The sequence below is a fragment of the Pistacia vera genome, unplaced genomic scaffold (genome assembly GCF_008641045.1).
Source record: "Pistacia vera cultivar Batoury unplaced genomic scaffold, PisVer_v2 Contig423, whole genome shotgun sequence".
Classification (NCBI taxonomy): domain Eukaryota; kingdom Viridiplantae; phylum Streptophyta; class Magnoliopsida; order Sapindales; family Anacardiaceae; genus Pistacia; species Pistacia vera.
This window is the reverse complement of record NW_022196250.1, coordinates 1,060,415-1,132,503: the sequence shown is the minus strand read 5'-3', so window position 1 is coordinate 1,132,503 and position 72,089 is coordinate 1,060,415. Positions and strand designations below refer to the sequence as shown.

The window sequence follows — 72,089 nt, the reverse complement described above, 5'->3', positions numbered from 1 at the left end:
CAACAAAATGCGCACTTAAATTACCATACAATTAAAATGCTACACATCATTTGCTTCAATCGGTGGAAAACTAGAAGAGTAATTGATGAAATTGAATGGTCATGAATTCAAACAAATTAAGCCTTTGGCATATTCAAATGGAAAGGCTGTGCTCATTTATGTTTATGGTCCATCCCTTGTTTAAATTAATTTTGTACAAATATCTATTTCCATATATATTGATGTGGAAGCTTTTAGGTCATCAGAATCAAAATAGAAACAAATAAAAATTAAAGTAGTGGGTCTCCTATGATATTGGATTTATAAGATTTTTTTTTTTTTTTTTCATTTATTAGTTCATTAGGAATTTAATTATAATTTTCATTATTGTGAAATTATAAAAACATTTAGTCATTATTGTCATACGTTAATATATAAATCTACTCGTGATTAAATTTTGACGAGATTATGACATTTACTAATAAAACTAGCAACTCGAATTAGAACCTTTCATACCTTCAGTCAACTCCAAGCTCCAGAAAAAAAGCACTTTTCATTTTCGACTTTCTAGAATCACTTTGCTCATTTCGACTTTTTATTGTCGCTTTCTGAATAGCATAATTTTCTAAGAATTATTAAAATTCATGATGCTTTCCATTTAAAAAATTCACGTTTAGAATATATTTTTTTTTCTCATTTCACGTATGGAGGCTTCCCAAAATTAAGAAAGAAATATGGAGAAATAAATTGGTGTTTGCCCACCGAAATAATTCTTTATTTTTTTCCCTAAAATATAGAAATTGTCCATTTTCTCTAACAAAAAGAGGAAAAAAGAAAAGTAAAGATAAATAAATTTATAAACAAAATAATTAAGGTATTAATCATGAGATGGTCAGACTTGTGGTTTGCTCTAGTTTCGAAGTTATGTTTGCAAATTAAGTGTCCAAAGATTTAGTATTCTTAAAAAAACAAAGTTTTAAACTTGAATAAAGCAAATAAAATACTTTTTCTTCATATTGATTTAATTTTAACACATCTAAAGTAAGAAAAAAAAAAAAAAAAAGGCCAACCTATCAGATGTATTAAATGCCTTGGCTCTATATATATATATATATATATATATATATATATATATATATATATATATATATATATTAGTTTTAATAATTAAAAATCAATTATATATACTTATATTAATTTTAATAATTGAAAATCAATCATATATACCTATAATAATTTTAATATTTGAAAATAAATCATATATACCTATAATAATTTTAATATTTAAAAATTAATTATATATTATACAATGACAAATTACAATTGTGTAAGTATTGGTAATAAATAAAACTAAATTAAATATAATAAATCATTATAAATATTTGTAATAATATATATAATATGTTAATGCTATGAAACAAAAGTTATACATTCGACATTATATATTATACATTATATATGTTATACATTTGACATTATACATTATACATTATACATTGTATATTATATATGGTATATACTATATAAGTATAATGTATATAACATATATATGTTTTACATTATAATTTATATATAATATGTTATTATCTATAATCTTACGTTAATACATAATATATATGTAATATATTATTTGTTGTTTTGATTGATTATAATGAATCAATAAATCATTATAATTTTTTTTGTCCCTTATTGAATTATTATTTCAATTCTATTACCTAATTGCCTTTGTTATATTGTGATAGCTATTTATTTAAAATTTATTATAACATATATGGTAGTTATTTATTTAAAATTTATTATAATATATATGTATAATGTATCATATATAATACATTATATATTAAAGAGACATTATATATGTTAATACTTATTACTTAATACAATAATATATAATATTATACTGTTAATATATAATATATTTATATATATGTATAATGTATTATAATTATCATTTTGATATTTGGATTCATTATAATCATTAATCAGGGGCGGATCCAACACTTGTTGAGGGTGGGCATTTTAACAAAAAAAATACTAATATGTATAATTTCTGGATTTTGGCTTACCCTAACAAAATTGTTAATTGAAAAAAATATTAATGTATAATTAGTTTTTATTTTGGTCAACCCTAATAGAAATTTTTGGATACGCTATTAATTATAATAAATGTATAAATCATTATAATTCTTTTTAATCAATATAATTTATAAATAAAGTCCTTGACACCTTGTAGAGTAATGGAGTATGGACCAGGACCTTGTCCTTCGTTTTCAATGAATTTCTAATTTTCAATTCCATCTTTCCATTACATAATTACCATTTTCTCTTGTTATGTTTTTATAATAACAATTTTACCCTTCCTTTGTAAACACAAATTATGTCCAAATTCATTCAACTTACGACGGACCTAAGTAATCAAAGTTTGAAAGTAAAACCCTAAATACCCAATCTTGAAAAAAGTTTGCATGCAATTTAATATGGTTTAGATTTTTTTAGGTTTGTAATAATCTAAAATTTGTCTACAAGTTGTTTGTGGGCTGCACATGGAAATGGAATCTGTTGGTTGTTGAATCTTGATAGTTGATACTATAATATATTGAATCTACTAAAGTACTGATGTGGATTGTGGGGTGGGTCTTTTTGGCAGCTCATGTTTTGAATCTTTTGATTATAGATATGTCACATATTGTAATATATTATCAATTTAGTATGATGGTTTTTATATTTAATATATACATTATAGATTTAATTTTTTTTTTTATGATATGGTCTTTATGTTTAATATGAAATTATATATTTAATTTTTTTTTTTTTTTTNATGGAGGCTTCCCAAAATTAAGAAAGAAATAAGGAGAAATAAATTGGTGTTTGCCCACAGAAATAATCCTTAATTTTTTTTTTTCCCTAAAATATTGAAATTATCTATTTTCTCCAACAAAAAGAGGAAAAAAGAAAAGTAAAGATAAATAAATTTATAAACAAAATAATTAAGGTATTAATCATGAGGGCTTAGCCGGATGGTCAAGACTTGTGGTTTGCTCTAGTTTCGAAGTTATGTTTGCAAATTAAGTGTAGAAAGATTTACGTTTTCTTAAAAAAATTAAGTAATTAAACTTGAATACAAGCAAATAAAATACTTGTTTCTTCATATTGATTTAAATGCCTTGGCTGGAAATTGTTGGTGAAGATATTAATGGAATTGCAGAAGTTGCTGCACATGCATGTGCCACCATGTCCTCAATTAAAAGCCACAGTAGTTGGCAGTTTTAACAGTTAAGCCTTAAAATCTGCATTAAAATTCTCATCTAATCTCCCCTCTTTTTTTTGCTTTTTCTTAAACCAAATTTTGCCTTTTTTTTTTTCTTTTTTTTGTTTGGCAAGCAACTTCAATTCAAAACCACACCTTTGTCACTTTCTATCCCCATTTAGTTGCCCACTTAGAAAAGTCCCTTTCAGACTGCCCAACAAAATATATTGTCAAACGGAGAGCAACGAAATTCAATTTTATTTATCAAAATAATATAATTTTGATAAAATAAATAAAAAACAATGATGCTAATCATATCAACACTAGAGAAGTAGTAGTGTATTATCCACTCAATTTTGACGGGTTTATTTCATTTATCTCGAGTGAATTAAATTGAAAGTTAAGAAAAAATAAAGCTAAAAAAATCAATACAAATAATCTGAAGAACATAATAATAATTTTATATGTGAAGCAATTAGAAGCTTACAATTTTGTATTGCTTGTAATATGAAATATTCTATTACAAATCTGCTTCCTCTATTAAACTATCTTTTATTCTAAACTGAATTGAATAGCATAAAAAAATTTAGGTTTTATGAGATAATAGTGGGGTGTCAAAAGTATTTGTTATGAATGAGAAATTAAAGTTAATTTTAATAATTTAGTATATAAATAAATTCATCATTATAAAATTTATTAAAATGTCAATTTGAAATAAATAGAACATGGGCTTAATTAGTGTGTTTTAACCTAGTACACCCAGTGGGTCTTTGCCCATAAAATTGGGCCATGCAAAGCAGAGCAGACCAGCCAAGACCAACACCTTAGCTTGGGCTGGGCTCGAAACCGGCTATGATAGAGTCATTTAGGACAAAACTAAAAGCGAGGAGCAAGTGTCATTTAAGTCCATATTTAAAAAAAATAAATAAAAAAAAATTCCATTGATAATTAAATCTTGTTTCATCAATCATCACTAAAAACAAACAAAGTGTTTAACCCTTCTAGTAAAATAAATATAGAAATGAAATTTCGTATCTTGATAATTTTTTTATCCTAATACCTCTTTATTTCAAGTTATGTATCATTCTATATAGTATCACCTTATTTTGTATTACGTCAACTCATTATTTACACAATAGTGTCAGTGTCACTTAGAAAGAAATCATCACTTGGATATGAATTTTTAAATTAGAGGTGCCGACTCACTCACTGCCGACAAATCAATTATATGATTTAAAATGAAGGTACTAAATGTTCGGTGGAAAGGAGTAAATGCACTGAGACATTAACGAGATTTTTTTGATATATGGTCCAAGAAGATCATTCTTTCTCATAGTAAATAATTACTTGGACAAAAATGATTGTTGGTATGGATAAAATAAGGATATATTTGGTTTTTTTATAGGTGACCATGTATAAAAAGGCTTATTTGTCTTTGTTGAATCAAAAAGTATAAAAATAATTTAATGATAAGAGAGATAATGATGTCAAATTTCATTTAATCCTCTCTCTCATTATGAAGTTTGAAAATCAAATTCTAATGAGATATTTTCATAATATTGGATTTGTTATTTGATTTGTTACTAAGAATAAATCTAATATTTTAATTTAATTATATGATAAGAGTTATTATAAACTTGACTCATGTTAACAATTATAAGTTTAATTATAATTAAGCCATTTGTGATAAAAATTCAATTTCAAACAATATCTTTATTGTTGCCGAAAATTGTTTTCAATACCGCGTTTCGCTCTCCTGATTCTATAGTTCCCTTCCAAATCGAATAATAAATAATGTTTTCCTTCCAACATGAAAATTAGCACTTATTAATAAACAAAACCATACCAAACGAAATATGAACACTTGGATTCCAATGGTTGATTTAATCGAATTTTAAGTTGTCTGTGCATAGATAAAAAAATCTCTTGTACAAAATCTATGAACATTCTCTGAATAGAGATCAATAAATATATGAACACTTGAATAATGCAGTGGTGGAGCAATGCATAGCTCATAGCCCACCATTCATTGCCTAGATACCCTTCGACTATCTATGCAAAAGGATGCATCGCATTATCTGAATAGAGATCAATAAATATATTAATATTTTTATTCATTTTTAAAATTAATACAATATAATTTTATTAAACAAATACAGAGAAAATGACTTTTATCATAATGACATGACATACTTATTACATACGAGACTTTATACTTGATTACCTGTATAAATATATATTAAAACATCTCTATAGGAGACCTTTAATACACTATATTTATATAATAGATATATATAATATATTAACCATGATTTAGGTGATTAAGAGTATTTAAAAAAAAATACTTTGTTATCAATATCCAGAATACATATACATAAACATTAATATAGGGAAAACATTTTTTTTTACAGCTCTCTCTATTTTATCCATACAACATTCATAAAAAACATTTTTTTTTTATCTAATTTTTTTTCTTTTTATCCTCACAACATTCAGATTAATATATATAAAACGTTTTTTATCCAGCTCAATCTATTTTATCTACACACCATTCAAATTATTTACGAAAAACAATTTTATCCAACAGCTATTTTATCACAATATGAACTAGCATATTCATTGTTGGCAAAAATGAGATAAAAGGTGTGTCCTTTGTATGAAAATGTGTTGAATTCATATATTAAAACGTTTTCTTACACTTGCAATAAGGGATTACACTTGCAACTTTGGGAGATAAAACGGGTACTTTACATGTGTTTTTTTTTAAAAGCAATTTATCCACAATAAATTAATTCCTTTTCATAATGTCAATGGCGTAAATTTTTTTTTTCTCCAAAAAGCAAGGTTTAGACCATCTCCAACCTATTGCACCAAGGTACAAGTTTTGCACCAAATTGATGCAAATTTTGGTGTAAAACACTATTCCCATCTCAACCCACTGCTCCAAATTTACTCTAAAAAGATATTTTTTTAGAATATTCCTTAAATATTCTTTTTCTTTTTCTTTTATCGTAATATCACAATTAATCTATTTCACTTATTATTTTTGATATATTAATTAATATTGGGATTGATTTTTTTATTAAATATTATTATTTGAAAATTATACTAATTTAATAAATTAAGCATTTATTTAATCAAATAATATATTTAATATGAAAAAACATTACATCTAATATAAAATGACACAAAAAAAAAAAAAAAAATATTGTCCATTCAAGCTTTGAGATTTGTGCCTTATTCAAAAAGATGTATTGTCCATTCAAGCTTTTGGATTTATGGCTTATTCAAAAAGATGTATTGTCAATTCAAGCTTTTGAGATTTGTGGCTTATTCATGTATTGTCCATTAAGCTTTTTAGATTTGTGGCTTCCTCAAAAAATGTATTGTCCATTCAAGCTTTTTAGATTTTGTAGCTTATTTCAAAAGATGTATTGTTCATTCAACCTCAAAAAGATGTGTTGTCCATTCAAGCTTTCAATTCAAACTTATGTTTAAAAGAGCATACAACACTGTTTTTGAACACATCTCTCTATTTCCTCTTAAAAAAAAAAAAAGCATATATCTTCTTCATTGTGTTAAAATGACTACAGAAGTTCTCACACAAATGAAACATGCATCTATGTCATATTTATCTTGATATTTCTCAAAACCCGATTTTAGGTATAAACCAATCTAGTGATCAATTCTGGTCTCGAGTTGAGCTTCACTACAATAGTTCAACCCTGTGTTTCTCACCCAGGTTCGAACAAAAGATCTTTGCAATGTCGAATGCAACTGATCTTTAAAGCTATTGGCAAATTAAAGGGATGCATACGTCAAATTGAAAATATGAATCCAAGTGGTGCTTCTGAGCAAGATATTGTGAGTATTTATTACATTTAATTTTTTTTTTTATCTAATTGTTTTATTGTTAATGTTTATTGTTTTGTAGATGATTCAAGCCAAAATGTTACTAGCACAGAGATAAAGTTACAGAAAGGATTCAAATTTGATCATGTGTGGCCTATACTGATATTGAAACATTTACAGATAATGTTAACGCCGCAGAAGTATTTCAAAGGCAAACCGGTAGGTTTGAATCACAAGAATCAGAGACTCCCACTTCAGATTCTCCCCAATCGATGCCTTGTGACATGTCGTCAAATCTCTAAACATAAGTATGAAAATATGGGGGGTAGTTCAGCTCAACGACCCATTGGGGTGAAAAAAGCAAATTTAAAAGGAAAAATGATAAAGAAGTTTTAAACAGTTTTGAAACTATTCAAGAACAAAATCGACAGCTCGCTGCTATTTTCATCGGGCACTCAGCTAGGGCACAAAATTATGAAATCCAAATGAAAAAATTGGCTTTGGCAGAAAATCGAGAAGATAACAAAATTTTGTTCAAGGATTTGAATTCTATAACCGATCCAGCCTACGTGAGTTTTTTCAAAATGAGCAATTAGAATATGTAAAAAAGAGCTCAACACAAGGTCACGAATCTCAAAATAACTCTATTTCTTTTCATATTTTGATGATCTTACTGGATCTGGAACTAACCTATCGAAATTAAATTGTTATTTTAGTTTATGTTGTATTTTCTTTTAATTTTAGTGTTTTTAAATTAGTGTTAATTTTTATTTTGAGTTATTGTAGTTTAATATTTGCATTGAATAAAGTTCTATTTTTAATTTTTCATCATTTTTTAAATTATATCATTATTATGAATTTATATTATAATAATAATCAAATTAAATTAAATACAATACTCAAATTTGGTGTGATTTTTAGTGTAAAAGTTAATACTCAAATTAACCTAAACCCTAAATTCAAAAACAAAATGCAAATAAAAGAAAGAAAAAAAAATATTGGTGTCACAGTGCCACGCCATTTGGTGTTGCATGGCACTGTACACCACCCAAGGGCACTGTAGCACCACGCCATTGTGGCGTGGGTTGGAATGCCCTAAGACCATCTCCAACCCATTACACCAAAATAGTGTAAGTTTTGCATCAAATGGTACAAATTTTGGTGTAAAACCTATTCATCTCTAACTCCCTATACCAATATTACACTAAAAGAATATTCTTTAAAATATACCTTAGAATATTCTTTTTCTTTTTCTTTTATCGTAATATCACAATTAATTTATTTCACTTATTATTTTTGTATATTAATTAAATATTAGGATTGATTTTTTATTAAATAATTATTATTTTGAAATTTATACTAATTTAATAAAATTAAGCATTTATTTAATCAAATAAACATTTATTTAATATGGAAAAAACATTACATCTAATATAGAATGACACAAAAAAAAAAAAATATTGTCCATTCAAGCTTTTGAGATTTGTGTCTTATTCAAAAAGATGTATTGTCCATTCAGTTTTTGAGATTTGTGGCTTATTCAAAAAGATGTATTGTCAATCAAGCTTTTGAGATTTGTGGCTTATTCAAAAGTGTTTGTCCATTCAAGCTTTTTAGATTTGTGGCTTATTCAAAAGGATTATTGTCCATTCAGCTTTTTAGATTTGTAGCTTATTTCAAAAATGTATTGTTCATTCAACCTCAAAAGAGGTGTTGTCCATTCAAGCTTTCAATTCAAACTTATGTATAAAGAGCATACAACACTTAGTTTTGACACCATCCTTCTATTTCCTCTTAGAAAAAAAAAAAACATATATCTTCTTCATTTGTGTTACAAAATGACTACACAAAGAAGTTCTTCATACACAAATGAAGAAGACATCATCTATGTCATATTTATCTTGATATTTCTCAAAACCCGATTTTAGGTATAAACCAATCTAGTGATCATTTCTGGTCTCGAGTTGAGCTTCACTACAATAGTTCCAAACCTATGTTTCTCACCCAGGTTCGAAACAAAAGATCTTTGCAATGTCGAATGCAACGGATCTTTAAAGCTATTGGCAAATTGAAGGGATGCATACTTCAATTAAAATATGAATCCAAGTGGTGCTTCTGAGCAAGATATTATGAGTATTATTACATTTAATTAATTTTTTTTATCTAATTGATTTTAACGTTATATGTTTATTGTTTTGTAGATGATTCACCAAAATGTTACTAGCACAAGATAAAAGTTACAAGAAAGGATTCAAATTTGATCATATGTGGCCTATACTTAAGATATTGAAACATTTACAGATATGTAACGCCACAGAAGTATTTCAAAGGCAAACCAGTAGGTTTGAATCACAAGAATCAGAACTCCCACTTCAGATTCTCCCTAATCGGCGCTGGACATGTCATCAAATTCTCTAACATAAGTATGAAAATATTGGGGTAGTTCAGCTCAACGACCCATTGGGGTGAAAAAAGCAAAATTTAAAAGGAAAAATGGTAAAGAAGTTTTAAACATTTTGAAACTATTCAAGAAGAAAATCGACACTCGCTGCTATTTTCAATCGGGGCAACTCAGCTAGGGCACAAAATTATGAAATCCAATGAAAAAAGGGCTTTGGCAAATATCGGAAGATAACAAAATTTTATTCAAGGATTTGAATTCTATAACCGATCCAAGCCTACGTGAGTTTTTTCAAAATGAGCATTAAGAATTATGCAAAAAAGCTCAATACAAGGTCAAAGATCTCAAAATAACTCTAGTTCTTTTCAATATTTTGATGATCTTACTGGATCCGGAACTAATCACCGAATACTAAATTGTTATTTTGTTTATGTTGTATTTTCTTTTATTTTAGTGTTTTAAATTAGTGTTAATTTTTATTTTGAGTTAGTAGTTTAATATTTCATTGAATAAAGTTCATTTTTTAATTTTCATCATTTTTTAAATTATATCATTATTATGAATTATTATTAATATAATCAAATTAAATTATATAATAACTCATTTTGTGTGATTTTTAGTATAAAAGTTATACTCAAATTAACCTAAACCCTAAATTCAAAACAAAAAAATGCAAATTAAAAGAAGGAAAAAAAAATATTGGGTGCTCAGTGCCCGCCATTTGGTGTGGCGCTACTGTTCCACGCCAAATTTGGCGGCGTGGCACTGTAGCACCACGCCAAAATGGCGTGGTGTTTTCGTGGGTTGAAGATGCTCTTAGGAGCCAAAATAATTTTATTTTAGTAAAGGTAAATTAATTTACCTTCCCAAAAAAGTTTTTGATTCGGTAATTGATCCAAATAGCACTACTGTTACTAAAATACAATTATGTTTTGCTTTAATAACTATCAGTATAACGAATCATATTCAATTTTTGGATCTTTTCAGCCTCCAAATAAATCACTTCCTATTATATTTCCAATAAATAAAATTTGATTGTATTTGTGTTGCTTACTGTTAGATGGTGCCGATATATCATTTATCCACACAATTGTTAACAATAGATTACATCAAATGTGTCTACTTAATTTGGGTTTGTGCATGCTTTTTTTGATATCTCTATATAAATAACTATTTATCAAATTGAATGTGAGTGATAATTGCCACGATATTTAGATAGTGTGGAGGTATGCATCCTTTTGTAATATCAAGCATACTTGTACAGGTAAATTAATGTGATTAAATGATCAATTATGCTCAACAATCTTATATGACATATCTCAACAACTTAATACGGCACATTTTTTTGAATGCTAGACCCAGTATTGTCAGGGCATTAATTTAATGCATTATTAACATAACTAATTAAATTATACTCGATATCTATAACTTAGAAAACGTATATTACCTCTCATCACCTCACTTTGTTCAGGTGGTAAAAAACTATGTGATAAATTTCATCCACCTCATTTTGATAAGGATGGCAGCTAATGGATGATAACGGGTGGTTATTCATAAATAAAGGATGGGTTGATGAAGGAAGAATTTGATAGATCTGTGACAATATATATCATAAGACGGTCTCATCAAATAACAAATGAGATGGTAAGTTGCATGTTAAGATTAATTGTCCCATATTATTATTCCTCTATATAATCTTCTCAAGCATACATATGTTCACACAAAGTCTAAGTACATACATTCTCTCAATAGGCAATAAAACAATACGGCTTTCATTGGCCTTTTCGAAATCTTCCTGGCAGTCTTTTGCTTCTTCTTCTTCTTCTTCTTCATTCTTGCTACTTCGTCACAAACAACAACGGGTTGCCTATGAATTTTCCAATGGTGGGCATGTTGCCAGAGCTATGGCTTAATGTTCAGTGATTCACGATTGGGCCACAGAACTATGCAGAAAAGCCAGTGCACTTTTCTCTTCAAAGGGCATTGGTTCGCTAACATGGACTTCTTGTCACAGTCGATCCACAGCTAATGTACACTACATAACGCCTCAAACTTCTCAAACTTCCAAAAGGAGATGAGTTCCGGGAAATTTGATATTGGGAGACGGGATTATTAATGTAGACTCAGATTTGTGGAGACGCAAAAGAAAAGCTGCTCAAGCTTTGATGATTCAGAGGTTTCAGAAATTTTTGGTGAAGACCAGCTTGGAAAAAATAGAGAAAGGGCTCATCCCAATGCTGACAATGTATCTAAGCAATGCAACCGTTGACTTGCAAATTTTTTCCAGAGGTTTGCGTTTGATTCTACTTGCATATTGGTTACAGGAAACGATCCAGGTGGTCTGTCCGATGAATTCCCAGAAGTTCCATTTGCAAAGGCCGTGGAAGAAGCTGAGGATCGATATTTTACTGACTTGTTGTCCCAAAGAGTCTGGAAGCTACAAAGATGGCTAGGCATTGGGAGATGTTGATGCTCGGTTTAGGCACCAACGAATATCACGTGCATAACGTTGATTGGCTGTTAATACACGTGAAATGGAATATTAGCGAAATAAATGCAAAGGGAGTTTTTTAATGGTTCGGATGCTAAGGTAGGCAAGTCCTACTCCACTGATTTGTATTGATATTAGTGTGGGTCAGGTCGCAACGTCGACTGACTTACAAAAGAGGAAAAAGTAATGTGTTTACAGAGAGAGAGAGAGTTTTTCTCAGTATGAAAATGGCCGAATCCCCTTAATGAAGGGTCTTCTTCATTTTATTCAAACTGAAGCGTGTAATCATCATTAAATCCATGGGTTGGTGTGATTGTCAGGATTAATCTGGCTTTATGTCCCACTTTCCCTTTCCCAAGCTGACTTCGCACGACTTATTGCAGGGAAATGGACGCGTGTGAGCTCCATATCATTTGGCAGGTCTGACGTGCGTGTTGCTCTGACGGGAGCAGGTCACCCTTCACACTTTCCCACGTCACCCTTTATTTTCCCGAGCATAACAGAAGCCCCCTAGTATTTAAGGTTTGAGGATGCAACCTTGGAAACTAAGTCTATTGAGGTTTTGGTCCGCGACCTGTATGGGATGACTCGGCACAGGACTTTGGCGAACATGATCGCGCCAATTCCCTGCCTAAGCGCCGGACATCTTCACCCAACGAGCTGGATCCGATGACGCTCCTTCCTGTGCCTTAGAGATTTATGAACCTAGTTCTGCGCTGTCAGGCGCTTGCACGCGCTGAGCATTTGTCAGACACATTAAATGCATCGTGTGCTGACCCGACACCGTTTTGACAGTATCAGTTACACAGCGCATTCGAACGCCGACTATTATCACGGCATTTAATGCACGTGGGGCGCATTTAATGCGGGGAGAGAGAGAGTGGGCTGTCGTTTCAGTTTTGAGGGGAGGTAACCATCGATTCGCAATCCATATAAAAACTCACATTTTTCAGATGAGGTCACCGAAATTCTTTTGTTTCGAGTGACAAACCTTTGCAAACCAGAACCATTCTTTTCCGATCGGCACTTCTCAGCAACTGAAACGAGCTTCGGTCTGGGTTACTCATCGCAGAAGGTAAGATTCTCTTCTCCTCTTTTTTCTTGCATTTGCTTGGTTGGGCGATGGCGTTGGTCTCCTGGTGAGACGTGATGCCGTCATTAGATTCGAGCAGTGGACGGCGGCTCGAACTACTATGTAGGGTTTAAGAATTTGCCCCCTGCCGCCGCTCGGACAAACACGAAGGCCTAAATGACCGTGTCTGTCGATTTGTCAGACTGAATGGAACCGTCAACATCCAGACCCGAGGAAGGAGCCAGCTCGTCCTCGCGGGAAGTTCCCGAGGACGCGTCCCTTGACGTCTTTTCGGTCCTCACCTCGGAGGAATTTGATAGGAAAACAGCGTTTGACGTCTGCGCGGAGGTGTTCCTCGACCATACCAGGTCGTCACGGCGCCTTGCCAATGGCCTTGCCGCGATCTCTGAAAGAATCTTCAGGTGGAGGGAGGTCCCTTCCATCCTTTTATCAGGTCGGTCCTGATCACTTCAAGATCGCGCCGTGCAGCTGATGCCAAACGCTAACTTCATCGTTGTCGCGATGTACATCGCATGCTGCGAAAGCGGCTTGGGCAAGCCAACTGCAGTGGAGCTCGGCATCGCCTACTATCTCAAAAAGAGCAGGACAAGGACTCTTACTATTTGTCTCGGCGACCTACCATTGCTGCGGGGATACACAGCTATCCTAGCAACGCGGGGTCCTACGAGCAAAGTTCTTCTTCCTTTGCTACGACGGCACTGCCGCTTCAGGATCCAAGTAGGTTTTTCTTCGCGGGGTCCATTATCTACTCGCACGATCTATAGTAACGCCCTACTTTCTTTTGCAGTTAACAGAACGACCAGCCAAAACTTACTCGCCGACCCAAACAGGCTCGTATCCTTTGGAGTACTGGACGAGGAGAGCCGGGACGCAAGAGGCTTGTGACGACCGCGAACTTGCGAAGTACGGGTTTTTCACGACAAGGCTTCTTTAGAACCCCCAGAAGGTAAGTTATACTGGTTCCCTTCTGGTCATAGAACGATTTCGTTATAACGAACTTAAAGCAGAAACGATGCCTCCAAAGGAGTCCGGGTAGCCCTGCCGAGCCCATTCTGTCTTCCCTCGATCGAGGAGTGAGAGGCGTCGAAGCTGCTCGTCCTATCCCGGCACAGCTGGTGCGAACTTCCCGGCTTCCCACCCCGTCCTGTGCAAGGAGCGACCAGGACGGAACAGGCCGCTCAGGCGCCAACTGCTCTCCCAAAGCGGAAGGCTCCGGCCCAGAGGTCGAAGAAGAGGAAGCGATTCAGCCTGAAGAGTCGGAGACTGATCTAGGGAGAGCCTCTGAGGTCGCCCAGGAATCCATTAGGTCGGGCAAGGAACCGCGAGCGAGGCGGTTACTGGTGACAAGGCGAAGGACGCCGCCTGTTCTAGACTCATTGGGGAGTCTGCCCGGTACCTGCAGCCATTGTCTATGGCCTGCTCGAGTGCGAGCTATCGGAGTCATACGATGAGTTTGCTGACACGGCGACGACCTGGACCACGTCGTTCCAGCATCTGAGCAAGGTAAACGAGTCGTACTTGAAATTTCACTCTGATTTATTTCTAACTCATTCTTGCTCGCAGGCGTTGCTCCGAGCGATGATGTCCATGGAAAAGACGCGGCTGGGGCCGCCAAGGGGTCAAGCGATCTGCAGAAGAGGTCCAAAGCTGAAGCAAGCTTGGAGTCCGTTGAGCGGAAAGAACCAAGCATTCGAAGCGACGAACAGGTATCTGAACCAAAGGACGCTGCTTTACGAACAGTGGACTTCCAGAAGGCGGAGCTCGATCGACTGTGCGGAGGAAGTCAAGGAACTTCAAAGGACAACGCCAGCTCTCTAGGGAGATCGGAGAAAATGACCAGGAGCTCCAGGCGACCTTCGCACGGGGTCAGCAAGCTGAAGAAGACAGGGAGGCCTCCGAACAAAAGGCTAGCTCTTGAGGCCGAGCTCCAGGAGAGTCGAGAGAGTCGCTTCTCTGACTGATGAAATGCAGAATCAGTCTGAGGAGATGGAGGAAAGGCTGGCGACTGGGCAATCGGTCCATCTACACCCTGCGACAAGGAACCCCTGATTTGGACTTGTCCGACCCCCAGAGGGTTGGCACAACCTTGCGGATCATGGCCGGGAGGACGACCAGACTACCGCGTGCGCCCAGGACCCGACCAGGCAGGTGGCTCTAGCTCGAAGGATCTTCCCGACTAGCCTTAGTGTTACGAGTTGTTCCCATGTAATCAGTCTTGACTTTTTGTACATAAATGAAGACATATTTTCTTTACAATTGCAGTTCGTTTTTTCATAAATATGTACAATTTACAATTGTGATTTACATAAGCGATTACATATAATTCTTACATGCAAACAGAACACATGCGAACTGTTTATAGCGAACAAAGTTATACTTAAAAAAGAAATTAACAAAAACTGAGAGCTGAGTTCGGAACTGATAGTATGGCCGGAGGTGCTCGGCATTCCAAGCTCGGGTACTTTGGAGCCGTTCAACTTTTTAAGATGGTACGTCCCCGGTCTGATCACCTTGTCGACCCGGTATGACCTTCCCAGTTAGGTCCGTATACCCCCGCACTCGCTCTCTGGCTCCGAGAGAACTTCCTTTAGCACAAGGTCTCCGACCTGGAAGTCTCTTCGCTTGACCTTGTAGTCGAAGAACCTTTTGCTCGCTGCTGGTAGGCTGCTATCCTTAGCGAAGCCTTGTGCGATGCTCTTCGACCAGATCCAAACTCGCTCTCGTTATGCTTTCGTTTTCGTCCCTTGTACAGGTGTCCTCCGAAGAGAACCGGTCCCGACCTCTACAGGATCATCGCTTCGCAGCCATAGGCTAGCGAAAATGGAGTTTCCGAGGTGGAGGTCCTTGGAGTTGTCCTGTACGCCCACAAGAATTCGATGAGATCGTCAGCCCAATTTCCTTGGCTGCCCCGAGCTTGGCTTTCAGTATGCTTGATGGTCTTGTTGACTGCTTCAACGGCCTTCGCTTGCGGTCTGGCGACTGAGGCAAATTTTTATGGATGCCCAGCTCGTCGCAAAACTGCTTGAACTCCTCATATCGAATTGCTTCCCATTATCTGAGTGAGGTGTGAGGAATTCCGTAGCGACACACTATGTTCTTGAAAACGAAGTCTTTCAGCTTTCTGGTCGTGATCGCGGCTAGTGGCTCGCTTCACCCTTCGTGAAATTCTACCGCGACCACGACATACTTGACCCCTCCCTTTCCAACTGGCAGGGGCCGATAAGGTCGATCCCCCACATGGAAAATGGCCAGGGTCTAGACATGGTAATCAGCTCTAGACGGACTCGCAAATGTTCGAACCGCTGGCACTTATCGCACTTCTTGACAAAAGTTGTGCGCATCCTCTTGGATTCGGGGCCAATAGTATCCCTGACGAACAACCTTGTTCGCAAGAGATCGAGCTCTGCTTGTGGTTACCGCAGATCCCTTCGTGAATTTCCCTCATGATGTAGTCTACTTCTTCACTGGTTACACATCGGAGGAGAGGGACACTGAATCCTCTCTTGTACAGCTGATCTCCGTGAGTGTGAAACAGCAAACCTTACTCGTGAGACCCTTGCCTCGACCTTGTCGTAGCAAGGTCCCATCCTTGAGGTACTGGACAATGGGAGTCATCCGAATCTGGCTGACAACGCTCACGGCCTGTTCGGTCGAGCTGATAGTTTGACATTGACAAACGAACAGGAATGCTATCAGGAGCCTCTGAATCTAATGACGAGGATCTTTGCCAAGGCTTCTGCTATAGAATTGCTCTCCCTGGGGATCTGAGTGATTTCAAATGCTTAAACGACCCCAGAGAGACCTTAGCTCTTTCAAGTAGCGGACCATGTTCTCTTTCCTTAGCTTGGTATTCCCCAGAATCTGGTTGACACCAGCATAGAGTCACTATAAACACTGATCGTGGTTGCACCCATTCTTTGGCGAGTCGCAACCCGGCGAGCAAGCTTCGTATTCAGACTTATTGTTGGTCGCTTTAACCCGAACCGGAGATACCATGAATTCGGACCCCCTCGGGGCTCACCAGGAGAAGACCCGCACCGCTCTTTTCCTGTTCGATGACCCGTCGACGTAGAGGTTCCAGTCGACAGGTTCTGAATAGCTTCTTGCTCGACCGCTAGACTGTTGCTCGCTGGGAGATAGGAAAATTCCGAGATGAAGTCTGCAACAGCCTGCCCTTTGATGGTCGACCTGGGCGTATACTTTAGGTCGAACGGCTCAGCTCCATGGCCCATTTAAGCAGTTTACCCGAGGCCTCCGGTTACTGGAGGACCTGCCTTAGAGGGTAACTTGTCATTACATTGATTGTATGGGCTGGAGTAAGGTCGCAGCTTTCTGGACGCGACCAGCAGGGCAAAAGCTAGTCGCCTCCATTTCCGGATACCGCATCTCGGCATCTGATAGACGCTACTTGATAATATACGGCCACTGAACTTTTTCCTCTTCCCGTATTAAAGCTGCACTGATCTCGAACTGAGACACGGACAGTAGATAGCAGGATTTCCTACGGAAGAGGCTTAGAGAGGAGAGGTGGTTTCCCAAGATGCTCTTTTATACTCTGGAATGCCTGCTCGCATTCGAGGTCCACTCGAATTTCTTATTGGCCTTCAGACATGAAGAATGTAAACGCGGTCTGTTAGCCTTGATATGAAGCGACTAGTGCCGCTATTCGCCCGTTCAGACTCATGACCTCCTTTTTGCTGGTCGGGCTCTCCATATCGGCAAGCTTAATCTTTTCAGGGTTTATTTCTATGCCCCGCTGATTGACCATATATCCCAGGAACTTTCCGGACGATACCCCGAATGAACATTTGAGAGGGTCAGCTTCATTCTGTAGAGCCGGAGTATGTCAAACATCTCAGCGGATGCGTAATGTGCTCTGAGGCGACCTGGGATTTGACTAGCATGTCGTCCACATAGACCTCCATTGTCCTCCTGATCTGGTCGGAGAACATTCGGTGTACCAACCTCTGATAGGTCGCACCCACATTCTTGAGGCCGAAGGGCATGACTTGTCAGTATAGCCCCCAGTCACGTAATGAAGGTCTTATTCCTCATCTGGCTTATACATCGGGATTGATTGTATCCGCGAGTATGCATCCATGAAGCTTAACAGCTCGTGCGCCTGAGTGGCTCAACGAGCTGGTCGATTCTTGGCAGGGGGAGCTGTCTTTCGGGCAAGCTTTGTTCAGGTCGCTGAAGTCTACGCAGGTCCACCACTTGCCATTTGGCTTCCTTACCAGGACTGGGTTAGCGACCCAGGTCGGGTAAGGAGCCTCGCGAACAGATCCATTTCGGAGAAGATTCTCCACTTCTGATTTTAACGCGCGTCTACCGTCGTATCCATTGCCCTTCTCTTTTGGCGAACTGGCTTAGCTTCACTGCGACGTTCAGTGATGGCAAATAACGTTCGGGCTGATCCCGACCATATCTGCATGCGACCAGGCGAACACATCAATGTTCTCCTTCAAGAAGCTTACCAGCTCGGAAGCGAGCTGAGGTTGAGACAGCTTCCATCTTTAGCATTCGGCTCGGCTCTTTGGATCAACCGAAACTTCAGACGATCCTCACCGGCCGCTCGGGGGGATTTCCTGAATTCACGGATCTATATTATCCTCCGTCGGACTAGGCTGTGGCTCGATCCGGCTGATCGCCATAGCTTGGCGGGGTGCACACCGCGAAATGCCCTTTCCTTTGTCCACCATTGGACCGATTTTACATAGCATTCGCGAGATGCGCTTTGTGATCCGCTTCCCTCCCCTATCCCCGTTGGAGTGGGGAACTTCATCTTAATGAAAATGGAAGTGACTACCCTGAAAGTTCTCAGTAGAGGTCGCCCTAGATTCCATTGAAGGCCGATGGGCAGTCCACGACCAAGAATTCTGTAACCCTAGTCACCTCGTCGTAGTCGCCGAGCGTGACTGGGAGCTGGATGTTCCGCTGGGGATCAGGTGATCCCTTGTAAAACCGTACAGAGGCATCGAGGTGGCTTCAGGTCGGCCTCGACAGTTCATTATATCGAAAGTGGATTTGAACAGAATGTTCACAGCGCTTCCGTTGTCCACAAGCATTCTGCAGACTTATGACACCCTACAGGGTGATCACCAGAGCATCCTCGTGAGGATGGTGCAAGCAAGCTCCTCTTTCTCGCAGAAGGTGATGGTTTCCTCTTTTCGGGCTTTTTGAGGTCGCTGCGAAGTGTTTATTACCCTGATCTTACCCTGATCGGGTCGTGGTGCGCTTCGCGAGCATATCTTTCCTGCGCACCTCGCGTGTTTCCCACGAGGTGCGGACTCCCGAAAATTATGTTAACACTATCGTACCCTGCGATCATGGGCGTTTTTCTTTCGCTCCCCTGGTTCCTTTTGGGGAGTCGTCAAGTATTCCTTGAAGTGCCCCTTTTTGAACGCTCTTCGATAGCCTGCTTTAGACGCGGCATTCATCAGTGAGGTGCCCTTATCCCATGGTAACGACGTATTTTATACTGTTTCTGGCAGTATAGGGGTTTTCATGGGTTCGGGTTTACCGAGCAGGCTGGCCTCCTCGGACTTATCAAGGATTGCTATATGACACATTCAGCGGAGTATATTGAGCCCCGTCATGGTCGCGAACGAGGAACAGGAGCATAGGACTTTTTCTGCTCGTAGCGGGGTTTTTTCCCTTTTCGCTGATCGTCAGTGTCTCCTTTGCGGTCAGCTCGCCTGTTATCTCCCCGACCAGGCGTACTGCTGGAAGTGCCGCGATCGCGACGGCGAGTGCCGCCAGCGAATTCTCTATTCGGAGATACTTTTCTGCCAGGTTATAGAACCTGGTGAGGGAAATATCGTCCTCAGCCTGCAGTTCTTTCCACAGTCAGTTTGCGGCGAACTCCAGCTTTATAAGAGTTCGAGGTGACTCTTCTGGGGCGTGAGCCACTTTGTTGAGTTCCCTGTGGAAGCGGTCAACGTAGCTGCAGGGATTCGTCTCTTTCTTGCCTTATGTTGCTGAGGTAGCTCAAAGGCATTGAAAATTTCCGGTTAGCTTGAAATGCCGCAGGAACGTCGTTCTCATCTGAGGCCACGAACGATCGATCCCGCTGGGAGCGACCTTAACCACCGTTTGGCGTGGAGCTCCATCAGGTCTTTGAACCATATAAATGATCCTGCGTACATAGTTTCCATCAAACGGCCACATATCTGGCATTCTGAACCCTGGTGGAAGTGGAGCAGCCAACACTTCAAGAAAATGGGATGCTGAGGCGACCTGCGCCGTTCGTTTTGCTGCTCCCTTAACCTGTCCAGAGCTCACTGCAGCTCCTCAATTTGTGGTAACGGAGCCAACCTGGGTTGCTTCACCCATGCGAGCCTGGCCTTCCCGGTTGCGGTTCAGGAGAGTTCGGAGGTCGGATCCCTCCTCGCCTCGGCCGTATTCCAACCGCGCTCGACACACGCTGACTAGAGCGTGTGAAGGCGATGTATTGGCGGGGCATTTTCACGACCCTCGCGGTGGTATGAAACCGCCCGCGAGGTGTGGGGGCCACCCCTGGGAACGTCGGATCGTTCTGCTGGTGGTGATCATCAGAATCTGCGCCCAGCATTTTCGCTTGGGTTTGCTTGCGATGTGGCATGGGACAGCTCGATTTACTTTTTCACCGAGTCTCAGCTTTGCCGATACCCTGCTCGGGCACCTTTGTATTCGCTGGCCCTTGGGAGCCGTAGGCTTATTTTTTCCACTTGCTTACCCTTGCGCTTACGCGCTGCAGTGCTCGCGCACAGGCTATCGCCCTTTCCGCGCTTTCCGCGACCAGCAAGCGTTTTTGCCGGTTGTACCGCCCCGGCTGTCGATGTGACTGCCTTGGTCCAGACTGTCCAACCTCTGGTTGACGGTCTGGAGAGTATTGTCGAACCTCTCCGGTAGCTTCTGATGGCAGGTTAGTTGCGGAGCTGCTGGGGTATTCCCAGCAGCATTTTGCGAAACTGGAGGTATGTTGGAAGGGGTGTCCCTCTGGGCTGGGGGACTCCTTCAGCATGCTGGTTCTCCGCTGCTCAGGTTCAGATGGCGGGCCATTGTAGCTGTACCATGGTCAAGATTCTCCTGATGAAGGGTAGACACTAAATCAGCCCTCCTTCTAGCGCCAAACTGTTGATGCTCGGTTTAGGCACCAACGAATTATCACTTGCGTCGTTGATTGGTTGTTAAATACACGTGAAAAGGAGATATATAAAGCGAAATAAATGCAAAGAGAGTTTTTAAGTGGTTGGATGTAAGGTAGCAAGTCCTACGCACTGATTTGTATTGATATTAGTGTGTGGTCAGGTCGCAACTGCGGACTAACTTACAAAGAGATTGGAAAAATAAATGTGTTACAGAGAGAGAGAGAGAGTTTTTCTTAGTATGAAAATGGCCGAATCCCTTTAATGAAGGTTCTTCTTCATTTTATATCAAACTGAAGCATGTAATCATCATTAAATCCAGGGTTGGTGTGATTGTCAGGATATAATCCGCTTTACGTCCCGCTTTCCCTTTCCCATGACTTCGCATGACTTATTGCAGGGAAATGGACGCGTGTGAGCTCCATATCATTTGGCAGGTCTGACGTGTGCGTGTTGCTCTGGCGGAGCAGGTCACCCTTCACGTGACTTTCCATGTCAGCCTTTATTTCCGGGCATAACAGAGAAAACAAAAATTGAAAAAATCCAAGGAAGTTTATAGACCGTACAGTTCTTGAATATATACAAAAGAAAAGACCGGATATGAGCGAAGGCTATACAATGAAGAAAAGAAAGGTGTGGATCTATTAACATCATACATAAATGAAGATTACAATTTCGGAGTCAAATCTGATGACAAATTCCTGAGAGATACCGCTTTGACTTTCTTGTTGCGGGGCGGGCGCAGTAAGTTCTCTCTCATCACTTGTTTCTTTGGCTTGTTTCCAGGAATCCACAAGTGAAACCAAGATCAGAGAAGACTCAAGCTGTAATCCCGGAGGACAAAATTTCGGAAAAATGGTGGAGATTTGATATCAACGAGCTAAAGAATAGCTTGTTTATCTTAATGGGCGTTATGTGAAGCAATGAGGCTTTACCCACCACTCCTTTCCAGCACAAGGCGCATAGCAGCGGACATTCTTCCGAGTGGGCATCGCGCTGTTCCAAAGACGAAGATCTTGTTTTCCATGTATGCAATGGGAGAATGGAATCGATATGGGGGAGGACTTTGGAGTTCAAGCCTGAGAGATGATTACAGAGAAAGGAGGGATCAAACATGAGGCTTCGTACAAGTTCTTTGTTTTCAATTCGGGACCAAGAACCTGTCTGGAAAAGAAGTTGCTTTCACTCGGCTGAAGGTGGTAGCAGCCACCATAATTCATAACTACAATGTTGAAGTAGTGGAGGGACAGTGTTTTTATCCAAACTTATCGGTTGTTCTTCAAATGAATATCGGGTTTAAGGATGAGAATATTCAACAGATGGGATGATGATCATAGAATTCTAGTGTTGTTCACTATTTGTAACTGTTAGATTCAACGTAATTGTCTAAATCGTCATTATCGGATTGTTTCCTCTCTTTTGTTTCTTCTGATTTTAATAAAATGAATTTTATTATAAAATTTGAATATTTACTGGTCAATGTTTAGTGTTTTAAGTCAATCATGAAAAGTTAATCATTCACATATATCTTATTATAACATTAATGATAACTTGTCAAAAAGACACTTGTGGATTAAAAATTTGTTGTACTAAGTGAGATTGCTAAAGCCATTGGTGGATTTGTGAAGGAATAAAGAAGGTGGTGTATGTTTTGGCTTGTAACAGACTCATATTATTTGGATATTCGCTCTTTACTGCTACAAGTCCATCTTAAAAAATTAATTTCACACATTTTTTATATATCTTGTAAAATTCACGGATAGAATTGTAAAGAAGACTTAACTGCATTGATTGTATTGTAGACGAACCAAACATATAAACTTTATTTCTTGTGTTTACACATTTCTATCCGTTGAACTCATGCAAATATATGAGTTTTATCTCAATAAATACATGAAAAATTATTCTTTCACTTCAGGAGAAAACATGGCAAATCCATAACTTTTCAAAGAGAAGTATCGAGAACTATGACAAGAACTTCCTCCATTGTACCAAGAAATTGTCTCTAAAACCGATATTTCACATTGACATGGGCGCCGTATATGTTCAGGTACCCCTGGAATATTATTTAGGGCATCTAAACAATTAAACTCACAGTGGCAGGGGAGGCCATGCACGCCATGACAGCAGAACTAGCCCAAGGTGGAAATGCAGCTCTGGAAGTGCAGTGGTAGTTTGAAGAAGTTTCAAGAATTTCAAGAAAACAAGAAAGAAGGAGAAGCAAGAACGAAGAAGGCGGCAAAAATGGAATTTTACTCAATGGTATAAACACGTGCTACAAGCCTATACACATGTTGAATATAAAACGCACCGTTTCTACGTTAGTTTCTGTTTTTACAATTAACCCAAGATTGAAGTAAATACCAACCTTTTTTTATTAACTTCTTCGTTTTTCTTACCTAATATCCCCCTCAAACTGGAACTCCTTGTGACTTGCTGTGCTGATCAATTCTTCATAATACTTTAAGACTTTTAACAAACATTTATTCAAACAAAGACTAAAAACCAGGTCTGAAACAAAACTGCAAACAGCTCTGAAACAAACAACTGCAAAAAGGTCTGAAACAAGCAATTTACTTCCAAAATTACCCCAAACTGCATTCAAAATATCCACCATTCAGGTAAACCCTAAACCATACAAAACTAATCATTCAGTCCCCAATCTGTTCTGAATTGTACTCAAAATAATTCATGAGCTCAAACAAGCAAGTTACTCCAAATTACCCCAACTGCTCTGAAAAATGCATTCAAGAGAACCATCATTGAGGGCATCTCCAAACATCAAAAATGGTGTGGAAAATTGTTCCAACCACCACCAAAAACTACACCAATTGTGTAAGTGAATAGTATCACACTGTTGAATTAAATAGAATAACATAATCCTAACATAATCCAAGATCATAGTCACCATTGCAATCACATTTGTATATAAATGAACTACAATGAATTTACCCAGTATAAATACCTCCTTTCCTTATCTCTGAAGCAACAAAGTAATCTGGAAGAAAAACCACAATCGATTTCCTTTTTTCCAATTCTTGAGAGAGAGAGCTTTATTTTTCTTGCTTTTTTAGAGTAACAGGGTTCGTAACTATTTCTAAAAGGAAAAGTTTTCCTTTATATGGCAGCGGTTAGAGAGAAACTGCATTTGGCAGTTTCATCTCACCCACGTCGCTTGGGGTAACCCATCATAGGTGACCCCTTATCCAATATCTCCCACTCACACATGATGGGACTATCTCTCTCTATGCTTCTTAAGGTTCATACTTTAGTAAATATGTCGTGTGACCATGCATACTTCGAGAGCACGTTAGTCATATATCTGTTAGGAATATATAACTTCTCGAATTGTGAAACTCAGGTTGTATGTTGTATGCATACCCTAGATTACTTATCACATTTTTCTAACAATCTCTTTACAAAAAAAATATCCGTTGTATTCATATTATGTTCTATCTTTACATAAAAGTAAAACATAATGGTCGCTGAATCACGTGATTATAATGTGATAATTCAAATCGTAATCTTCCTCTTTTCTCATTCCTGCAACTTTATTTAACTTCTTTTCTAGAATTCCCAGCAGATTGAATTTATCTTAATCCTTTGGTAACACTCTAAATAGCAATCTTAAATGAAGTTTTCAAGAACACGAATAGTATAATAAGGGTATTCTTTGAGATTTTATTCTTAAAAAAAACTCAGTCTCACACAATATTAAAGTTGAGATTTTGACTTTCATTACCCCTTTGGTCAATGTTTGCACATGTGGTATGAATCACACGCTACAGCATTTCCTCCTTTCCCATGGAGTGCATGTCTCTTTTCTTGTAAATGCTGTACAGATTTTAGTTCAGACATGCCTATTGTCTAACTTGAGTTCACTTTACATACTTTTAATTCATCAGAACTCTAATCTGCAATTAGACAGATAAAGTGATCATTTATCACTTGTGGTCACATTTCATTATGACATTATTTTATTCTCGTTTTAGGCGACGTCAAACTATTTAGCTTGCTTCTCTATTATCCTAGATAATAAGCTTAAAATCGTCTCATCTCCATTCCTACGAAGATGGAGGCGATTGCCTGTGTGAGAAGGCCAATCTTTTAGCTGTCTGACATGCTTTTCAAAATAGACTATATATATTTACATAACTAATATGTTATATATCTCCTTCATGTATGTTCCATAATAATCGAAATTGAGCATTGACAATATTGTTATTTAATATTGATAAGACAAATGTGAACAATTTTGGGAAATCTTAAAGTATGAGTACATTCAACACATACGTAAGCCTAGGAGCTAACATGTCATTGAAAGTATCTCTCGGTATAGGCTTTGTGAATGGATCGCAACCCATGTCATGCGTAATATGACTTCATGTTCCCCTCCTTTTGGCCACCAATCTCGCACAAAATTTATTTGATATCTATGTGTTTCGTTTACCATGATATTTGGGATCCTTAGTGTATGCTATTGCTGCTTGACTATCACAGTTTATTCTTACTGGTTCAATAGCAACATTAATTATTCCCAGATGATTCATGAACCGTCTCAACCAAACGCTTCTTGCACTGCACGCAAAAATGCTACAAACTCAGCCTCCATTGTAGATAAGGCTATGCATGATTGTTTTTTACTGCTCCAAGATATGGCCCCGCCATTTAGTAAGAAACATATCCGGAAGTAGATTTCCTCTCATCTAAATCTCCTCCCCAATCAGCATCGGTGTACCTCTCAGTGTAAATCATTTCCTTGATAACATAATGAGTAATCAACTGTCCCTTTTAGATATCTTAAGATTCTCTTCTTGCTTTCCAATGTGCTTGTCCTGGGTCGACTGGTATCTACTTACCAACCCAACGGCATAACAGATGTCGGCTCAGTGCACATCATGGCGTACAGAGACTCTCCACATCACTTGTATGGAACATTCTTCATTTGTTCCTTTTCTTGTGGTCTTCGAACACATTTTACGACTTAAAGTCTCGCCTTTTGCGATAGGGTTGTCTATGGGTTTACAATCTTGCATATGAATCGTTCAAGAATTTTCTTTGTATGATTCTTGTGAAAGAGATACAATTTTCTTGAGTGATCTGTTGAATCTTCTTGACTCCAAGATATATCAAGCTTCACCCATATCTTTCATCTCAAAATGAGATGAAACCATCCTTTGATTTCATTGACAAAACCCTTATCATTCCGCTATATATATCATCACCATATATGATAATATAACAAATTTGTTATTAGATCTCTTTGTATTACACAATGATCTTCATTTATCATTTTGAAATCATACGACTTATCGCATATGAATCGAATATACCACTGTCTTGAGGACTGCTTGAGGCCATAAATTGACTTTAAAATTCTATACACTTTGTGTTCTTGACCTTCTCTAATAAAACCTATTGGTTGATCCTATAGATTTCTTCTTGTAATTCTCCATTGAGAAAAGCAGTCTTTACATCCATTTGATGCAATTCAAGATCCATGCTAGCAACTATAGCTAGAATAAGTCGAATTGAGGTAAACCATACAACGGGTGAAAAAGTTTCTTCATAATCTATTATTCCTTCTTGTTGTGTATACCCCTTCGCGACTACGCGAGCTTTGTATCTTTTAATACTGCCATCAGCTTTACGCTTGATTTTGAGAACCACTTGTTCCCAATGGCTTTGCGTCCTTTCGGTAAATCAACAATTCCCATACTTGGTTTGATTTCATAGACTCCAATTCTTCTTCCATTGCTTTCATCCTTTTTTCCTTAGAAGGGCAATTGAGAGCCTCATTACATTCCTTGGTTCTTCGTCATCTGTGTTACTAGAAAAATTTCCCCTCAATCTCAATCGCGACGTGGAACTTGTTTCCTGTTTGATCGACGTATTGGAGATTGATTGGTGTTACTCCCATTTGGACCAGCTATCTAGTTTGATCACCAGTAGGGAATGATGGAGGATCTGAAACTGATTCAACACTTCCATATTGCTCCCACTGGGATTTAGTATAACCAACTGATTGTCAGCAACAGAATTGCCTTGGTCTTGTTTTCATATAGAAACAATTCTTTACCTATTTCGCCCTTCTGTAGAAAATCGGTTTCTAAATGTGACATCTCGTGATTCAAACTCAATGATGCTACCACTTTCTTGTTCTCCTATGAAAGCATATCCCTTTGATGTTCTAATATCTTATAAGATACATTTCTCCCCCTTGGACCTAATTTTCCATATTTATGGGAAGGATCATGAACATAGGCAGCACACCCCATAGCTTTAGGAGACTCAAATCGGGTTTCCGATTTGCCATAACTCTATGGTGAAGTAGTAATAGATTTGATGGTACTCGATTGAGGATATATGTGGCAGTCAATAAGCATCACCCCAAAGGTGATGGGCAAGTTTGCTTGTGCCATCATAGACCTCACCATCTCAGTAGGTTCTGTTTCTTCTTCTTCGTTCTGCAACACCATTTTGTTGCGGAGTTCTGGGAATAGTTAATTGACTTTCTATTCCCATTTCATCACAAAAATTTCTGAACTGTCAGATAAATATTCACGTCCTCGATCGTTCGTAGAACTTTTATCTTTTTATCTAATTGATTCTCAACTAAGTTTTAACTTTTGAAAGCATTCTAAAGCTTTTGATTTTTGAGAAACACAGAAACATAACCATATCGAGTGAATCATCTATAAATGTGATGAAATAAACAGCCCAATGCTAGCCCTCACATTCATTGACCACATATGTCAGAATGAATTAGTTGCAATGGAACTTCAGCTCTTATCGCTTTTCCAAATGGTTTTCTCACTGTTTTCCAGCTAGGCAATGTTGACAAGTAGTCAATCTACTTTTGTTAAGGATCCTAACAAGCCTTCTCTTGCTAGTATATTCATTCGTTGTTGGCCATATGCCAAGCCTTGCATGCCATACATTCACATCATCTTATTAGAAGAGGTAATAAAGGAAAAACAAACATTACTATTATTTAAGCAACACAAGTACTAAAAAACCATCGGAAAATAACCACAACCATAGTATGTTGTGTCCAAAAATAAATGGACACCATTCTGGAAAAATTTAAATTAAACCAAGTTTAACAGTTCTAACACGGAAATCAAATTTCGATGAATATCAGGTGCATATAACACGTCATGTAGGTATAGGATTCGACCTCACGCATGATCAATTTGCATGTGCCGATCCCTTTAAGTTCCACTTTTGAATTGTTACCTACATATATCCATTTTGTTTTCCGTGGTATTCATCAAAATTCCACGAAAGCACTCCTGTCTTTCGCTATGTGGTCTGTTGCTGCTGAATCTACAGTCCACAAAGATGAACTCAGTTAGAAAAACAGAACTGGAAACATTTATATACTTCCTTGTGCAAACAAGTAATTTACCTTCTTCGGCCGCTACAACTCGCGAGCAAAATGTCCCTTGTTACCACAATTATAGCATTTCACCTTTGCCATATTCCTGTTCCTGGCAGGATGCTTTCCTTTTCCGTGTTTGAAGAACTTTCTCTTCTTCCCTTGAGCCTTTTCAGTATTGCCTTTTCTTTGGGATCCCACCTTGGAATTTCGTTTAAATCCCTTCCCACCATGTGAACTGGACCAGCCATATACACATCATATTTCCTTACGCATTAAGGCGATCTTCTTCCAGTTCCAAATGGCGTTATGGCATCTTCTAAATTTCTGATGCCCTCATTTTGGGTAAGGTGATTTTCATAGTGTCCCAATTTTGAGGCATGATCTTATATAGCTGTAACCTGTTTTCATCTGTTAGGACATGACCTCATCCTTAACTCACTTATCATGTTTGACAAATGCCATAAATTACTCTCATAGTATGTTCAGGCTTTTCTTATATGTGTCAAACTTGATAGTGAGTGACCGGAGTTTGGTAATGGACGTACCGCCAAACTTTGTAGCAATGTGCGGACCACAGTCCTTTGCTAATTCATAATCCCGGTACTTCTTCATGAGATCATTGTCCATGCTGCTCAACAAAGTAATGCGAGCAGTGGAATTCTTCTTCTTCCATATGTCATAAGCGGCACGTCTCGTCTTTGAGCCGTGACTCCCTCTTCAGGCTCTTCCATGGTTGTAGTAAGAGCTTCAAGAACCTCTTGTTCTTCCAAAACATATTGGATTTCATGCTCCATATCTCATAATTGTCGCCGTTAAATTTTTCTCCTTTGTTAAGTTCGGCGACAATGTTCTTAGATGCATGCATTCTAAACAAAATTACACTTGGATATGCATGTTTTCATGCTCGGAATATACATGTCATTTAATTATTATACCAATAATAATGTTATATTAGATTTGAATCAAAGTTAACAATGTCAACAATCTCATCCAAATTTCCATTCCAATTATCAAGAATTAATTGCAATTCTAAAAATATTTTGACACAATTGTATAAAATAATCAACATCAATTCACATAAATTTTATTTTAATAAACAAAATTAATTTCATTATGTAAATAGATTCCCTTGTAATAAATTAAAACAAACAAATTCCAAACAACAAAAAAAAAAAAAAAAATTAAGTGTACAGCCACATTCCTAAAATGGGAAGGATCTGATAATCCTTATCCTAGGTCTTTATCTAACTTGTATTAACCCTAGGTAGGGAATTCCAGTTTCTTGTGATGTCCTTTCGGTGGAGACTCCTATAGATGCCCCAGCTGTCATTTTTGCACCCCAATCTATGTACTCCTTGATATAATTGCTGACCAAACGTCTATATTTTTATTGTCATCTTTAAAGTTATAAACTTCAGCTTGGTCCAAACCATATCAAGGAGACCAACGAGATTAGGGTAACCAAGAGTCCTCTAGAACTTGAATTTCGACTCATCTTCCTTTAATCCCCTATCCAGACAATTTCCTGAATCTTTTCATCACATGAATGAAATGATTTACGAGTTGCACCAACTCATCCTCTGTGTCTCTTAAAATCAATGGTGAGTTTGTAGAGTTCTAATCAGGTTCATAACCCTTTCCCTTTAGCGGTGTTCTAGCAACCATTGCACGTCTATACGTACCATTTTTCTGTAACAAATACAAAAAAAACTATTTATTTATCAAATAAAGGTTGACTATATTTGATAAATAATACACCGTGTTTATGGTTCAATAACAAAATTAGACTCATAACAATATACTAAGTATGCATTTTTATTCTTTACAGCAAAAGAAAAAAAAATACAATCACTTCACGCGCCCCCACTCGCGGTAGAAGCTGTCACGTGCTCCCACGCACCGCCCAGAAGCGGCAACGCACCGACAGGATCCCCACGCGCTCTCACCCGCCGGGAGGAGCTCCCACGCGCGCGTCACGTGCTCACACACAATACTGGTCGGGTAAACCCGTTCCACACTAAACCGGGTCTACCACATATTCACGGGTCGGGTTTGTAGAGTTAATTTGACCCGTTGACTTCTCGGGTCGGGTGTTGACCGGGTTTGACTGACCCGTTTGACTTTACGGGTCGGGTTTGACTAACCCGTTTGGTCATATGGGTCGGGTCCACAGGTCAACTTGACCCATTTATTTATTTGGATTATGGGTTGGGCCGGATAGGAATATAATGGGTTTGTGAATATGGTTAACACCAAAACAAAATTAGCCCAATGGTTAGAGTATTGGGCTTCCACCATGGAGACTTGGGTTCAAGTCTCACCACCCACGCCTATTTCAATTTTTTTCAAAAAAAACTAACAGGATAAAAACGACATGTCATTCATAAGGGTGGATCAAAAACGACGTGTCGGTTTGTGTCGTCTTCAACCTCTGTCCGGGTCTGCAACTGGGTACCCGACCCGGAAATCAACCCATTCGAAACCCGAAACTTCAAAAGGGCATATCTAAGTCATTTTAACTCCATTTTTTATGATTCAAAAACCATTTTCTTCATAATTTCATAAGGAATTTAATGGTCTAAGAATCATTACCAAAAAAACAACTTTTTACGTACAAAATTTGGAAAAATCAGAACTGCATTTGAAAAAAAATAACATGCTTCAACATTACAGTATGAATTTCAAATAATATGAACCACGGCTCTGATACCAATGTTAGAAATTAAATAGAATAACATATATCCTAACATAATCCCAAGATCATAGTCACCATTGCAATCACATTTGTATATAAATGAACTACAATGAATTTACACAGAATAAATACCTCATTTCCTTATCTATAAAGCAACAAAGTAATATGGAAGAAAAACCACAAATCGATTTCCTGTTTTCCAAATTCTTGAGAGAGAGAGCTTTTATTTTTCTTGCGTTTTTAGAGTAACAGTGTTCGTAACTATTTCTAAAAGGAAAAAGTTTTCCTTTTATATGGCAGCGGTTAGAGAGAAACTGCATTTGGCAGTTTCATCTCACCCACGTCGCTTGGGATAACCCATCATGGGTGTACCCTTTATCCAATACTAAATTTAGTGTAACACTACTCATCTACACCAATTTGGTGTGACACTATTCATCTATTATAAAATATATTTTATTTCTTCATTTTTGTTATTTGTTTATTTTTAATTTGTATTTATATTAATTTGATTATTATTTATATTAATATTTATAATAATAATAATAAATATATAATTAAAAAAATGATGAAAAATTAAAAATAAAACTTTATTCTATGCAAATATTAAACTACAATAACTCAAAATAAAAGTTAACACTCATTTAAAAACACTAAAATTAAAAGAAAATACAACATAAACTAAAATAACAATTTAGTATTCCAATTAGTTTTGGATCCTCTAAATTCATCAAAATATTGGAAAAAACTAGAGCTTACTATAGACAAATCAAGGGTACGGAAGCTTACCATGCTCTTTCAAAATGCATTAATTAATCATTTGTGAGAAGAATATACTAATTCGGAAAATTAAATTATTATCAATATGAAATTTTACTTTTGTATTGTTGTTGTCTTTTTTTCTTTTTTTGTGGCATTTTATATTAGATATAATTTTTTATATATTAAATGTAATGTTTATTTGATTAAATAAATGCTTAATTTTATTAAATTAGTATAATTTTCAAAGTTATTATTATTTAATAAAAATATTATTTCCAATATTTAATTAATATATATAAAAATAATTAGTGAAATAAATTAATTATTGATTATTAATAGAAAAAAATAAAGAGAATATTTTAAGGAATATTTTTTTTAGTGTAATATTTGGTGCAATAGATTGAAGATGCAATAGTAAAATACACCACCAGTTTGGTGTAAAAGTTGTACCAATTTAGTGTTTGTGGTTGGAGATGATCTGAGGCAAACTAAAAACCATTAGAACTAATCATTCAGTCTTCAATCACTTCTGAAATGTACTCAAAAAATTAAAGGAAAATAACAAAGCAAAGAATTTAGTACTTACATGATCATAATCGTAAGAATAATAATTAAAAAAATTGTGGAAAAGAGGATTTACATCAAATTGTACAATTAACTGCTAAGTATTCTTTTTGAATTTTTTTTTTAAATGACGAATCTGTCCCACAAGTGAGGGCTGTTAATAAAGATGTGGGGGTGGAAAGATCATAACTCTTATTTAAAAAAAAAAATAATAATAAGGAAGTAATTTTCACCTTCCACTATTTTTGTCTTTGGCCCCTATCTTCAAGTTTAAGTGGGGATATAATTATAATAAAAAAAAAAAATTCTTCTTCTCTTCCACACTTATTCTTCACAACTTTATTTTACAATTATCAAAATTAAAAGTAAATTTAAATCGGTAAAAATTAATTTTTAATGTAATATTAAATTGGGTCTTTGCCCATAAAATTGGGCCATGCAGACCAGCCAAGACCAACACCTTAGCTTGGGCTGGGCTCGAAACTGGCCATGGTAGAGTCATTTAGTACAAAAGCGAGAAGCAAGTAAAAAGGTGTCATTTAAGTCCAGCTATTTTTTTTTTTTTAATTCCATTGATAATTAAATTTACTACAAATATTAAATTTTATTCCAACAGTATCCATATACTTTAAACAATCAGTTTCTGCATCTAAGTATATCTTCTCTTAAGTCTTGTTTTATCAATCATCATTAAAACCAGCAAAGTCCTTAAAATCAAAACATGAAGTCCCTCTTTTAGCAAAATAAAGAGAGAAAATAAATTTGGTATCATAATAAATTTTTTATCCTAATATCTCTTCATTTCAAGTTATGTATCATTCTACCTAGTATCACCTTATTTTGTATTACATCAACTCATTATTTATACATCAGTATCACTTAGAAAGTAATTATTATTTGGATAAGAGTTTTTGGGTAAAACTGGATAGATCTATAAAATTAGTTTATTGTAAATTAAAGGTGCCCATAAATCAATTATATGATTAATTAGTAGAATTTGAATCCTGCATTTAAATGAAGGTACTAAATGTTGGGTGGAGAGGAGTAAATGTAGTGAGAGATTAAGGAGACCTCCTTTTTTTTTTTTTTTTTTTTTTTTTTTTAATCGGGATGTCTGAACCAGTTTACCTGTACTTCAACTAATCTTCTAATACTATAGAATTATCAGTTGGATAAGAGTTCTAGTGACTATCTCTATTAGTAAATTAATGTGATTAAATGATCAGTTAATGCTTCAACAATCTTATATGACATGTCTCAACAACTCAATATGGCAAGTTTTTTTGAATACCCAAATATAGTGAAGGACATAATTTAAATGCATGATTAACATAACTAATTAAATTATACACAATATATATAATTGAGAAGAAGAATACAACCAGTCTCATCACCTCACTTTGTTGAGAAAAACTAATGTAATACAATTTCATCCACCTCATTTTGATAATGATGGTAGCTAATGAATGATAACGGGTAATAAATAATGATGATGGGTGGATGAAAGAGAGAATTTGATAGATCTGTGACAATATATATCATAAGATGGTCTCATCAAATCTACCAAATGAGATGGTAAGTTGCATGTTAAAATTAATTGTCCCATATTATTATTCCTCTATATAATCTTCTCCAGCATAAATGTGTTCACACAAACTCAGAGTACATACAATTCTCTCAATAGGCAACAAAAACATATGGCTTTCATTGGCCTTTTCGAAATCTTCCTGGCAGTCATTTGCTTCTTCTTCTTCATTCTTTGCTACTTCGTCACAAACAACAATGGGTTGCCTAAGAATTTTCCAATGGTGGGAATGTTGCCAGAGCTTTTGGTTAACGTTCATAGGATTCACGATTGGGTCATTGAACTAATATTGCAGAAAAGCCAGTGCACTTTTCTCTTCAAAGGGCCTTGGTTCACTAACATGGACATTCTTGTCACCGTCTATCCAGCTAATTTACACTACATAACGACCTCAAACTTCTCAAACTTCCTAAAAGGAGATGAGTTCCGGGAAATATTTGACATTTTGGGAGACGGGATTATTAATGTAGACTCAGATTTGTGGAGAGCCAAAGAAAAACTGCTCAAGTTTTGATGAAGCATCAGAGGTTTCAGAAATTTTTGGTGAAGAACAGCTTGGAAAAAATAGAGAAAGGGCTCATCCCAATGCTGGACAATGTATCTAAGCAATGCACACCTGTTGACTTGCAGGATTTGTTCCAGAGGTTTGCGTTTGATTCTACTTGCATATTGGTTACAGGAAACGATCCAGACTGTCTGTCCAGTGAATTCCCGGAAGTTCCATTTGCAAAGGCCGTGGAAGAAGCTGAGGAATCGATATTTTACAGACATGTTGTCCCAGAAAGAGTCTGGAAGCTACAAAGATGGCTAGGCATTGGAGAAGAACAAAAATTGAAAAAATCCAAGGAAGTTATAGACCGTACAATTCTTGAATATATACAAAAGAAAAGAGCGGAGCTGAGCGAAGGCTTTACAATGAAAGAAGAAAAAGAAGAGGGTGTGGATCTATTAACATCATACATAAATGAAGATTACAATTTCGGAGTCAAATCTGATGACAAATTCCTGAGAGATACCGCTTTTACTTTCTTGGTTGCGGGGCGGGACACAGTAAGTTCTGCTCTCACTTGGTTCTTTTGGCTTGTTTCCAGGAATCCACAAGTGGAAACCAAGATCAGAGAAGAGCTCAAGCTGGTAATCCCGGAGGACAAAATGGCGGAAAAATGGTGGAGATTTGACATCAACGAGCTAAAGAATAAACTTGTTTATCTTAATGGGGCGTTATGTGAAGCAATGAGGCTTTACCCACCCGTTCCTTTCCAGCACAAGGCGCCATTTGCAGCAGACATTCTTCCGAGTGGGCATCTCGCTGTTCCAAAGACGAAGATCTTGTTTTCCATGTATGCAATGGGAAGAATGGAATCGATATGGGGAGAGGATTGCTTGGAGTTCAAGCCTGATAGATGGATTACAGAGAAAGGAGGGATCAAACATTGGCCTTCGTACAAGTTCTTTGTTTTCAATGCGGGACCAAGAACTTGTCTGGGAAAAGAAGTTGCTTTCACTCAGATGAAGGCGGTAGCAGCCACCGTGATTCATAACTACAATGTTGAAGTAGTGGAAGGACAGTGTTTTGATCCAAACGTATCGATTATTCTTCAAATGAAATCTGGTTTAAGGATGAGAATATTCAACAGATGGGATGATGATCCATAGAATTCTAAGTGTTGTTTCTACTAGTAGTAACTGTTAGATTCAATGTAATTGTCTACTGCAGAATCCAGGGTTAAGTGTTATAGATGTATCAGTAATTATCAATAAAATGAATGTTGGTTAACTTATAATACAGTCACTATATATACTCTTATACGTTATCCGTTTTTATTACAAATTCATCCTTATAATCTTACAAAATTCAATGATATTATTCCTAAACTGCATCAGTTGCAATGTGGACGAAAGATCGGTTACTAAAGTGACATTGTTGAAACAATTGATGGATATGTAGAGGAAAGAGGGTGGCCTTTTTTTTTTTTTTTTTTTGGCTTGTAACAAACTCATATTTATTTGGAAAGGGGCATGAGAAAGGTTTAAATCGGTGGATAATATTGATGGAGATTATGTTTTTTCTTTTATAGGTTTTCTTTTTAATCACGGTGGGTGTTCGAACCGGTTTGTACGCATTTTTACTAAATATTGATAAGCGGGTTTGATGACCCCACAAATTTTTTTTCGTTGATTTGGTTTGGTTTTTGTTTTGACCACCCAATATTTGTATCAAAGCTTCCAAATTTAACTCTACTCATTTACTTTTCTCCTATCTTATATTATATTATTTTGAATTTACCTACTCTAAAATTAACTCTTGACTCTATCCTTGGTGACATAGTGAGAGTGTTCAATAATATAATGGTACATATTATCACGTATTTATAAAATTTTCTTATTCATCCACCCATTACCATAATCCATAAATAATTACCTTTTATCATTCATTAATAATCACTATCATAAGAGCTAGTTTTGAAAATTAACCATATGTATCTTATTTAATTGGACGGTCTCACCACGTCAACCAAGTGAGATGGTGAGACTGTTCCATGTAAGTTTTTCTTATATTTCTAATGTTTGAATTAATATTTCAAAATTTTCGTTTCAAAAGATGTGTCTTCATTAAAGATACATAACACATTATTTGAGATAAAAGTTTTAAAATATTATGTAACAAAATATAATATTATTCATTTAAAATTTCACACTTAAAAATTTTACAAACTAAATTTTTGAAGTTAAATTTTATAAACATAACATATCTCAATTTCAATTATGTAGAGTTCCAAGTTCAATTTTCCATAAATACAACATGGGCTTAATTAGAGCATTTTAGCCCAGTGTACCCTGGTGGGTCTTGCCCAAAATATTGGCCCACACATACAAGACCAACACCCTAGCTTGGGCTGAACTTTAAACGGATATGTTAGATCATTAGGGACAAAGGCGATAAAGTAATGGATAATACAAAGCTTTTGTATAAACTCTCATATGAGCTGATGTGTTTTAAGATGTTTGAAAATCTTTAAATTTAAAAATAAATTAAATAATTAAAAGAGATTATATGACAAACATGTAAAGGTTACCATATTGGTTTGTATAAATAATTTTTATATATATAACATTATTCTAAAGTAAAACATCGTCGTATATACTATTATTGTATCTTGTATTACATCAACTCATAATTTACATATTAATACCCTTAAAAAAGAAATATTACTTGAATAATTATTTTAAAGTGTTATAGATATATTAAATTACACTAGTGTAAGTCGGAGACGGTGCCGACAAATTCAATTATATGATGAAATATTACAATTTTATCATACATTAATTGGAAGGTATGGAATGCTGGGTGGAATTGAATCACTCCATAAATGCAGTGAGACTTTAACGGAATATCTTTTGTTTTTTTAATGGTTGAAGATGATCCGTTCAACTAGTGATAATTAATCAAGAGACAAATTATGTTTTGAAATTAAAGCTCACCATAATATGCCCACTAAAATTTAAGCTAATGACACATGGGCAACCAACAAAATGGGCACTTAAAAAAATACTTAAATTACCATACAATTAAAATGCTTCAATCGGTGGAAAACTAGAAGAGTTAATTGATGAAATTGAATGGTCATAAATTCAAACAAATTAAGCCTTTGGCATATTCGAATGGAAAGGCTGTGCTCATTTATGTTTATGGTCCATCCCTTGTTTAAATTAATTTTGTACAAATATCTATTTCCATATATATTGATGTGGAAGCTTTTAGGTCATCAGAATCAAAATAGAAACAAATAAAAATTAAAGTAGTGGGTCTCCTATGATATTGGATTTATAAGATTTTTTTTTTTTTCATTTATTAGTTCATTAGATTTAATATTGTCAAATAATAAAATATTTAGTCATTTTTCAAACGTTAATATATAAATCAACTCGTGATTAAATTTTTAACGGATTATGACATTTACTAATAAATTATCTACCCCAAAATTAAACCTTTCATACCTTCAGTCACTCCAGCTCCAGAAAAAAAGCTCCATTTGTTTCCTTTTTGGAATACTATTATTAGTATTTCCAAACAAAATTTTTATTCCCAAAATATTATTATATATTTTTTAATTTCTTTTAAACCTCCTAAATTTGTTAATTTAACTAAACACACCCCCAAATATTTTTTTTAGAAATTGCAAAAAAACACTCCGCCCCCCTCCGACGTGGTGGCCGCTGTTCATATTTAATGGGTGGATTTGAGTGTTTTTGTTAACTTTTAATATTTATATAGGGGTGTTGATAAATAAACAAATATAGGGGATATTTTGTTAATTTTCAAATCATACATCGTAACACCCACCCATTTAATTTTTTTCAAAAGATTATTTTAAAAACATCAGAATAATAAACCAAACGAGGCAAAGAACTTTTCATTTTCAACTTTCTAGAATCACTTTCCTTTCCCTTTTTGTTATCGCTTGCTAAATAGCAAAATTTTCTAAAAAATTTTATAAAATTCATGATGCTCTCCATTTAAAAATTCGCGTTTAGAATATATTTTTGTTCTCATTTAACATATGGAGCTTCCCAAATTAAGAAAGAAATAAGGAGAATAAATTGGTGTTTGCCCACAGAAATAATCCTTAATTTTTTTTTCCCTAAATATTGAAATTATCTATTTTCCTCACACAAAAGAGGAAAAAAGAAAGTAAAGATAATAATTTATAAGCAAAATATTAAGGTATTATCATGAGGGCTTAGCCGGATGGTCAAGACTTGTGGTTTGCTCTAGTTTCGAATTATGTTTGCAAATTATTGTAGAGATTTACGTTTTCTTAAAAAAATAAAGTAACTAAACTTGAATACAAGCAATAAAATCCTTGTTTCTTCATATTGATTTAAATGCCTTGGCTGGAAATTGTAGGTGAAATTAATGGAATTGCAGAAGTTGCTGCCACATGCATGTGCCACCATGTCCTCAATTAAAGCCACAGTAGTTGGCAGTTTAACAGTTAAGCCTTAAAATCTGCATTAAATTCTCATCTAATCTCCCCTCTTTTTTTGGCTTTTTCTTAAACCAAATTTTGCCTTTTTTTTTTTTTTTTTTTTTTTTTGTTTGGCAAGCAACTTCAATTCAACCACACCTTTGTCACTTTCTATCCCCATTTAGTTGCCCACTTGAAAAGTCCCTTTCAGACTGCCCAAACAAATATATTGTCAAACGAGAGCAACGAAATTCAATTTTATTTATCAAAATATAATTTTGATAAAGTAATAAAAAGAATGATGCTAATCATATCAACACGAGAGTATTATCCACTCAATTTTGACGGTTTTATTTCATTTATCTCGCGTGAATTAATATGAGAATCTTATGTGTTTGGATTATATGTTTTTTTTATTTTTATAAAAAATTTCAATATTTTTAAGAGATTTTTTTTTTTTTAATAACATTAGGTGCATTTTCGTGTAATTGATGATAAATAAAAATAAAATAAACATAATCTATAAAATTATAATGGTAATCGAGTAAAATATATATCTAAACTAATTTTTAAGTGCGGATAATAAGAATTGAAGTGTAGTTATAGTGTTCACCGTTTTAATTTGTTAACACATAGATAATGTTTTAAGTTTTTTTTTTTTTTTTCAATTTCTAGAAAAATATTTGTTGTCATGGCCTCTTGGGAGTGTAAATTATCATGATGAATTCTGCCTCTTCGCTGGCCCACTATATTGACAAAACGTTTACACATCCAGTTCCCGTTCCAGTTCCCTCGTTACTTATATGACACTCTAGTTTCTTCTTCTGTACACGCCACACATCACATTTCCCATTCTACCCAACAAGAGATCGCGAAGGAGAGAAGAGAAAGAATGGCGAAATCTCCAAGAAGAAAGCACCCACACAGGCTCTTGTTTGGCTGCCAGAGATAGCTCTGGAGTCCTTTCTCCTTTCCCTTTCTCCAGAAGGTACTTTTTGTTTTTTTTTTTAAATTTTTTTGGTTTATATTTTTGTCCCATTTTGGCATACTTGTGTATTTTGCTATATCTTTGAGATGAGATTGTATGCATATGATCTTTGGAGCTTCGTGGTTTGGAAGAATCAATTTTTTATGTTTGAAGGTTGCTGCTTTATGATCTTATAATATTTGTTTGTATAAAATCATTTCTTCGAAGAGGACGACTGTCCTTTATGTTGTATTTCACAGATCTGAATCGCTGTGTTACCAGATGATTCTTTAGAACAAAAATCCTGGTAATGTTACCGGAATGTTGTGATGTTTTGTTTTTTAACTTCATATATATTTAATGTGATGTTGTTTTATCAGTCTTATTTTTGTACCAGCATGGTAATGTTATTGGTTTCCGGATTGGTTTGGTGTCCTAAAAAGAGTGCATTGTTCCATTTGATAGTTTGCTCGCCAGGACAATAACATGATAGGTTTAGTACTTTAACTACTACTTGAATGTTATCAGGTTGCATGTATGCTTAGTATGACGTTGTGCGTTACAAAATATTTGTTCTATTGATGTTACTGGTAGCGTAGTATGACCCATGATGATCCTACCTATTCTATTTAAACAAGTTCGTGTATTGGATGGCTTAAATTGAGTTTTGTTAGTTGAATGATCTAACTATTCCATTGAAGTCTGGTTTGTGTGCGACTGGATATGTTTGGTAGTAGCAGTTGGGCTTGGAAATGAGTTTATAGTTTTTTTGGGGCAAATTAAGCCAGTGTCTGCTTTGATGATGTTAATTTGTTGTTGTTATATAAGTTTCTTTATTGTTTTATTGGCAAGAAACACGGCGATGATGATGTCACTATCAAAATCCTTTACTGTGGAGTTTGTCATTCTGACTTGCATTCTTGCAAGAATGAATGGGTGTGTTCTCGTTACCCCTCTTCTTTCCTGGTATGATGCCTATTTATACTTCAAAGCGTAATCTTTAACTTATATATACTATCCTTAGATCTTTGATTTTGATGCAACTACATAGAATTTTATGGAGTCAGAGTCTTTAGCTCTCAATGCCCCTGGCTGTGTTGCAACGTATTCTGTTATGATATGTGGTTGAATAATTTTGTATTATTTGCTATGTCTGGGCCTGGCTTGGTGTAAGTCAGTTATCGGTGCTTATAAATGTGAAACTAAGCTATATAGTAAGTACCGACTTAACAATTTATGTTGCTCATGTAATTTAAGCAAATATTTTATAAAGGAGGTATTTACTCTGATTACTATATGGAGCATATCCTGATTTTGCACAGTTGAATGCTCGTATCATTATCTTCGAATCTGATTACCTTTTTGTGGTTCACTTGGATTTTTCTCTTTCGTACTTGAATTGTGTCGTTCCACTCTCAAGCATCTAAATCAAATCTCAATCTGATGAAACAGAGCGAGGAAAACTTTCTCCCACAGTTATGAATTTGGACTCTTTTTACCTTCACTTATTCATCTACCTCTTGTATCTTGTCAGGATATGCAGCAGAGTTTCTGTATGCTGGAGCAGATTGTGTATTTGCTTGCAGATATATTAATAACGAAGAATGAGAGTAATTGTTGATGATTTATTTTGCTAGGATTGGTATATTTGAAGCTGAAATTGTGTCACGTTGAAAGTTGGCTAAAAAAGTATTAGCTTATTAATGGACTTGGAATATATGTTAGTCATTATCGATGTCATTTTATTAAATACTATTACCTGTGCATTGTCCTTACTCGACATAAGTTGATTGGGTCAAAGCATGTGAGCATGAATTGTCAAATTGCATGTCTACTTATCCTGGCTATTATTGTCTTTGAGAAAGGTGTCTTTACACCATGAAATTAATTTTTTTAGGATAAAGTAATGTGAAGTTATCTTTGTGATCTCTCTAAGTTTTGAAATGTGTTTTTAGCTTGTGCATGGTTGAGGACTTTATATGATTATATCTGACTGTTCATCTGCGGCATGAAATTGTTGGTGTTGTGACAAAGTTGGGAAAGCCGTGATGAAATTCAAAGTGGACAACAAGGTTGGTGTCGGTGTCATGGTTAGCTCTGCAAGAATGCGACTGCTGCAAGCAGGATTTAGAGAATTACTGCCCTCAGATGATGTTAACCTATAACTCCATTAATCATGATGGAACGAAAATTATGGAGGTTATTCTGATATGATCGTTGTTGATCAGCACTATGTGCTCCACTTTCCTGACAACATGCCCCTTGATGCGGGTGCTCCACTGTTGTGTGGCGGGGATAACAGTATACAGCCCATGATGTATTATGGAATGCTGAGGCTGGGAAGCATTTGGGTGTAGCAGGCCTTGGTGACTTGGGCATGTTGCTGTGAAATTGGTAAGGCCATGGGGTTGAAAGTCACCGTCATCAGTACCTCCCCAAAGAAGAGCGAAGCATCTAGTCTTGGAGCCGATTCATTCCTTGTTAGCACTGATCCTGCAAAACTTAAGGTAACTAAGGTTGGTACTTTTTGATTTTGACTGATTAATGATTTGATTACTAAAATAAAGTTATCTTTTTGCTTAACTTCCCAATATAATTGATTTTTGGCCTAAGGAGGGTCTCAAAACTGAACTTATCTTTTTGTTGTTTATGACTATGGTAATTAAAATAAGCTGTTGATAGATGCTTATCCTGTAGTTTGCAAACTGATGTTGTCGTAAATATCAGTCTCCAAACAAACCACGACACACCCCCCCCCCCCCCCCCCCCCCCCCCCCCCCGGCGAAATCAGTTTTATGATATATGGTTGTTAATGAATCACTGATAGTTTGTGTTTTCCGTCATGCAGGCAGCCATGGCCACCATGATTACATCATTGACACCGTTTCTGCAGTTCATCCCCTGCTTCCGCTACTCAGTCTTTTGAAGTTGAACGGAAAACTGATCACCGTGGGCTTGCTCAGAAAACCTCTCGAGCTGCCTATTTTTCCTTTAGTCTTGGGTAATTCATATATCCGAAGCACCCACCCTAAGTACCTAAATTATCATCTCTAAATATTGATCCTTCTTTCAAATCTCATGCCTACTGATCCTAGCTTTAGATAACTGTAATTTGACATATTCTCTGCTTCAAAGAAGTATACGTGCAAAACTTTAGACAGATTACATCTCTTATCTACATACTTGCTGAATTCATAAAATTGTATAATGTCATGCTACAGGGCGGAGGCTTGTTGGGGAAGTGACATAGGGGATCAAGGAGACGCAGGAAATGCTTGACTTTTGCGCCAAGCCAATATTACTGCGGATATTGAGCTGATCAAGATGGACCAAATCAAACAGCGCCATGGAAGGCTGGCAAATCATGATCAGGTATGTATTTGTGATCGATGTGGAACCCCAAGTTGTAGGTTGTACAATGCATACCCTGCTACGCTCTTTTATCCCGCGCCTAGATATATATTAGAATAAGTTCAGTTTTATGATTTGCTATATGTTATGGAAGTGGATGAACAGAAAAGATAATTTTTCTCCGTGGACTTCATTGGCCCTCCGTGTTGGTCTTGAGAGTACAATGTTGTTACCTAGTTGCCTTTTGTTCTATGGCATCTTGTTTCGGTATATGCTTTTTTTTCAAAGTCCTAAGCTTCTCTTGGATCTTAAACTTGAATCCTCATACAAGGGTTCTATTCAATCTAAATTATTCTTCGAAGCTATGATATATAACCCCATCAAGTTATTCTGTGTCATTTATGCTTTCTTCAGTTCAACTTGAACCTTCCCTTATCTCCATTATTTTTATGGAAATTACACCAGTTTCATTCCCTCCTATCTTGATATTTATTCTTATGAAAATTTATTTTTATTGATCATTATTATGAGTAATTGTAAGGATGGACAAACCTATGAAAGAGACTTCAATTATCCACATAATCTATACCACAGAATTTATAAATGATGAAGTTCAGTCTAATCATGGTGGAAGAAAGATTTCTTTTATAACCATAAGTTTCTATGGTTAGCTTATTAGCATTTTTTTAAACCCAACTTGGGTTAAACCCGTCAGTTGTCAGGTCTTAGGTTGATTGGTTTGATCGCCGTTTACCGTTTCGACTGGTAGTCAAAACGGGTGACAAAAATAAAATTTGTAAATACACCCCAAAAAATATGTAAGTCTCTATAGGTTTGAAATTTAGCCCTAAAATTATGTATCTCTTAGGTTTGAAATTTAGCAAACACACCCTAAATACAAATCAACGGTTAACTGGTTGGTGGCGGCGACACTCCAAATACAATCACAATCTCTTGGCCCTTCAAGAAAATCAACCCAATCTGGCCGAAAAACTCCCTATGCCTCTTGACCAAAACCCACCTCACCCCCACCCTTGTTAGCCTCGCTAATCGCTAGCAAAAGTTGACTGTCACTGCTGTCTTTTTTTTTTTTTTTTTTTTTTTTTTTTTTTTTTTGATTTTTATCGATTCACTCATACGGAAATTAACTCCGTTGCCACCATGACACTCATCAGCACTTTCTCTTCAAAATCCATAACATTCCGGCCTTCAATTGTTCGTTGGTCATCATCCTAATTTTTAGGGTTTTTGATGAATAGTGAAACAGGTAATCCGACCTCGTGAAAGCCCTGGGTCTTGGTTGTTGTTATTGTTGTTATTATATGGGGCATTTTTGTCCAAATAATTCACTCATGAGGTTAAAGAAGTCATTAAACAAGTTGGGTTAATTGTTATTTAACATCAAAAGGAGGGCATTTGTGTCCGAATTTTTATTAAGCAAGGGTAAAATTGGAACAAAAATAAGATTATCGTGGTAATCTCAAAATACCATATTTTGAGTTAGTAATCACATAACCCCCTATGGGTACGTTTGGATTATATAATGTTTTATTATAAGGGGATGTTATATTAATAGAAAGATATATCACTTTGAAAATTACTAGGAATGTTTAGGAACATGTGTTTGGTTGGTTGGAATAAATTAGTAAGTATGTTATATTTATATGTTTGGTTGGGAGGATAAATGAGTGGATATGATGTATAGATTACTAAATTACCTTCATTTTTAAATATTAATATAATATTATTTTTATTATTATTTTTTGAATAATTTCTTTTAACTCCCTACATTTGAAATTTTGCTAAAACACCTTAGCAATATAAAATTTTAATTTGTAGCAAAATCACCCCCACCCACCCAAGCCACTGCCAGCAACCAGCCACCACTGTCAGTCGCTGCCGACAGTCGACAAAATGGCTCATGATCAACCGTATATGGTCGGCCGTGCACCGGCAAAGCCATTTCCAGTCATGGATTATAGATTTATGATTGTTTCACGGCCAAAGATGTGGCCATGAAGTGACCATAGATTTGGCTGTGAAAATGCCAGATCTTTATAGAAATGGCCTTATTGGTGCATGACCGGTCAGATCCCGCTGGTCGTGCGTCACGGCAGTGGTGGTCGGTGGTGGTCTTGCGTGGCTGAAGATACTTTGTTAACTTTTAATTAAATTTTTTTGTGGCTGAGATGTTTTAGCTAATTTCTTAAAGGTAGGAGGGTTGGGTTAATTGTTATTTAATAGACATTTAAGGGCAATTATGTCTGAAATGATATTTAATTAAGGATAAAATAGGTATAAAAATCAGATAACCTTGGTAATCTTTTAATTACAGCCCCTGGGGAGAATATTTGATTATCCCCTATATTATTAACAGTAAACACTATTTGCAATAAAAGATACTCGTAATATTTTATTACTTGCAAACCAAATAACGAAATCTTGTAAAATAATTGAAGATTATCTGTTTGCAATAAAAGATACTCGTAATATTAAAAAAAATTTACTTGAAGTTTTTATATACAATTGACTATTAAAAACTTGATTGGTTCATTCGTGGGAGCAAGAGAAAGTGCCAAATGGTTATTGATTAATGAGGTAATTAGACTCATTATTAAAAGGATCTTTTGACATCTGGCATGAATCAAGATGATGAAAGCATGGTCAGAATAGTAACAACAGATGCACATATGGCTTTTCCAGCCTAAGGGATTTATATAAAGTAATCTCAATAGATTAATTTGCTTGATGAATTCTTCTAAATCTTAAATTACATATTTAAATCATGGTTTTTTATATAATTTATGAGAATCGGGATTTTTGTAGAGAAAAACGTATAGAAAAGGGTTTTGTTCTATGAAAAAAAGAAGTAAAAATTGAAATTTTAGATGTCTTATAATTGGTTGGTTATATTTTACGACAGAGAATATTTTTTTTTTTCTTGTTAAGACATATTTTTCATACAAAAATAATCAGGAGGAAGTCTTCTGTGCAGTATCATACAATTAGGTTTTGCTTTCTTATTCGTGGATTGACTGACAGCCAAGACGCAAAATAATATAGTTTTCATTTACTAAAGGAGTAGACTAATTGCTTATAAATTTGTTAAACTCAAATAGACTTTTGCACACTTTTTCTATATATACGCACCAATCTCAACTCTCAAAGAATCGGAAACCGATTTTCATGTGATTCATCATGCAAGAATCAACCTAACTTCCTGAGCTATTCTTCTTCTTCTTCTTTCTTCTTTTAAACTGCTAGATGTCTCATTCTCAGCTAAGCTAGATTGATCACGGGGTTCCACTCACATATTCCAAATTCTTGTTCTACTTAATTTACACGCACCATCAATATCTGCATATATTTATATGCTATAACTTTACATATATTCTACTCTAACCTTTTATCTCCCATATATTCTTGTCTCATCTCGGCCAAAAAGGGCATCGATATCTATCGGGGCACTTGCGTGCTTGATCTCTATTTTTTAGCTCATCAATATGGCAGACCAAGCCTCATTTGCTTCGGGAGCTATTGATCCCACCGAGGGTTTTGTCTCCCTTAAATTAAAACCCTCAGATTTTTCTGTACAGAGGCCGTATGATGTGCCACAAGATGAGCGATACAGCTTCCAAAATGGGATTCACAAACTGTGGGTATACTCCACAGACAAGCCTCACTCTCCTACCAGCAAAACTAAGCCACGAACTGAGATCCGTATACTAGTAAGCAAAAGCATATAAAAAACTTATAGTTAATTTAACTTCTTGAAAATTTGATTCCTGTTAATTTAACTTGCTGTATTTTAAGCTTCTTAATTTTACATTGTTTTATATTATCTTAAAATTAGATTTTTGTATTTTTTGAGTTGTTGGTTTTCTATTTATTTATTAGTTGATTTAGAGTTGAATATAGACAAAATTATCATTCTTTTTAATCTAAACCCTCTCTTATTAGATAGATTTCTCGTAGTAGAAAAGAAATTAATGATGCTGAATTGATAATACTGTATATAATAGTATATATTTGTTTAGATAGTAAATGACATTTATATCTTTTATGATTCTTCAATATTGGTCTATCTTCAACTTTCAGGGACATGACTATTCATCTGGGGTATGGCAATTTGAAGGTTACGGCTACGTCCCAGCTGGAACATCAGGCGTCTCTCTCATGCAAATATTTGGAGCTAGCCAACATGCCACAACCCTAATGGTTAGGGTTTACGACGGTTCACTCACATACTACAGGGACCCAGTCCTGGTCCGAAACATCTACAACAAGTGGTTCAGGCTAAATGTGATTCATGATGTGGGCAAATCTGTTAAGGTTTATATTGATGGAATTCTCAAGTACGAAGGTCCTGATCGTGGCGGAAAATCTCATTACTTCAAATTTGGGGTTTATGCTCAAGAGGATGATTCTCACTGTATGGAATCCCGTTGGAAGGACATCAAAGTTCTCAAAAAACGTAATTGATCTTTGTAATTTCTTCTGTTACTGTATTTGGCACATATATTAATATCATGATTTGCCGAAATAAAGTTTATATAAGCTATAAGATATATAATATTAAATTGATAACATGATAGGATCCTGCTTGTGATTTTGCATAGTCATAAATCTTCAAGTGATTAAATTAAAATCTCCTCAGTCGCCTTGTAATTAGATCTGTTAGAACCTGAATCTAAACAGACCAATACGCAACTCAATCCAGCACAAACAAGATTCAAAGAAACACACACACAAACAAGACAAGATTTACTGTGGTTCACCTATCCAATAACGGATAGATTACATCCACGTTGAGCTCCGAAATATGGAGACTCACTGCACTAGAATTATCCAACTATTACATCAAGAATTACACACTTAATCAGCCAAATCAAAGCAACAATTTAACCTAGACTTAATCACTCAATAACTCTCTATAATCTGCAAGAAATCAAAGACTTAACCTAGCCTCAAGAAGGAAACGCAACCCTCTCACAAATCTGCCCAGATTACAACTAGAAAGACCTAACAAAAAAGCCCAAAATCAATTGCTCATTCAACTCGCAAGAACCCTAACATTTCAGACTAAAAAAAACCCGATGCATGTACACTGATTTTTGCCCTCTTTTATATCAAAGAATATCAGCAAATATGGGCCATTGGATCTGTCTTGATCTAATGTGCAAGATTCATTCACTCAACTTAAATGGAACGACATAGTTTTGGCTACATAAAACTTTCAATCTCCACCTTGAAGCTAACATTCTGCATTCCTTTCTTCTGCTGGACCTTCTTCAGTGCAGTAAGTCATTTCCATAATTCTTCTTAGCTCTAGAAAATATCTAACTGATGTGAAGTAAGTTCAAGCAGTTCTTGAACTTGGCTGTGGTCACCACTTTGGCTCCCATGTTTGCTGGATTCTCTTCAGTAGATACCTTTAGGAGATTAATTCTTTCCTTTCCAATCAGGTCTCTGATGAAGTGATGCCTGACATCCCACATGTTTAGTTCTTTCGTGGTACACTGAATTCTTACTCAGATGGATGGCACTCTGACTGTTTGAGTAAACTGTTGCTGTGCCATTCAACAAATCTGCTTCTTTCAGAATTCCCTGTAACCAAGTTGCTTCCTTGAATGCATCTGAAACTGCTACGTACTCTGCTTCAGTAGTTGAAAGTGCAACCAGTGGTTGCAACTGTGCTTTCTAGCTAACACAGTTGCCTCCCAATGTAAAGTAATATGCAGTAGTGGACTTCTTGGAGTCTTGATCACCTGCAAAATCTGCATCTATATACCCAACCAGATCAAGTGATGCATATCTTTTACAGAAAACTAAACCAATCTGAACAGTGCAATTAATGTATCTCAACAACCATTTTAAAGCATTCCAATGTTCATTTTCAGGATTTGACATAAATCTACTCAATAGTGATATTGCATAAGCTAAATCTGGTCTGGTGCTTATCATAGCATACATCACAAACCCTATGGCATTCGAATAAGGAACATTTTCCATTTTCAGCATATCAGATTATGTTTTTGGGGACTGTAACTTACTAACTATAAAATGACTTGCAAGAGGCATTGTTACAATTTTGAAGTTAGCCATGCCAAATTTTGAAACTAGTTTCTGTAAGTATGAGGATTGATGAAGTTTAAGGGTATTTGCACTTCTATTTCTATCAATCATCATTCCTAGGATTTTCGTTGCTCTCCCTAAGTCCTTCATGTCAAATTTAGTATTTAATTTGGCCTTTAATGCATTAATCTGAGACATGAACTTACTAATTATAACATGTTGTCTATGTATAACAGAAGATATATTGGCATGTTATTGATACAAGCAAAATAGAAACAATTGTCATACATGCTTCTAGTGAATCCACTTCCTACTATGAATGCATCAAACCTCTTACACCACTGCCTAGGGGACTGTTTAAGTCCATACAGAGATTTATTCAGTAAGCATACATAATCAGGCAGTTTTTATATCCTTAAAACCGATGGGTTGACTCATGAATATTTTTTCATCTAACTCACCATACAGAAAAGCAGTTTTAACATCCAATTGTTCTATCTCTAAGTCATATTTTACAACAATTGCTAGCATGAGTCTAATCGTTTTAAATTTAACTACTGGTGAAAAAATTTCAATGAAATCAATACCTGCCCTCTGAGTGTAGCCCTTAGTCACTAACCTGGCTTTAAATCTTGGTGGATCAGATTTATCTATCCCTTCTTTCAGTTTGTAAAGCCACTTGCATTCCACCAACTTCTGATTTTTTGGCTTTGGGACAAGTGTCCAGGTGTTGTTCAAGTGCAGTGATTCCATCTCCTCTTCCATAGCAACCACCCATTCTTTACTATCCCTTGATCTCATTGCCTCAGCATAAGTGTCAGGTTCTGATCGATGTACCGTTGAACCAGCCAAGAGTGCTGTGTAAATCAGGTCAGCATAGTTGTACCTTGTAGGAGGTCTAATTTCCCTCCTGACTTTGTCTCTGGCTAACTGATATTGAGCCAGATCACCATGCTGATCCACTTCAGCATTTTTAGAAAGGTCTTCTTCATCCTCCTACTCTTGGGTTTGCTGTGGCTGATCTTCAAGTAGACCAGTCTCATCTGTTTGAATTTGTTGGTTAGGACTAGTTATAGGCTCCACCTCAAACTAAGTTATCCCAGTTTGTCCAGAATTTTTAGAAACTTCTTGTGAGCTACCTGTATTGTCAGTACCAGATTTGCAAGGAAAACAACTTCATTGAAAATCACATCTCAACTAACAATTACTCTAACCCCTGGGGTAGCCCTTTCCCATAGCCTATAACCCTAGGTTCCCTCTTGATACCCTAGAAATACGCACTTAAGAGATCTTGGCTCTAACTTTCCATCTCGGGTATGTGCATATGCAGCACATCCAAATACTCTTAGGTGTTCAAGAGATGGTCTCCTCCCAGACCACCTCTCTTCAGGGCACTTAAAGTCTATGGAGCTTGAAGGACTTCTATTAATTAGATAGGCTGCTATACCTAGTGTTTCCCCCCAAAATGTTTTTGGTAGACCATTCGTGAATAAAAGGCATCTAACCATCTCTAGTAGGGTTTTATTCATTCTCTCAGCAACCCCATTTTGCTGAGGGTCCCCCTAACTGTCTTATGCCTCAAAATTCCCTCTTCTACACAATAAGAGTCAAACTTCAGGTTGAAAATTCCAAATCGTTGTCTATCCTAAGGGTTTTCACCTTTCTATTAACTTGGTTTTCAACCAAGTTTTTCCAGCCTTTAAATTTAGTTAAGGTTTCATCCTTGGACTAAGGAGGTATACCTATACTTTTCTGCTAGCTTGGTTTGAGACAGTGAGAGCTTCTGAAATTTCAATATCAGTACTAGTGCTGGCTAAATTACTCTCTGTACTGTGTTGTTTTTGTTTCTTTATCCAGTCATAACAGTTCTTCTTAATATGGCCTGGTTTATTACAGTTAAAGCACTTTTTGGTTTCTCCCTTAGTCTTATTATTCTTCCATTTCTTCTTAGTTTTAGAGTTCATGTGTTGTTGGAAGTTCTTACTATCATCCCTTCCTAGTTGTATAGAATTTGTCCTACCTTTGACAAACAAATTATTTTCGTTTCTTTTCTGGATTTTCAACTCTAATTCTCTACATTTCAGGCCCGCTATAATCAGGTCAACACTGGGAACTGTCCCAATGTATTGTAAAGCATTTTTCACTACTAAATACTCATCAGACAAGGAATTCAAAAGTATCATTGCTAAACTAGAGTCTCCTAACTCCTGATATGTACCTTTCAACACTAATGTCATCTTAAGAAATTCATCAAGATTTTCTTCCACAGACTTAGTTACATCCATCTTATAAGAGAACAAAGCACCTTTAAGAAATGCTAAATTAGGTGCAGACTGTAAAGAATATAGGGATTCGAGTTTACCCCAAAGTATGAGCGGTGTTTCCATGCCGTCTACCTTCCACAGGACAGCATCGGGCAGGTTCATTATGATCATATTATAGGCCTCCTCGTCAACTTCAGATTTTTTCTTCAATTTCTCCTCAGACCACTTGGTGGTATCTTTTTCCAGAGCAAGCCCTACCTTATTGTGGGAAAGGAGGGCCTTCATCTTCTTTTTCCATGTGTTGAAATCGATCTTCCCATCGTATTGGGAGATCTCCATACGAGAGGCACTCATGATTCTGTAATAGTGACAATAACCCTGGACAACAAACAAGATTTCTCTCATTGACTCGTGTTTTTGACTCAGACTCACGAATTCAATCAAACTCAGAAAGATTTGAAGCCCTAAAGATCTAAAAAAACCTCTGAATCAAAAAACCCCGAAATCCTGACAAACCCTAATTTTTCAATTTTGTCACAAATTAATCGATCTCTAAAGTTTGTGACCTAGACTCACGAATTGACTCAAGACTTAGCAAGATTCGAAGTCTTAATGATCTAGAAACCTATAAATCGAAAAACCCCCAAATTCTGACAAACCCTAAATCTCCAATTTGTCACGAATTAATCGATCTTAAACCTAGATACACTTTAGGACTTTGGCTATGATACCACTGTTATAACCTGAATCTAAACAGATCAATACGCAACTCAATCCAACACAAACAAGATTCAAAGAAACACACACACAAACAAGGCAAGATTTACCGTGGTTCACCTATCCGATAATGGATAGATTACATCCATGTTGAGCTCCGAAATATGGAGACTCACTGCACTAGAATTATCCAACTATTACGCCAAGAATTACACACTTAATCAGCCAAATTAGAGCAACAATTTAACCCAGACTTAATCACTCAACAACTCTCTATAATCTGCAAGAAATCAAAGACCTAACCTAGCCTCAAGAAGGAAACGGAACCCTCTCACAAATCTGCCTAGATTACAACTAGAAAGACCCAACAAAAAAGCCCCAAATCAATTGCTCATCAACTCGCAAGAACCCTAACATTTCAAACTAAAAAACATGATGCATGTACACTGATTTTTGCCCTCTTTTATATCAAAGAATATCAGCAAATATGGGCCATTGGATCTGTCTTGATCTAACGTTTAGGATTCATTCACTCAACTTAAATGGAACGACACAGTTTTGGCTTCATAAAACTTTCAAGATCAAACTTTTAAAGTAAGTCAACCAAAGAAATTTAAATTTCTTTAGTTCAGTTTTCCTATTGAAGGGCTACTTTAATTAACGAAGACTTTGAATGAAGAAATCTAGTCAAGGTGGCCCTTCTTTCACTTCTTTGATTTTTCCTTCAATCAGTTGACAATCCAGTATAAATGAATTCGCAATCAGTGGAGATAATTGATATGATCCACTATGGTTAGCTGAAATCATGTTATTTATCTTCTGTATATTGATCATGTAATTATTTACATAATTTGTTCCTTACAAGTTACATTTCTACTTGTATAAATTGACACAAAGTGTACATTGAATATACAACAAATATACAAAACAGTCTTCTCTCCATTGTCTTGTCTCTTTTATTTTTTTTAACATACTTAGCAACCAAGTTGCTTATCTTGCCTCTCCTTTCTTCCTGGCATACTTCGGTAGTTTAACTATCTCTCTTGCCACTTCATCTCCAGATTCTTACATGGTATCAAAGCAGGCCTCCTAGCAAAAGCTTTTCCTTGCCGCTCAATCTCACTAATCCAATGTTGCCCTTTGTTATTGCTTCACTTGGAAAATAGACACTTAGATTAGTTTAACTCCTTTGCTAAAACAAAGAAAATGGAATCCCAAAGAAACCAATCAAACTCATCAACACCGATTGAGCCCAACACACCAAATATGTTTAACTCCTTTGCTAAAACAAAGAAAATGGAATCCCAAAGAAACCAATCAAGCTCATCAATATCGACTGAGCCCAACACACCAAATATAGGCCTTGACTCAACCAACATTCCACCAAACACTCAATCTAACCCAAAACACCCAAACAGAGCCCAACATCCAACTCGGCCCAAACACACAATACAACCAAAATAGCCAAACAAGCCCACAAACCCAAACTATCAAATGAACCAAACCGACCCACAAACACAAACTGGACATCAAACCCCAATCGGCCCAAACCCATTTCCATTCGGGTTTATGGGTTCTGGCCCAAACCCATATCCCTTCCAATTCCAGATTGTTCAACCAAACCATCGCCGGCTGGAACTTGGGGATTCTTTCTTCTCCTCACTGTCCGATGGACCAAAACTTGTTCTGGTTAAACTAGTTCTCACCAGATTGAAAAATTATGCGACATGGGCTCGTGATTTCTGTCAAACACTCATCACCAAAGACAAAGACAGTTTCATTAATAGAACTGTAGCACCACCGGCTGAGCTGCATCTCCACAAACTTTGGACCAGATGCAACATGTTGGTCTGTTCATGGATTAGCAACTCCTTGACCCAATTAAGGAGGTTGCCGCCGGCTTACCACCAATGGAAATCATTGAAGAAATGTGGCGATTTATAAAGGAGATGTATCAGCAGTTGGATCTAGCGAAGTTATTTACTCTATGAAAAAATCTTGCCAAAATAAAGCAAAATAACCAAACCATCAACGTGTATTACAACCGACTATCAATCGTTTGGAACGAGCTCGACGCCATTTTTGAACCATTGCAAGGCCCACCAAAGACCTTACAACGGTTCCAGAAGATCAAAGATCAAGAGTGCCTAATCCATTTCCTCATTGGATTGAATGAAAGCTTTCTCTCATTTCGAACGCAGATGCTCGCTAAGATGTCGCCGCCGTCTCTTCGCCGCCTGTACCAACTAGCCATTCAAGATGAAAGCTAGCAGTTAGCTTCCATGGAATCACCATGCGAGAGAAATAATGCTCTTTTATATAAACCAGGATCCTTCCAAAAATTCTAACGGCTAACAAGCAGTCAACGAGGTTAATGCGGTCAACGGGGTCAATAGTCAACATCAAGACAATCCATCTAATGACTCATATTTGGAGAATTTCCAATATGGATCCAATGGTTAAGGATCATCCAGATCTAGTAAGAAAATGTACTGTGATTATTGTAAAAGGAGAAATCACAATCAAGACACGTGCTAGAAATTGCATGGTCATCCTAAAGAAATCAGCCAGCTCATCCACATGCTGAATCAACTACTAGCCACCAACGCTTTCTCCAGTTATGCAGGTATATCTTTTTGTTTAAGCAATTCAATTTTCCGTGATTTATGGATTATTGATTCAGGGGCTAATGACCACATAATTTGTGACCCTAAATATTTTCAGACACACACAAAAGCCACTTCACCCATTTATGTTAGGATGCCCAATGGTAATATCATCTCAACTACTCATACAAGAATAGTCCAACTCAATGACACCATAGTACTTAGAAATGTCCTTTTTGTCCCTAATTTCACTTTTAACCTCATATCTGTGTCAAAGCACTGATAATAGTTGCACATTACAATTTCTTCCTAATTTGTGTACCTTTCAAGACCCTTTGACTAGTAGACAAATGGGCTTGGGTAAAGCCCATCATGGCCTATACTATTGGGAGCTTTTTTCGTTTTTGTTTTTCCTAGAAAGAATAAAAAAAATTATTGTAATGCCAATATTAATAATAATTCTCTTATATTTCATCAAAGATAGGGTCACAGTGCATCCATCTCTCAACTAAATTGTCAAATTTGTTCAATTGCTAAACAACCCAGAATACGTTTTCCCATAAGCACATCCTCCACAAATACCTCTTTTGCCCTTATCCATCTTGATATCTAGAGACTATATTTAGCTCCCAACCATGATTGATCCCTTTTTTTTAACCATCGTCCATTATTTCTCTCAAGTGACTTGGATCATTCTTATACAAAACAACGCCCAAGCCTTTTCCCATATCCTAAATTTTCTATCCATGGTCCAAACACAATTCAACAAATAGGTTCAAAGGGTTAGAACTAACAGTGCTAGATTTCTTCAACAAATAGTGTTCCTCTCTATTCCTTTCCCATGGGATCCTTCATGAGAGTTTTTGTACTTATACACCTCAGCAAAATAGGATTGTTGAATGAAAACACCGTTACCTTTTAGAAGTAGCTAGAGCCCTCAAACACTAAGCCCAAATTCTAGCCACCTTTTGAGGCGAATGTGTGATTACTGTTACCTATCTCATTAATCGCATGCCTACACGGGTTATTGGAGGTAAAACTCCTTTTGAACTGCTGTTTGGAAAGAAACCTAATAACACTCACGTAAGGGTTTTTGGTTGTCTTTATTACTCAACCATTGTGAGGCCCCGTGACAGTTTGCTCCTTGTTCTAGAAAATATATTTTCATCAGATATCTCATGTTACAGAAAGGGTATCGACTATATGATCCCTAACATAAAATTTTTTTGTTAGCAGAGATGTAGTCTTTCATGAGGACAATTTTCCCTTCTCAAACAGTGAGGCTTCCTCCATTCCATCACCAATTGCACCATTGGATCATCTGTCACCATCAAAGACTCCCATCACCATGATTCCCATTCCTATTGATCAACCCTACTTTGATCAAGTTGACATTCCACAATCTCCAATAGATTAGCATACTGAATCTACAATCTCAGATGACCCTTCAGTCTCCAATCACCATAGATTTATCCACTGTGGATCCTAGTCATACTAATTCTCCCTCTCTAGATCTGGTTCCCCATATACCATCACCAAACATTGTTCCATTGTGACGGTCATCCCGAGTTTCCCAGCCTCTTGTATGGACGACAGATTACATATGTTCCAATGTGGAAGGTATTCCTTATCCTATATCTAATTATGTTAGTTTTGATCGCTTATCTCCTGGACACAGATCATGTATGAGCAGCATTTCTAATGATCAAGAACCTTCCACCTTCTCTGATACCATCCAACATCATTATTGACGTCAAGCCATGGGAGCTGAATTGAATGCTCTTGTCAGTAATAATACTTGGGATCTAGTTTCTCGCACTTCACATCAAAAACCAATTGGTTGCAAGCAGGTCTACAAAATCAAGCATCGTGTTGATGGCTCCGTCGAAAGGTACAAAGCTTGTCTTGTTGCAAAAAGTTTCACTCAAGGAGAAGGTTTCAATTATCAGGAAACCTAATCCCCAGTAGCCAAACATGTTACCGTTTAAGCATTTCTCTCCGTCGCCTCTCACCATGATTGGCAACTACATCAGATAGACATCCACAATGCCTTCCTCCATGGGGATCTGGAGGAGATTTATATGGATCTTCCACCTGGTCTTCACAATCAGGGGGAGAATCTTGTATGTAGATTGCGAAAATCTTTATATGGGTTGAAGCAAGCATCATGACAGTGAAATGCAAAGTTTATAGAGGCTCTCATAGTTATTGGATTCTCTCAATCCAAACATGATTACGTCTTATTCTCCAGACATCAGGGTAAGTCCTTCCTTAGTCTTACTGTCTATGTGATGACATTCTCATTACAAGAAATGATGAGAGTGCAATCAAAGAACTAAAAGAGTATCTACACAAGACATTCCACATCAAAGATTTAGGGGCATCAAAGTATTTCCTAGGAATTGAAATTGCTCATTCCTCAAAAGGAATATCTCTCAACCAACAAAAGTATGTGCTTGAACTCATATCAGATTTAGGGTTGGCAGCATGCAAACCAAGTGTTATTCATATAGAACAGAATGTTAAGCCCACTGTTAGTGTATGCTCTAAGAACCAACCGTGTTGTCGATTTCAGGACATTATATCTTGTAAATGTATTATGAATAAAAGAAAGTGTTTTTATTTCACATGTCGATTTTCTGCTTCATTTATATTTTATTATATTTAATATTGCATGTGAAATGTCCGGCTGACACGGATCTTGAGAAGATCAAATCATCAAAGAATTCCATATGTTTGTAATGTTAATTGGGCAATAACATTATATATTTAATATTGCATGTGAAATGTCCAGCTAACACGGATCTTGAGAAGATCACATCATCAAAGAATTCCATATGTAAGTAATGTTAATTGGGCAATAACATTGCATAGTAGACATGTTGAATGTCTCCATTGGATATCATATAATAGTATTAGTGTGGGTGATTATAAGAGGTATGTCACTAAGGCATTAGCATGAATAAACAGTTAGTGAACTATTTATGACCGATTACGATGAATCACATTGATGTGGTCAATGATGCATCGTAGGATCGTGCTAGTGTTCCACTTATCCTTAGACCTGAGACATCACGGTTGGATTCAACATAGGATGTATATGGTTCATATGGTTTATAAGCACGAGACTAGTCATGTCATGTAAAATAAGCGGGTTTGGTCATATGTTATCCATGTGCGAGGACAAGCGATGGTCAAGATGGGATCCGTTAACTCAAAATAGTCCAATCTCGAGTTCCCAGACGAATGTCAATAAACATTGGAAAAGGAAAATCTCTGGCTAGAGTATAATGAATGTCAGATGAAAAGTAGTTTCATGTTGACGAGTTCCATTGTATTGATTGACAATTGGATTAAAGATTAAGTTAAAGGTTTTGATATACCATGAACCGTTCTTAACCGGTATTAGATAACCGAGGGATTTGACTACATGGTACGTACGATTAGAATAGGTTCATTGGAGTTTACACTTCATTGTGGTTTAGGGGTTATGGAACATTGCTAAACGTCTACCATAATCAATGGGAGTTTCGATTATAAAGAGTTATAACGAAAAATATCAAAATCCGATATTGGGCCCACGGCTAGATCACAGTGAACCAAAATGGTCACACATAAAACAAGCTCAAGGAGATAGAGTAATACATATCATTAATCAGATTAATGATGTTTGGACGTAAACAGTTGCATCCGAATGAATATATTGGTGAGAAATGATTATCCATGGATAGCTAGCACTAACCAAGGGTAATAAAGATTTATTAAATATTATTATTGAATTGNAGCTTGATTTAATCTGAAGCTACTGACTTAATACCAACTAGCCAACAACTATGTAACACATCCCACATAATCTGGGATACATATCAAGCATTTACAAAATGAGTAAAACTTTGCAGTATTACAAATGGACCCCTGGCAGATTGCCTTTCAGTTTTACCGCCAAAAACATGTTTGAACATCAATTGAACTGCTGCATTTCCAGCCAAGTATCAACCTTCAACAGTTCTCCACAGATAAGCCTTACTCTCTCACTAGCAAAACTAAGTAAGCAATCCAAAATTATATGGAAGTATGAGCAAGAAAAACTAGCATAACTTATAGTTAATCACATGCAATATTTAACTTACCAATATTTATAATTATTTCATCCAATCACCCAAAGTTTTATTAATTTATCTCAGAATTTGTATTTTCTTAGTTTCATCTTATATCTTATTTGATTTAGATTACAATAGATTTACTCTTTGGCTAATCTTATAAATAAGTTTTTGTAGCCATATAGGTAGATTTGATAAGTTACTCGTCTCATTCACCAAATCACTACTTCATTACATTTCAACACCACACAGAATTATATATCATTTGGGATGAAAATTTCGGAATGACTTCTGAGATTTTTGTAATTAAACTAATTTCTTCTTTGCATCTCTATTATCTATACACGAATTCTCCGATGTAGGTGTTCGTATTTTTTCTTTTAAAATGCGAACTTCTGTTAGGTCCTAGTGGCATAAACATGTACTAAAAGACAACTTTTCATAATTTTGAAGACAAACCATTACATTTGAATTTTTTTTTATTTTAGTATTACATGGTATAATAAACTATTTACTACGACGGATTAACGAGGTTTACATTATAAAACAATACAAATATTCGCAGAATAGACAAACTATTTATTCACACTCTACTAGAGGAATTCTTGTAACACAATTGTACACTTGGTGATTCTTCAGTGATCTCTCCTGAATTTTCAGGGATACGATTATTCTTCTGGTATATGGCAATTCGAAGGCTATGGCTACATCCCAAATGGAACATCCGGCGTTTGTGTGATGCAAGTGTTTGGAGCCACCCCCCATGCCACAACCCTAATGCTAATGGTTTACAATGGCTCACTCACATATTACAGAAATACAGTCATCGTCAGGAACATCTACAACAAATGGTTCGGGCTAAATGTGATTCATGATGTGGATAATTCCAAGGTTAAGGTTTATATTGATGGAGTTNTCTCTCTCACTCTCTGGGCTCTCTCTCATCTTTGGCTTGGGTGGATTTCATTTTGAGTTTCTTCATTCTCTTTTGAAGAATCTAGACTCCAAGTTTCAACATCAAGCTTTTAATAGCAAAAGGAGTTGGTAATTTTCTATCATTTTCTTACATTAATAAGTTAATATTTTAATTGTTTGTTTTCTACCTTATGTCCATCATCTTGATCATCATTTTCTCTCCATTTCCATGTCCAAAATGCATGAATCCCAACACCCACCACACAGGAGTACGATGAAAAGAATCAAAATTCTGAGATAGATTCCTTGTTAGAAGACAACTCTAGCTACCAACGGCTCATCGGAAGACTCATATACCTGACAATAACTTGACCAGACATTAGCTACACTGTATAAATTCTCAGTCAGTTCATGCATGCCCCGAAACAATCCCACATGGATGCAACAGTTAAAGTACTTAAATAGTTAAAGGGTTGTCTAGGGTTGGGATTTCTCCTACCAAGGAAAGGAGACTTCAGCATCACGGTATACTGTGACTCAGATTTGGGCTCGTGTCCAATGACAAAAAGATCCCTCACTGGCTTCTACATTAAGCTTGGAGAGTCTCTTATCTCATGGAAGACAAAGAAGCAAACCACAGTATCACTCACATCAACAGAAACATAATATAGAGCCATGACCAAAACCACTTGTGAGATCACATGAATTCTTGGTTTATTAAAGGATCTAAACATACAAGTGGAAACGCCCGTACGACTATATTGTGACAACAAGGCAACAAACGACATCATAGCCAATTCAGTTTTTCATGAAAGAACGAAACATAGAAATTGATTGCCACTTTGTCAGAGACAAAATACAAAAATGTATGATTAAAACAGAGCACATTCGACCATAGATTAGCCAGTAGATATCTTCACAAAACCGCTATGTCAGAGACAACATTCATTTCTATTAGGCAAGCTCGGAGTTTACTACATTTATAAACCATGAGCTTGAGGGGGAGTGTTGACAATCTAGTATTAAAGAATACGCAATCGGTGGAGATATTTGATATGGTCCGAATATGGTGAGATGAAATCATGTTATTTACCTTCTGTATATTGATCATGTAATTATTTACATAATTTGTTTCCTTACAAGTTACATTTCTACTTGTATAAATTGATATAAAGTGTACATTGAATATAAAACAAATATACCAAATAGTCTTCTTTTTTCTTGCATCCTCAGCAACCAAGTTCCTTTTCTTGCCTCTCCTTTCTTCCTGGCATACTTCGGTAGTTCAGCTACCTCTCTTGCCACTCCATCTCCAGATTCTTACACAATCTACCACAAATACTGTTTTAATTTTTCCTTTTGGACTGAAAAGAGAATAGACTAACATTTAGTCAATGGAGAGACGAGAAAATGCTGGTGGGAAAAATACAGATGTGAAGGAAAGATAGATGGCACAAAGATTAATGGGAGAAAGTGCCTAGAGAGAATGACGTGATAAAAAATGCATGATAAATTTTAAAAGTTCGTCAATTACTGATTCCGATTATTAATTGATCGGTCGGACTTTTCAATTCATAGATGTTAATCTTTAGACATATGAAGGGAATTTTCCAAAAACTTACAAAGAAAAAAATATAAACCGTAGATCTTTCCGGTGAAAAAGAAAATTACTTTTACTATGATCATATTATAAGTTTACTTTAAAAGGGAGAACACCAACAGTTATAAATATTATTTGTAAAAAAAAAAAAAAAAAATTATTGAATTGCTATTCCCGTAATTAGGTCAAACCTCAATTTTCTTTTTAATTTATGTATATCCCTAGTTAATATCAATGTAGAAAATGGAGACTTTGGACGAAACTAAAACAATAGTTTTTTTATTTATTTAAAATTTCTCTATCTAAAAGCAATAATAAGAGAGTATAGAGAGGGGAGATTAATATGAAAATTAACAGAATCACTCAGTACTTGCTTTATAACGAAGACATCTTTTCTGGATAAAGGCAAAAAAGGGAAATTAGAACATTTTTTATTTGGATGGAAATAATTTAAAATAACCTTCAAAGTACAAAAAATATCTAGGACAAATCAAACATTTTAAATCCTTATAACAATCTTCTAGTTATATATTGACAAAATATTTAGCACAAATCCTGCAACAAATTGCTCACGGATATATCTACCATTCCTCTATATATTTTAATTTCTTATCTTCGGTCTATTCCCTACATGTTTGAACATATATACAAATTCAAAATCTAGATCAAATTTCTTAATGTCAGAAAACCACTAAAAGACAAAAAAAACTTACCGTTTCTTTATGCGAAAAGTTCTATTGACCCAAATTTTAAAAATATCAAAGACGTCAGCAATTTTCCCAAATTCCCATATATGTAAACACAGTACACCAAACCAAGCTGTAGATTGTTGTTTCATTATCAGTATCCTTAACATGCTCTCTTTTTCAGCTCTCAACACCCACAAAATGGCATCTATTTCTCTCTTGGCTCTCACTTGCTGAAGCCTTATTGTTCAGTTCATGTCATACCAGACCTCAGCTTGGGGACTTGTTAATCCAACACAAGGGTTTGTCTCCCTTCCAATAAATAAATCAAATTTGGTTATACAGAGGCCCTATAATGTGCCAGAAGATCAGCGATACAGCTTCATAAATGGCTACCACAAGCTGTGGGTGTTCTTGTTAGTGTTTATGTGCTGGAGATAACCAAGAAAAGAATGAGAGCATAATCCGATTGAAGAAAAGTGCCTGTATTTTCTTAAGTTAAAAATGAGTTTACACTTCAACTAATAAAGCAAATTTTACACTATTACACCAAACATGCAGACATATAAAAAGCTTGATTTAATCTGAAGCTACTGACTTAATACCAACTAGCCAACAACTATGTAACACTTCNTTTAGTTTATTTATAACTTTTTTCTAAAAACTTTGGTTTTTTTGTTTTTAATTTTCATAATTTTTAATTTTTATTATTTATTTTAAAAATATAATAATTTAAGTTTTTTTTTAAGTTTTCGTATTTTTAATGTTTTTTGGTCATTTTTAATTTTTGTTGTTTATTTTGTATAAAGAATAATTAAAATTTATTCAATTGCATCTTTACCCTCATATAAAGTTAAATTTAACACTAAGTATATATATAACCTCTTTATAGTGATACTCTACATAGGAATAACCTTTATGTAGTCATAAAAACTTCCGATTTTAACTTGGACCAGTTATAAATAAGAATAAATTTCATATTGTAATACGTTATAATTTTTTTAGGTTCCGTCTTCAGGAACTTGCATCTACATAGTAATAATATTATATGCATATTACAAAAAATATATGTTATGTTACATTAAAGGTTTAAGATGAAATAAAATATTTATCTAAAATTGTTTAGGACAATGATTTATGCATATTGCAAAAAATATATGTTATATTACATTAAAGATTTAAGATAAAACAAAATATTTATCTAAAGTTGTTTGAGATAATGATTTATGTTTTAGAGTTGTTACCCTATCTTTTATTTTGAGGATACATAATAAGCCACTAGTATGAACATCTTCTTATTGAAGCCCAAATATTTTTAGCTCTCAAGCATGTTTAGAGCTTCTTGGCATTAAATTTTTGGTATTTCCGTACTATCATCCTCAAGATTATCTCCTTTCTTTTTTTGTCTAATTCTAGTAATGATTTCTTTTTCAATTAAAATATATATGACTTATTGCTTATTTGGATTATTAAAAAAGATATTAATATCCATTTGATTAATGTAGAGAATTTGTCAAATCTGATTACTCAATTTTATAATAAGTCTTTGATGTATATTTCCGTACTATCCTAATGCTACTCAAACAATGAATTGAAATTTTAATACTACTAAAACATGAATTATAAAATAAGAAATCAAAATAATAATTCTTATAACTACACCTCTATTAAATTATAACCTCCTAATAAATTTAATTGGTCCCAATGTTATAACTATAGAGAGGTTCTATTATATATAAGTATTGTAGACGTAAAAATCTACCTGTACGAAAAGGGGGTCTGATCCCGTGAGGATGAGGCCACTAGCGATCTACTGTACCTGCACACGTAGAAAAATACACATGTGAAGCGAACGGGAAACACCGGGGTGGTGTTTGCCGTAGGCACTCCGACGCTCAAGTCAGCAAGGCTGAAAGGCTAATATAGTGAGGGCTAGGGAGTAAGAGATTACCAGAAGTCTAGTAGGGGACTGTGACTACGGCGGTGAAGCGAAGCTCTCAAGTAAGAGCTTCGGGTGTGAAGGTGTAATGTCGTGTCCCCCTTGTGAGAGGGCTGGCCTCTACTTATATAGTGGTCGTCTGGTCTCCCAATCCTAGTAGAAGTTGGAGTCCTAGTATGACTCTGATGCAAACCCTAGAAGAATTAGGGTCGTGGTAAGCTGTCTTACCAGTATCCGGATAGGAAGGTGATTCTGATTAGGAGAGTAACTCCGAGTAGGAAAGTGATCAGGAATAGGAAGGTAACCTTGAATGGGAGATTGATTAGGAGTAGGAAAGGATTCTGAGGGGGTTGTGGGCTTTGGATTCGCCCATGGACCTAGGAAATGGACCGAGATTAGGAGGCTCGTGCCCACGTGGTTTGGGCTGGCTATATCTTGTACCGAATGGACCTAATCTGGTTGGGTCATATCGGGATTAGGCCTGGCTTCTTCTTCAGTGTCGAGCCCATTTTTCTATTCGGGCCAATGACGATTTTTGGCCCTAACAGTTTGCCCCCCACTCTCTGAGTTAAAGAGTTTCTTAAGTCAGAGAGTAGGAAACGATCGATGGGCACTCGGTCTCCCTTCCTGAACGGTCGATTGCCGGCATAGCTAACCAGTTTGATGTAGGTGATTCGTAGTTAAGGGTTGCTCGGTATCAAAGTTGATCCGAAATGTGCAATCACCCCAAGAGGGTGTGCCCGATCAGTGTGAAGGGTCGAAGGGACTGAGATAACGAGACTTCTGGGGCTCACGTGCTCGTTCGGTGTGTCCTGCCGACTGAAGAAGTGAACTAAAATCCCATGACAGGGGTATCCGCTCGGTATGTCGAGTCGAATGAGTTGGAGACGATGTTAAATTAAAGGTTCATTCGGTTGGGGTACTCAGGTGATCGAATGGGATGGAATCGGCTCTGCCGACTTGTTGGACCGTAAGACTTGAGCTTGTGACTCCACGGCGCTTTTTACTGGATGCCAAAGGGCTAAACAAAATGCGCAAACATTTGACCCATGGCTACCCACTCGTCCGCTATGGAAGACTGAATGGACGAGGCCCCTTGGCTTGATCACCTCGAGGGTGAACAAGTGCGAGACTGCTCTTAGCCAATCACCCAGATTTGGAGAATCTCCTGGACGTGAAGCATGGGAGTGTAAGCTTCGTTGCGGGAGCCGACCTGTTGCAATGTGCTGGCTCGGTTCGGTAGGAAGGGCGATTGAATCTTTTAGACAGGTTAAGTCTGTGTGTTGATCGGTGGCGGGGGGCGGGGTGAGTGGTGATAGTCAAAGTTTGAAAAGACTGGGTCGGTCGATCAGTCGGTGGCATAGGGAGAGTGGTGATCCAATACATGGTTCTTGGGGAGGATGGAGTTGAGTCGGTCAGTCGGTCGGGTGGAGTGGTGATAGTCAAAGTTTGAAAAGACCGGGTCGGTCGATCGGTGGCATAGGGAGAGTGGTGATCCAATACTTGGTTCCTGGGGAGGATGGAGTTGAGTTGAGTCGGTCGATCGGTCGGGTAGAGTGGTGATCCAATACTTCGTTCTTAGGGAGTTAGGATGGTGGAGTTGAGTCGGTCGGTCGGTCGGGTGGAGTAGAGATCCAATACTTGGTTCTTGGGGAGTGAGGATGGAGTGGAGTCGGTCTGTCGGGTAGAGTGGACATCCAATACTTGGTTCTTGGGGAGTGATGGTGGAGTTGAGTCGGTCCGTCGGGTAGAATGGAGGTCCAATACTTGGTTCTTGGGGAGTGATGGTAAAGTTGAGTCAGTCTGTCAGGTAGAGTGGAGGTCCAATACCTGGTTCTTGGGGAGTGATGGTGGAGTTGAGTCGGTCGGTCGGTCGGTCAGGTTGAGTGGAGATCCGTGGATTTAGCAGGGTCAATCCGAAAGTGTAAATCCGTAGATCGAGCGGGGTCGATCCGAAGGTGTAAATTCGTGGATCGGCCAGGGCCGATCCGAAGGTGTAGATCCATGGATTGAGCAGGGTCAATCCAAAGGTGTAAATCCATGGATCGAGTAAGGTCGATCCGAAGGTATAAATCTGTGAATCGAGCAGGGTCGATTCGGAGGTGTAAGCCTGTGGATCGAGCAGGGCCGATCCGAAGGTGTAGATCCGTGGATTGAGCAGGATTGATCCGAAGGTGTAGATCAATAGATCGGGCAGGACCGATCCGAAGGTGTAAATCTATGGATCGGGCATGACCGATCCGAAGGTGTAAATCCGTGGATTGGACAGGGCCGATCCAAAGGTGTAGATCCATGGATTGAGCAGGGTCGATCCGAAGGTGTAAATCCGTGGATCGAGTAGGGTCGATCCGAAGGTGTAAATCTGTGGATCGAGCAGGGTCGATCCGGAGGCGTACGCTTGTGGATCGAGCAGGGCCAATCCGAAGGTGTAGATCTGTGGATCGAGCAGGGTCGATCCGAAGGTGTAAATCCCTGGATCGGGCAGGGCCGATCCGAAGGTGTAAATCCATGGATCGGACAGGGCCGATCCGAATGTGTAGATCCATGGATTGAGCAAGGTCAATCCGAAGGTGTAAATCTGTGGATCAAGTAGGGTCGATCCGAAGGTGTAAATCTGTGGATCGAGCAGGGTCGATCCAGAGTTGTAAGCCTGTGGATCGAGCAAGGCCGATCCGAAGGTGTAGATCCATGGATCGAGTAGGATCGAGTAGGATCGATCCGAAGGTGTAAATCTATGGATCGGGTAGGGTTGATCCCAAGGTGTAAATCCGTGGATCAGACAAGGCCGATCCGAAGGTGTAGATCCATGGATCAGCAGGGTCAATTCGAAGGTGTAAATCCGTAGATCGAGCAGTGTCGATCCGAGGGTCTAAATCTATAGATTGAGCAAGGTCAATCTAAAGGTGTATGTACGTTGATCGGGCCAGACCGATCTGAAGGTGTCATCGTGAATCGAGCAGGGTCGATTCAAAGGTGTACGTATGTTGATCGGGCAAGGCAGATTTGAATGTGTCCGTACGTTTATCGGGCAAGGCCGATTTGAAAGTGTCCGTACGTTCATCGGACAGGGCTGATTTGAAGGTGTCCGTACATTTATCGGGCAAGGCCGATTTAAAGGTTTCCATACGGTTATTGGGCAAGGCCGATTTGAAGGTGTCCGTACGTTTATCGGGCAAGGCCGATTTGAAAGTGTCAGTACGTTCATCGGGCAAGGCCGATTTGAAGGTGTACGTATGTTTATTGGGTAGGACCAATTTGAAGGTGTCAGCACGTTTATCGAGCAGGGCCGATTTGAAGGTGTCAGTACGTTTATCGGGCAGGGCCAATTTGAAGGTATCCGTACGTTTATCGGGCAAGGCCGATTTGAAGGTGTCCGTACGTTCATCGGGTAGGGCCGATTTGAAGGTGTCTGTACGTTTATTGGGCAAGGCTGATTTGAAGGTGTCCGTATGGTTATCGGGCAAGGTCGATTTGAAGGTGTCCGTACGTTTATTGGGCAAGGCCGATTTGAAGGTGTAAGTAATTCATCGACCGGGGTAGATTTGGAGACGAAAACTTTTGAATAACACTTCATTAAATATTTGGCCATGAGGCCGACTGTCTGAGAGGAGGTGGATAGGCCCACTCATCATTTTTAAAATGAAAAGTTGAAAAACGAAAAAAAGACAAGGTTCGCCTAGAAATAGTAGCGTTTGAGGTGAACGACATTCCAACTGTTGTTGATGTCTTTGCCATCGGGGGTCTGAAGTTTGTAGGCGCCCTTCCCTGCTTCTTTGGTGACATTGTAGGGCCTACAATCGATCTGAGCTCTGGCCTCCTGTCGTTTTGCATTCAGTCATACCAGGCGTGAATTGCCTGATTCATCTCATCTTCCTCCCACCTTATTTGAATCGTTGCTCTGNTTACTTTTTTTTTTTTATTATGTTATTGATTTCGTTTGTTTTTAAAGATTAAACATATTTGAAGAATATTAATATTCATTTTATTGGTTTGTGAATAAATTCCAAAGTGATTTTTTTTTTTTTATTAAAAAGTTTCCGATTGGGTTAAGTTTCTGAATAATTTTATTTTTACAAGTAAAATTATAGCGAAAAATATATATTTAAATATTAAAAATTTCAAAAGGTTTACAATAATAGGAGTACATATAATTGAATTGGAACATGTTGGTGGTTGTTAAAAGTAAGAAAATTACAATTTTATCCCTAAAGTTTGATTTTACTAACTTAAGTTATTTTAAAAAAATTAATAACATTTTAGTGCTTATGAGAAGTAGGAAAATCAATTGCCAATACAATTGGGACCAAAATGTTACTGAAGACATATACTAAACTCAAAAAACATAACTCAAAAAACATAGTGAAACATCAGGTACTAACTTGTGCTTATCCATAAACGCTCGATTGGTTAATGGTTATATGTATAAAAAGGAGTTATCCTGATCCCCCAGGTATTGCATAGTAACATTTAGATCCTTATTCGGAATCACTTTTTGAATTATTATTTTTGTTTGTAAATATCTAAAATACCCTTAATCTGTTAATTTTCATTTTCTTACAATTAATATAATTGTTCTAAATTGTTACCATAATTTTCAGTTAACAGTCGTTCATATTTTCTATAATTCTATTAATTTTTTATTTCATTTATATAAGAAAAGATTAAGATACTTTTATAAGAACCTAAGCGTTATTATCAGATTTTAGTGGACTTACAGTCAGGCCAAACATCAAGGACTAAAATGATATAACTAGGTAAATAGTGAAACTGGAAATCAGCTTTGAGCGGCTGTGACAAATAATTATAAAATAAAAAGTAAACGAGAAAAATACAAAAATGAGATTTGACTTGACGAAAACATGTGTAAGAATCTCACAACAGCTCTCAATTCTCATCTTTAAATGATTGCTTCTTATTTCCTACTTTTTATCAGGTCATGGCACACCATCGTTCATTAAAGGATAAAAATAACATTGAGCCCCTCGTAAGTNAGCTCTGGCCTCCTGTCGTTTTGCATTCAGTCATACCAGGCGTGAATTGCCTGATTCATCTCATCTTCCTCCCACCTTATTTGAATCGTTGCTCTAGCCGAGGCGTCTTCCATCGTGGTGCAACCTAGCTTCGTCAGTTCTTTGTATAGTTCACCATCCGGGAGGAGACCTTTTTTGAAGGCGTTTACGGCTGTCTCAGGGTTACAGGAAGGGATGGAAATCTTCTCTTTGTTGAATCTGTTGACATACTCTCTCAGTGGCTCTCCCCTCCTCTGGTATACTCTATATAGATCGGCCGATAGCTTCCCAAGTTTCTTGCTGTTGGCGAACTGCTCCACAAAGGTGGGTGAGCTGAGCGAATGAGTCGATGGAACCGTTCGGGAGATTTGTGTACCACTGGAGTGCTGGACCGGATAAGCTTGAACCAAAACTCTTGCACATGCAGGCTTCCCTCAACTCTCGGGGTATTGAGACAGTGAACATCCGCTGCTTGTACGAGGCTATGTGATCATCTTGGTCGGTTGTGCCGTCGTAGGGTTTCATGTTGGGAATGGTGAATTTCTGGGGCATGTAAGCCAGGGCGATCTCATCCACAAATGGTGAATCGGCGTAACAATGGGGTCTGCTCTTCTTGGTTGGGACTGGCATTCCTGGAATGCGTCTCATCACTGCCTCGACATCGGCCAGCCTCTTGGCTAGTACTTGTTCCATAGGAGAGGGGGATACTACTGGATCATCCCGTCTTACTGGGTCTGCTACTGCATTCGTTCTCGGTACCTTCCGTTGGGTCATCCCTCGGGGGGCGGTCTGATAAATCATTCCGTCGTGCATTCCTTGGTAGCATGGATCTTCGTTTATCCCTTCCGGTTGGATGACTCCCATTGTCACTGTTCTATTATTCCGCCTTACATGAATGGTCAGGGGAGTCGTCTAGTAGTCGTTCAGTTCGTCAGGATGGATGAGCTCGAGTGCTAGAGTTGGTTTGGTTTGGCCGTTCAACCCGCGAGGGTGAGCCGAGCCGAATGGGGTTTGTGTTTGGGTTGTTGACTGGAGGTGGAGCGGGACGGTAAGGATGGGCTGGTCTTGCGGATGCGGGCTCTCTGTTACTAGATCGTCTTGGTCACGAGGCTGGGATGGATTGGCTGGATGGTGTTCTGTTGGCATAACTTTGTCCCCATTAGTCAAAACGGAGTCGTCGAGCGCCAGTGCGCTTAACGGACGAGGCCCTTTACCAGAGGCCAAGGGGCGATGCTCTGGTATGGAGAGAGGTTGCATGGATGGGATAAGGGCGCGGAACCGATTAGGGGGTACTTGTTTAGGCAGAAACTCGAGATCATAGAATTGACTTACTTTCTCCTTTAGAGACTGGTTTTCAGCCCTAATGGATGCGTTTTCGGCTTCCAGCACGGCCACCTTGTCCAAGTTTTGTTGCATGAGAGCGGTCAAAGCCTCCAGTCTGGCCTCGAGGCCGGAGTTAACGTTGTCGGGATTGTCAACCATGGAATATTCCTCCACGTAGCAAGGTTCGTCAAGCCGAATGATTGCTAGAGGCCCCACGGTGGGCGTCAAACTATAGACGTAAAAATCTACCTGTACGAAAAGGGGGTCTGATCCCGTGAGGATGAGGCCACTAGCGATCTGCTGTACCTGCACACGTAGAAAAACACACACGTGAAGCGAACAGGAAACACCGGGGTGGTGTTTGCCGTAGGCACTCCGACGCTCAAGTCAGCAAGGCTAAAAGGCTAATATAGTGAGGGCTAGGGAGTAAGAGATTACCGGAAGTCTAGTGGGGGACTGTGACTACGGCGGTGAAGCGAAGCTCTCAAGTAAGAGCTTCGGGTGTGAAGGTGTAATGTCGTGTCCCCCTTGTGAGAGGGCTGGCCTCTGCTTATATAGTGGTCGTCTGGTCTCCCAATCCTGGTAGAAGTAGGAGTCCTAGTATGACTCTGATGCAAACCCTAGAAGAATTAGGGCCGTGGTAAGCTGTCTTACCAGTATCCGGATAGGAAGGTGATTCTGATTAGGAGAGTAACTCCAAGTAGGAAAGTGATGAGGAATAGGAAGGTGACCTTGAATGGGAGATTGATCAAGAGTAGGAAAGGATTCTGAGGGGGTTGTGGGCTCTGGATTCGCCCATGGACCTAGGAAATGGACCGAGATTAGGAGGCTCGTGCCCACGTGGTTTGGGCTGGCTATATCTTGTACCGAATGGGCCTAAGCTAGTTGGGTCATATCGGGATTGGGCCTGGCTTCTTCTTCAGTGTCGAGCCCGTTTTCCTACTCGGGCCAATGACGATTTTTGGCCCTAACAAGTACTACATTTACAACTTAATCTTGCAAACTTTCTCTCACAACCCTTAGGTGACCGCTCAAAGTTTTTTGTTAATAAATTTCTCAAAATTCAAAATTAATCGGTAAAAAAACTGGGAGCTACCATGTACGGATTGTGAGAGAGAATTTATGAGATGTGATTTATATATAACAACCCACTGAACTTTGGGATTGTAATATTTTATGGTCAACTCAACCGTGTGAATTTTTAACTAAGAGGAGACTTCAACGAACTCCACTCAATTTTTTGCTTCTTTTTTTGTTTAAAAAAAATTATGAATATTACGCATATTTCAATATAATTCCAACTTTAATTGCAACCATTGTGAAGAAACATATATAAAAATTCATAAGGTTATAAATTATTAAGAATTTTATCTACTTATGAAAAT

General features: G+C 37.0%; 1 protein-coding gene and 1 pseudogene across 1 annotated transcript; both read left to right on the top strand.

Moving 5' to 3' along the window:
• Nucleotides 1-34,294: 34,294 nt before the first annotated feature.
• LOC116143011 lies at nucleotides 34,295-35,838 on the top strand (annotated as a pseudogene).
• An 11,074-nt stretch (nucleotides 35,839-46,912) lies between these two features.
• Nucleotides 46,913-48,033, top strand: LOC116142983 (citrate-binding protein-like). Its single transcript, XM_031428405.1, has 2 exons — nucleotides 46,913-47,198; nucleotides 47,569-48,033. Exons 1-2 carry the CDS (start codon nucleotides 46,974-46,976, stop codon nucleotides 47,950-47,952), a joined length of 609 nt encoding a protein of 202 aa, XP_031284265.1. The 5' UTR covers nucleotides 46,913-46,973; the 3' UTR covers nucleotides 47,953-48,033.
• The last annotated feature ends 24,056 nt before the right edge of the window (nucleotides 48,034-72,089 follow it).

What these genes read in the sequence shown, in the direction of transcription:
- LOC116142983 (XM_031428405.1), top strand. Translation starts at nt 46,974, where the DNA reads ATGGCAGACCAAGCCTCATTTGCTTCGGGAGCTATTGATCCCACCGAG. An exon ending in GAACTGAGATCCGTATACTA is followed by an intron (nt 47,199 to 47,568) that starts GTAAGCAAAAGC and finishes TTCAACTTTCAG; the next exon opens with GGACATGACTATTCATCTGG.